We start from the raw sequence: 59394 nt of genomic DNA on the forward strand, positions 1-59394 counted from the left end.
ACCATAGAATTGGCGAAATGCTGATTTAAACAAGACGATATTCTTGTTTCGTTAATTTTTTGCCAAAATCTTGTCTTGTTTTCGAAATTGTTCATACAAAATTGCAAGTTTAAGAAAGATCTAGTGCTGTTTTGAACAAATAGCAAGCAGCTGCATATGAAGTCAAGGGGAATGAATTTTCATTCATTTTGGAAAATGGTTGTATTACAAGTTGACAAGCTCTATTTTTATGTTAGAGATTTTTGTAAAAAAATGAAATTCAGTGATCCTTGGGTTTTTGAGTACATGTCTATATACATCTGATTCACACCACTTCAAAAATGCTATTATGACATCTTCAAAGTAAGGTTTTTTTGGAATAAGACCTTCAAACCAAGGTCCCTTGTCCCGGCAGGATAAAGCACCCTTGCTGCTCTATGGACCTTAGTGCTGCGTAAAGGTCTTATTTGTAGACTTTCACCGGTGAATTTTACTATATATATGAGTGTAAAAAAAATTAGCGAGAACTAAATGTCAATGCAAAATATTGATCATTTGTGTGGCCGAAATCTACCTTTCGGGTCAAGAGTTGAATAAATTTCAACCTACACTACTTATGGATGCTTTCATATGAATATGACCAATCTTGGTTTTGCTGTTCTTGAGTAGAAGAGTTTTTTAAAGAATTTTTCTATGTGTTCCTAAGTAAAACATTAATCGGCCATTGCAGACCTACCCTACCCTCTTGGGTCATGTCTGGAACAAATTTGAATCTGTACTACTTGAGGGTGTTTCCTAAACGATTCAACTTTCCTGGTCCAGTTGTTCTTGGGAAGATTTTTAAAAGATTGTCTTTTTCACTAATTATTACCTCTTGAAAGAGGGCATGCCCCTTCATTTGAACTAATTTACAGCCTCTATAGAATTTTTTTTTTATTTTATAGAATGCAGTGGAAAATATAAAATATTCACAGAACATTTTTCATTTTTCTAATTGAATTTATTAAAAATATTAAAGAAATAAAAGATACATGTATCTTTTCATTCATGGTTTTCTGAAACTATGAATTCATTCTGAAATATAAAGAAGAAAAAAGATAGGTCAGTCGCTGTATTTAATCAGTTAGTAAATATGAACGGCAGAGAGAGTTGAACTACGTACAGGAGTACAGCGCAACGACATATTGGATGTATGGCGTTTATCAACAAGTGTTGCTTAAAAACTACAAGGAGAAATTTTTGAAACTTCAAAATGAAATAATTGTGTTAAAATAAATAACATCAATGTACGCTATTAAAACTTTACAAATGAGTTATTTACTACATTAATTCTGGTATGTTATACAAGTTCATGAACATGATATGAAGCGCGTCTATGGATTTGTATACCTTGTCATTAGTCACTTGCACATTTGTTTTGTTACAAACAGTCTAATGAAACACATGGAAAAAATGAACAGTATTCAAGATCAAAAGTCCATAAAACGATACAAAATAGGAGCAGAGCAAACATGGTCCTCCAAAACATCAGTGGTAAGAATCTACTCAGAGGCTGATGGAGATTGATTAATTGTTTGTTGTTTAACGTCCATCTAGAAAATATTTCTCTTTTATGGAGATGCTATCATTTGCAGTGAAAATCTACAATTTTGTCCTATACTCGGCACTCAGGGCCATTTAGCAGTAAGGTATCTTTTTTCGTGCCAGCTCCCTCTACGACACTGGACCTCGGTTATACGAGGGCTGTTCAATAAATAATGTAAGGAACTCTAATGGCATAAAACACAGAATATAAATTTATATTGACGCAGAATATATTATTATACTTACATTTTCATTGAAATCTGGGTCACCAAACGACGAAAATGAGAGAACAGACCTATTTATAGACAGATATGGATGACTCAGTGTAACATATGTTTCTTAACCGTGAAATATATCTTGAAAAAAAAAATAGATAAAATAAAAAATAAGCAAAAACAAGAATTTTACGAGCTAAGGTTTCAATAATTAAGGTCATACGCAACTTAGTTTGAACATTATTGGATTCTTCCATGGAGTTGATGGGTTCCAGGAAATGAAGGGCCTGTATGCAATACTTTAAATGTCTGTATATGGATTTATACACCTCTTCTTAAATAAATTTGATGGGAAAAAATCTGGAATATATGTTTTGTTTTGATTCTGTATATTTCTCTTTGAATAATGCAAAAATTTTCAAAATTTGATATATTCCTAAAACCCATGGTAATGCATACTGAATTTTTGTCAATGAACATCTAATGACACTAAAATCTTAAATCAAGAACATCTTGAAAAGTTATCAGTAGGTAAGGTACGTTGCTTATGTCCTTAATCTTAAAATATGATTTTTATGCAATAAATTGAAACATCATTAAAAGAATTTTTTTATCTACAAATATATTTATGCTTAATTCTATAAACCTTTTAAATACCAATATTAATTATTGAATTCACAAAAAATCCAATACTTTTGCTATGATTCTGCCTTCAATCTACTTTGCCTCATATCCTTGCTTTGTAAATACTAACTCTAAGCGATAACTGAAAAAGCTACATTTTATAACGTTTATTTCATTAATAATAATTTTTTGAAGGACGTTGACCACATGAACATTTTTTATGGGGAAACTAGGGAGTCGACAAGTGCACCAGTTTAACTTCATATGTAAGGGACACACTGCGAGCCTTCCTGAACATCAGTGCATGAGTCTGAACGATCACCAGCGTTCTAAGGAGGTATAATCGTGACATGTCCCTCTTATCCTGTCTCCTGCAGTGCTACCTGGTATAGAATTTGAATGGGAGAGGCTTAACTACGAGTTATTGTTACATGCAACAACCTGTAGCATCTCCTCACCTTGGTGAGGTGGATGTGACCCCAGCCATATCAGGCGTGGACCCCACTATAGCAAAATATTAGAATTTCGGTGACATGGCAAAGTTTAATGTGTGATGACTTTACATTTTTTTAATTTAATTTGAACATTAAATTAAATACTGTTATTAAACCCTTGCTTTAGGAGAAAGTGGGGAGGGACACCCAGGGTTTGGAGCAGAAGTGTTAACACATATATACTATTGAAAACTCCCAAGTCTTTCCGTTGACACTGTATGAATGCCCCCAACAACGACGGCGTGTTGTGTTTAGTTGCTATAGCATTATGACGGGTTGTGTGTAAGCGGGACTGTATTGTAAACAACGCGCTACTTCATTGTCACTTCACGTTAGTGCACTGTTCCATAGACGTTGTTAAACATTTGGAAAAAAACCTATTGGGGCACTGGATTTTCTCATACTTAACCCATTCTGTTTAAAATCTAGTTAAAAAGAGTCCACAGAAGCATTTTCATAGTAATGTTTCTAGTTTTCTTGTGGAATTAATGAATACTTCCTATACTTCTTAACAACCTAAACACTGAACCAATCTTCTAAGTGTTCAGATAAAAACTCTCAATCTTTTTACAAAAATTAATTTCTTTAATTCATACCTAAGGATGCAGATTTCAAAGCGATTCCTTAATATCATGTAAGCATCTTGTCAGAATTTTAAGCAAAGCGTCAAGGATATGATGATACCCTCAAAATGAAAATTAACCTAAAATAAAAGACCATCATTCGCTCTCATTACTGCAAAACCATCATTCGCTCTCATTACTGCAAAACATCCTTTTCTAATGAATACAATGTAATCTTAATAGGAGATTGGACCATCTTATGCTATACTTACCACATAGATCCTTGAAGGGGGGGGGCTTTGACATTCCTTCCTTAAGAAGCATTCTGAGAGTATTGCATGAGCAATACATGTCCTGTACCGGTTCTCCATTTCCTTCAGGATGTCATTTTATAATATGCAAAACTTATGTCCAAGGTAAAACTGCTTGATCTTGAGGTTGTGAATGCCTTTAACCTAATAAAATACTAGTAATCAGCAAAAAAACGAAGATTCAACTCATTCAACGTCTTTTTCTTGCTTCATATTTACCATTTAGCACAACAATAACCCGATGTTATTAAACCATTATAAAGAATTCAAGATGCCATAGATCTGTCAAAAATCAATGATATTTAAACTTCTTCTGTAACTCATGTTCATCAAGATACACTAACATACCAGAATTCAGCTCAATATCTTCAAGCGTTTAGAAAAAAGTGCGGAAAACCAAGTAGGACAGACTGACAGACAGACGAGGACAGACAGACGCACAGACAGACGGATGGACGGACAGATAGCTAGACAGAAAGACAGACGGCCGGACGGATAGACACAGAGGAAACCTATAGTCCCCTCCCGTTTTACTGGTAGGGGGACTAATAACATTGGGATTCAGATCCGGGGATTGGACATTGCATCATCACACAAATGCCGTTTGTTTAATATCCCTGGATGTTTAACACGTAAGTATGATTAAGACTGAATACGTAGAATTTGTGTTAAGTGTATTTGCAACTCATCGTTATTTTAAATAATTAAATTGCTGCTTTGTTGTAGAGAGAATAATCAATCTTATCAGAACACTTAAGGTAAAATTTTATTGCATTTTAACACTCGTCTGAGCATACTTTCAGCGACCTTTAATGACAGAGATTTTTACAAATAATATTAAGTTTAAACAATAAAAGATAAGTTACTCTTACTTTTCTTTACTTAGATTTTCAGAACTTATGTCTTGGTACATGTATACAATAACTTTTTATTTAACCATTCACTTTGACAAAAAAGGCCATTGTCTACAAACTTACAACCCTAGTTCATATGATATTTATCATTCTTAGCTTTCTCTATAGGTGATAATATAAAGGCTTGTTTATTATTACATTGTATAAAGTTGTGGCCAAATGCGTATTTAAAGACGGTATAGAAATCAAATATTAATACTTTTTACCGTAAAAGATTTCATGATCTACGTGATATAGGCGGTAACATAGCCCCTCCGTAGCGCTATGTCACAAAAGCTGAAAGATTTTTCTAAGTTTTATATTTCATTCCATGTTAGTTAATCTTTATAATAAGAACAGTTTAATAGTCAGAAATGGTCAAATCTTGGCAACAGAATGGGTGGATAAAAATTTCCTTTCCAAAATAAGCATGGCGACCATTAAAATCCAACTCTTCTGTCTCTGGAGAGACGTTTATTCAAGGTGGATAGATACTTGGTGCCTCTTTTTTATCATATCTAATATGTTTAAAATCTAAAGTAAATTGTATCTTTGGTATTTGATAGGTATGTTATTGTTGAAATATTCAACAGTTTTTCAAAGTGTAAATTGGAGGTTTTGATAGCAACTTGCTTAATTAAAAAGACATCACTTTTAAAACTCTTCACTCTGCAACAAAACAAGTATCATTTTTAACCATCTGCCTTCCTTCATATAAGGGAACCGATCCAATAATTGATTGAATTTATAGGAAGCCATATATCTTAATAAACTGTGTATATATTATTATACGCTACTTCAAAGGCATTTCTAAGATATATCATAAAATCTACAGTCCTTTGTTGAACGTGTACGAGTGAGACAACTATTTTTCGTCACAAGTGACCTATATAGTGATGTCATTACTACATTAATGTGGTGTCACAATCAAGAAACAAAACTTTTTCAGTAAATACTATTTGTAGAACCGGTGTATTGCTATGAGTGTACCAATTTTTTTCTAATCTGAAATGTGGTTTTGTAGATGTAGAGATAGTTCGCGAACTTTTTGATCACTCCTCGTACACGTACTCCCTGATCCCTAAATACAGGTAACCCCTCCCATTTTCGGTCGTTTCTAGGTGGAAATTTTAACACTTAAATAATCTGAGCATATTTCATATGGAAAAGGGAACAATCATTATGAAAAACTTCTGTATTTTCTAAAAGATTAGAGCCGTATCGATTATCCTCTCTCTCGCGATCTTTCTCTCTTTCTTTCTCTCTCTCGTTCCGTACTTTTTAAAGTACAGTAAATACTTCTTATATATAATGGTGAACGGAATATTTTTTTTGCGATGCTGCATGTGGTGTTATTTTATCACTAAAACAATTTTATTAATTGTATGTGTCAATTTTTTTTTTTGGGGGGGGGGGGGATTTGGGGTGTTCCAGTTAGCATTCCATACAAGTGTAATACAATCTACGTACTTGTTCTCCAAGTGCCTATATTTTTACAGTCAATACACCTTGAGGAATGATGCTACTTCAAAGATGGGGATTAACTCTATGAAACTCTCTGAGCTTTCAAACATGTCCACTAAATCCAAGGACTAAAAATAAAATATCAGTACATTTTGTCAATTTTTATATTATATTACATAAATAAACTATACAATTTATCATTGAGTCAAATGCTGACTAACGTTTTTCATACCAATTGTTAGTCCATTATTTATACACTGAATTGACGACGGATTTTTTCCGTTCTTTCCTGATCATGACAAGGAGCACACGGCGGGTGTGACCGGTCGGCAGGGGATGCTCACTCCTCCCTGGCACCTGATCCCACCTCTGATGTTTCGGAGGTCCGTGTTTGCTCTGCTCTTATTTTGTATATTGTTTAATGGACTTTGAGATTGAATACTGTTCGTTATCTCCATATCCTTCTCATTGCGTTTTGTCAGAACGGAGGTATTTGTAATGGAGGTAACTTTTAAAGGTACTTGGACAGAGATTTGAAGTTAATTTTTTCAGTATAATATCACGAATTATATATTTTGATAGCATTTTACACAAAAATTAATTAAAAATCTTATTTCATTTAAAGGTTATTAAAACATTTAATTTTTTGGTGGGTTTGATTAACACATCCTTTCACTTTCACAAATTTTTACTTTATTCTTAATCCTCAGGAAAAGTGGCAATCTTGTTGTGTATTAATAAGAAACATTAAAAATTAAATCCAGAAAAAATAATTTATTCAGAGTAGAAATGTTAGAAAGCAAAATTCCTTCACAAGTATCGTCATTCCGTTGTGTACAAAGTTTAGCAAATCGAGCACACTCATGTTATGTACACAGTTTTGGTTAACAGTCTGTTATTGTTTGGTGTTTTGGTTCACCGGGTGCGTTCAATCGCCAAAGGCTGCTTACCACAACTGCACGGACTGACAATATAGTGTGTGTTTGTTTTGCTTTCAAACATGTCTACACTGAATTTTCTAGACTATAGTAATAATATTTTTCATGAGTACACAACAAGACTGCCACTTTTCCTAGGGATTAAGAATAAAATTAAATTTTGTGAAAGTGCAAGGATATGTCAATCAAACCCGCCAAAAATATTAAAATGTCAATAACTTTTAAATGAAATAAGATGTTTAATTAATTTCTGTGTGAAATGCTATTAAAATATATAAGTCGTAATATTATAGAAAAAATATTAACTTCAAATCTGTGTCCAAGTACCTTTAATGATATAGAAATTGTTTAAAACTTTTCTTTAATTAAAGATTTTCTAAAAATGAAGATATTCTCATGTGGGACGTGGAGACCGGTCATTCGGATGAAATCGTGTAAAACGATGTTCCTTGTCGCTGTAGGTGTTAGCACGAAAAAGATTTCTCACTGTAAAATGGCCTAAAAAGTCAATCACGGAGGACAATTAGCTGCTCTCCAAAGGCAAGTGGTGGCGGCCTCTTCTGAGTGAAAATTCTCGAGAGGGACGTTGAAAAACAAACAAAACAAAAAGAATTAATCTACGTTCAAATTTGTCCGCATCTGTCAGTTGCATCGATTCAACCCTCTTCTTTCTTTCTGTTGTTGTCTTTTTTTCTCCCCGTAGAAAGAAAGAATTTTCAAATAAACGAAAAATTAATGGCCGTCGGCAGATTTACGATCGACCCATAAATATCCTCTTTCTCATCGTAGAAATTATTGTAATTGGTATCTTTGTTGACCTGAGTGAAATCAAGATTTTTACATGGTTATCATTTTTTTTATAGTATATATGCATTTTCCCCTCCTTTTAAAAGTTTTTAAAACTGCTTTATTTCATTGACACACGACTATTTTTAAATTGTCTGTATACCTTTGAAAAAAAAAAGTTAATGCAGATGCATCGCTTTACTGATTTCTCGCGTCTCGGTTGTTAGATCCGCGAAAGTTGTAAATGGTAGAAAGAATCGCGTCACCAGCTGGTGTCTCTGAACTTCCACCTATTGATATGACCTCCGCTCCAACTCCCCTGCACATGTCATTATATAAAAAGCAGGGGTAGGAGTCAGAGGAATCTCCAAATATATAGTGTGCATTTTTTGGAAGTAATCATACATTTTCTGCTTTTGTAAAAGAAAGAGGACAAAAAGGTACCTTATTATACTTGCTTTATTTCATATGTATGTATGAATATTTAATTGCCTTTATACTTTCCATCCAGAAAAACTGGACCACAATCCCTCCAGGTGGTTTGCGCCTGCAGTACGGATATTAACCTTGTCTCCGGCTTTCAAGACCAGTGGATATGTTCTTGAACAGTTTTCATATCCTTGACCTTTAAGATTGTTACAGTTTCCGAGTCCTTTCCTTTTTCCATTGAGGAGGATTTCCGAGTCAAACATCTTTTGAGGTGCCACGACACTTGCCCAAGAAAATACGTAAAGCCCGTTAGATGGAGCTGTGAACACACCAGTATGCCTATTGTACGCTTTTCCATGGTTGTAACGCACACCGCCGTAAACAACGTTGACGTTAGAACCTATTTCCCAGTCCTTTTCTTCGTCCATTGAGAAGGATTACCGAGTTAAACATCTTTTGAGGTGCCACGACACTTGCCCAAGAAAATACGTAAAGCCCGTTAGATGGAGCTGTGAACACACCAGTATGCCTATTGTACGCTTTTCCATGGTTGTAACGCACACCGCCGTAAACAACGTTGACGTTAGAACCTATCTGCAGGTGTAGCGATCTGGTTATGTATGCATTAAATGCAATATAGTTACCTGTGATAAAAAAAGTTAAATATTAGTAAAAGAATAATGAAAAAAACAACCAATAACATGTGTTACCTTTTTATAAAGAAACAGTTAAAATGTGTACGGTTCTAAGGATTTCTAGTGATTATTTGAACCAAAATTATGTAATTCAAATAAACTGGGCATTTTTGCAATAAAAGCTCCATAATTTTTGATTGATTTCAAATGATACAGTTCATGAATATACAAGGGCTTTCAATAGATAATATCCTCGGTGCTTGGAAAGAAGCAAAAGACGCTTTTCAATGATTTAGTCTTAATGATTTGACTTAATATTCTCTTTTAATTAAAACACATATCCGTAATATTTTTTATCCAACTTATGATTGTTTCTAGAACTCATTTTTCGGTATGACCCTTAGCATATTGAAAAATGGCAGTGACCTTCTGATTTCCTGGACTCGTTTCTTCCTTCTGAAAGGTCTTTTTTAAAGTTTGGAAAATGAAACAAGTCAATAGGCGAAAGATCTGGTGAGTATTGTTAAGGAGAAAAAGTTTTAACTTTCTTTTTATCCCAAAAAACTCCTTTACTCTTCAGGGCGTGCGGGTTTGGACATTTTCATTAACATTTGAAGAACGGTAATGTAGTGGATTCCTGATTCTGGTTTCTTTCTTTCGTAAACCTTTCGATTTTTTTGCAAAACAATTGTTATCTAGAATCTTCAAGAAATTAAACTGTCTCCCCGAATACGAATTTGAGCAACAAGAACACTTATATTTAAGATATTTGCATATAAATCTTTATTATATACCCATCAATTTCCTTGTTTCTGTTACTGTTAATTTTACAGAGTTTGATCCGATTATCCGGATCACCACTCTGTGGTTTTCTGAATTCATATCACCACTCTCTGAAACTGATGACGTAGTACGCAAAAACATGATGTTTTTTCTTGCGCGTTAAAAAGTCCCTTGTTATAATATTTTGTTTTATGGATAAATGTTATACAATTGATCTCTAAAGTTTTATTCTGTTATATTTAGCTAGTTATAAAGGGGTATATAATAAATTTATCATTTTAACAGTAACGTGATCCGAAGAGCCGTATCATGTCTCGTTGACAGGCGCGGATCATCAGATCATACTCGAGGCTTCGCGTCTCGTTAGACCTGATGATCCGCACCTGTCAACTCGACGTGATACAACCCTTCGGATCAAGTTACTGTTATAATAATATATATGTCTTTGTGCTCTTGCGACAATTTCTCAGACCTCTGCTGTTTTGTCAAGTACACCTTGTTGCAAATTTTGTATATAGGGTTTCGAGCAATATATTCAAGTTTTATTATCGGTTTGAATTTCAGAGAAACTTGGATAACTACAACTTTTTATAATTTTTTTAAAAACAATTGTTTAGATGTTCTTACATGCTGTCGTTTTCACGCATTTTTCAAAACATAGGGCGACCTTTATGTACTATGCTTTTTCTACTGTCAAACTTTCTTTAAAACAGTGTAAACTGCTATAGGAATGATGTCTATCAAAATTGTCATGTGTCTTCAAGTCAGTCATACATCATCAGTGATGATTTGTTTAAATTTGGCAAACAGTACATCAGTTGTAATAATTTTTGTTGGCAAGGACGGTACCCATATTTGATGCCCATTATTTATTATTTTTTATCATTGAAATCCACCTGCTTATTTGCCTATAAAACAGACATTGGTTGCCGTAAATAGTGCATATTTCAGTAAATATTTCTCTGGGATTCTTAACGAGTTTTACAGCAGCTTGAATGAAGCGTTTTAATTTCAATCTAGTTTACTAAGTCTTTACTATTTATTTTACATGTAGTATCTCAAATAGCCCTTGTTTTCCAGCTTTTCACAGTGAAACTATTTGATGAAAAGTGGTCACATGAATTGTTATAAATTCATTAAAGATTTAATAATGCGAAAAGTCAAGCTCAATGTCATATGATATCCGTTTTGTATGTCATACAGTTCAGGACATTATTTATTGAACAGCCCTCGTAACATAAATTTCTAAATGTTATTTTTCGCTTGCAATATCCATATCATTGTCCCAGTAACAAAAAATACATTGACTTAAATTCAAAAACTAAACATCACAGAAAGCAAACTACTATTCTTTTATGCAAAAAGGAAACTTCGGGTTATTTCTTAATTAAAAGAATTGAAATAACAAGTTAAAACAACAAAATGAAAAGTTACAAGCTAAATAACAAATTGAAGATTTAGAGTTTACCTGATGGCTCCACTAATGGGAACGATGATAAGAAAATAACAAAAGCAGCAGCTTTGAAACACAGCATCTTCTAGCTCTACAGAGAGTTAAATATATATAACTTTGTATGAATATTAAGCAGACTTTCTTTGTACAGTGTTATTTTCTCTACGTGTTATTTTCGCCTTTTCACGTTTGCAAACGTATTTGTACCGTTTTAAATTCGTTCTGTCATAGTTTTGTTTAAGAAATTATACTGCTTGCTTTGAATTCGCCTTGTTTTAAATTCGCCCAAACATAATATAAAGGCAAAAAGAACACGTGGTGAAAATATCCCTGTACAAAGTAGTATGTTCAGAGAAAGTAGAAGAAATATCTAGATTGCAATATGCATGTATATTTTACAATATATTATATAAACTTTATTACCTTTTCGTTGAAGAAACCGCTCAACGGTATGCGAAAATTAGAAGCGAAAAGGACATATTTATAGTTATAATAAAGGTGGTTCTTTGAACCTGTAACATATGCAATTTAACTATGATATTGACATCTCGAAATAAAAATATGCAAACATTCAAATATAACAAACCATGTTGGGTGAAACTGTTGCAACTTTAAAAAAAATAACACCGATCTGCTGTAAATTAAAAACTTCAGGATGTTCCAACATTAATGTTATTTTGTGTTTAAATTTTGAATATAACTACATGAAAAATAAATATCCTCTTCTTTTAATCAATATTTATGTCTCGGCCTTCCTTCTGACGCCGATATCGTGTTAATTACGGCCCACACAGAATTAGCTTTACATGTATTTTTTTTTCAAATTTTGCTGAAACAGGGGAAGAAGTGATATATTTACCAAAAATAATTATCTCTGTGAAAAAAAAAATTATAAATATATATATTTGCATGTTATTTCTCTCACACTTCACACCATAGTCGGCGACTAACGACGTGTTTGATTAGCACAGTCCACTTTCCTTCGAGGCATGCGAGGTGCATGGCAAACGTAGTATAAACACAGTTAACTACTGAAGTCATTAAAAAAGTAGGTGTCAGGACTGAAATGCAATAAAATTTAATCATGGGCGGCTGCCGATTTTAACCATGGCGCAGCTCTTTTAAACATGGCGCACATAAATTTAACAAATGCGGGCCGACATGGTAAAACCCCTTGAGGAGAACCTTGCTTTTTTAAATTAATATTTTTCTCTCGCTCAACCTTTTACAGTCGATATCGTTTTAATTACGGCCCAAACAGAAATAGTTAATTTTTCGATTTTGTTGATACAAGGAAGAAGTGATATATTTACCAAAAATTATTATTTCTGTGAATAAAAGCTTAAGAAAATATATGTTGTGTTTTTTCTCTCATGGTATAATAAAACTTCAAATAAAATACTCAGTAATTGTTTCAGAGTCAATAGTATCATTTACTTATTTAAATACTTTACAAACATCCTACATGAAATAAAAGCCCATGTATATGAAATAAAAAGCGTCTACAGGTTTGTTTACCTGGTAAAAGATGCACTTTTAAAAATAGGAATCCCTGACAGCTACGCAAATATGTATGCCTTAAGATTAACAAAAGTCATGTACGTGAAAATCTTCATCCAAACTAAATTATAATCATATCAAAAACTTTACCGCAGTGAAAACTGGATTTGGTCTAGAAAGAAAATGTATGCGTTTTGGAAATTCTAATATTTGTCATTTTGTGGCAAGTTGGACGAAATGAAATTCATATTATAAAATGAACGATCTATGGAAGTTTTTCAATTATTGATGGTACTTGTAATGGTCTGAGTTAGTTATGGATGGTATTTGTAATAGTCAGAGATAGTTATTGGTTGTACTTGTAATGGTCTGAGATAGTTATGGGTGGTACTTGTAATATTCTGAGATAGTTATGGGTGGTACTTGTAATGGTTTGAGATTGTTATGGGTGGTACATGTAATGCTCAGAGATAGTTATGGTAGGTACATGTCATGTTCGGAGATAGTTATGGGTGGTAATTGTAATGGTCTGAGATAATTATGGGTGGTAATTGTAATTATCAGAGAGGACAGAGATAGTTATGGGTGGTAATTGTAATGGTCTGAGATAGTTATGGCTGGTAATTGTAATTGTCAGGAATAGTTATGGATGGTACATGTAATAGCTGAGATAGTTATGGGTGGTGCTTGTAATTGTCTAAGATAGCTATGGTTGGTAATTGTTATGGTCAGAGACATCTATGATTGGTAAATGTTATTGTCAGAGATAGTTATGGTCGATAATTGTAATGGACGCAGATAGCAATGGGTTGTAATTGTAATGTTCAGAGATAGTTATTGGTGGTACTTTTAATGGTCTGAGATAGTTATGGGTGGTACTTGTAATGGTCAGAAATAGTTATGGGTGGTACTTGTAATGGTCAGACTGAGAGATAGTTATGGGTGGTACTTGTAATGGTCTGAGGTACATGTAGTTATGGGTGGTACGTGTAATGGTCTGAAATAGTTATGGATGGTACAGTACAGGCAACGCGGATCCCGTATTTCCCGCGTCCCCGCCGCGGTATAATCACAACGCGGTATTTGGCCGGGTAGACAGGTAAACCGCGTTCCCTCCGCGGGAATTCATCACTTACCTGTCCCCGCCGCGGTTAAATCATCGATCAAATACTGACAATTAGTATCGTAAACAAACGGAAGTTATCTCCCCGAATTGAAATTTGCGAATTTTCCCTGTAACAAAAAAAAAACAAAAACAAAAACAAACAAACAAACAAAAAAAAAACCGTGTGTTTATTAATAAATTTTGCTATGAAAAGAATTTAAACTATCAAAAAATAAGTTTATTTTTGTTTCTAAAATTACATATCAATCTTTGAAATTGAAAAGAAAATTTGAGTAAATTGGTACGTCTTTGCAATTAGTTTATTATTTTATGGTTTTAAGAATCTATCAAGAAACAAAATTAAATACTAAAAAATTTTAATTAGTTTTTTTAATCTTCATATTATATGCAAACTGTAATAAATGTTGAACTCAGACTGTTTAAGTTTCGATGAACGATTTTCAGCATTCATTTGAAAAAAAAAAGATGTACATCTTTTAAAAAATGTAAATCTTCATATTGTTTATTGATTAATTTCGATTTATTGGATATAAAATGTACAGGCTTTTTCTTAAAGTGTCAAATTACCGGAAAACATCCGATGACGAGCATTTGCAGTTTCATGTAGGGGCACGTGAACTTAAATTTTCTTTATCCAAGATATCAAGAAAAAGTTCTATTCTTCTTTATTTCTCATCGTTTATGTTTTGTTCCCAAATTAAGTTAATTTAATTAATCAATTTTCTTTTATGTATTTCCCTCTTTTATATAAATGTGCAGGCATTTTTCTCAAATTGTCAAATGACCGGAAAGAATTCGATGACGAGGGTTAAATTTGAGCACGTGAACTTTATACAAGAGATCAAGAAAAAATATCGTTTTTCACCTTCACATTAACATGTTTTACTTTTTAATACAATGTCTTTCTTTTTAATATTTCTCGATTTTCGTGTTCAGTAGATAAGACTGGATGTGCAGGTGTATAGATAAACTTCACAGACGAAATTATAGTTTATATTAATAAATATTCAATGCAAAAATTCATATATTTTTGTTTTCTTTGACAAATTCTGTTTCTTTGTGTATTATATTAAGTATTAGCCGCGATCATTTCCTGTGTATAGGGATAAGTAGTGTCTGAGCAGGAAACAACATGCCCTGGGGGTTTCACACCTGTCTTATAGTATACCTTGGGTAACGCTCGCTGGATGTGCACATCGTTGTCTAGCCATTCAACAACACATTTGATTCATTGTTTCATTATTATTTCATCGATATCATATTCAAATGCGATATCAGCCTTGGAATTTGTGTCAAATTATTGTTGCTTTTTTTTTAAACGGAGTGTATAAAAAGAAATAAAAGTAAAAAAAAAATTTAAAACAAATTAATGAAGTATTTGATATTAATTAAATCAAATAATGATCCATTACTATGTTATTTCGTGTCTGTACCAGTTAGAAGATTGAGAGAGAGAGAGAGGAGAGAGAGAGAAGAAAAATATCACAATATTAAGGCACGTGCATGATCGTTTTTCCTCCTTTTTGATCAGTGTATATCAATTTCTTAAGTCTAGCGAATAAAAATACCGCTGATTTATCAGTTTATTGACCATTTGTCGAATTTGTCTAAGTTTTATTGTTATTTATCGAGAGACTTGTTTATGATCTACTTTCTTCTTTCTTTTAGCATATGCACATTTTAATTACTAACCTTTTTGTCGCCAGATTACAACGACAGATTTTGGTGGTAAAATAAAATGTATTTTTGTTATAAAATTTGATTAAGAAAAACACAGTATATTAAAATTGTGGAATTATTGAAAATATTTATTTGAAACAAAAAATTTAAAAAGGATTCTGTCTGCAACAAAAACATTCTTTATTTCATGCATTTCAATTCATGAGCTACACACAAAAAAAAACGGCTTCGTTTTACAATGTCGTAGGAAAACGCATACAGGTTATACACTCAGGTAACATCCTGTGTATATAGGTAGTATGTACACTAGACACCGTCGTTCCCTCGGGGCTTCTCATCCGCTTCGAGTAAGCTCCACTCCACACTAAACTTACCTGAGGAAAACCGAACGGTTACGCAGACATCTGAAAACTTGAAGCATGGCAACTTGCTGATTAAAATAAGTTAATTTCTGTGTTGTGTGTTCAAATATTTTAAGGGCCCATATTTATGTTTGTGTTTTATTTGAACAGGAAAAATCTGAAATTTGTTTAATATGTTCATAGACATGATTTTAGTAATTTTCGAAAAGAGCAGAAAATAGAAATACATTCAAATACTAGTTTTAATATTATTGATATTCTGAATAGAAATACCTGTGATTATTTTATTAACAAGAACCCCTTGGAGAGGACTTATATAGACCATGCCTGATGTCCAATCCAATTATGTAATCTTACTTTACATAATAAAATATTGATTAAATTAACAAGAACCCCCCCCCCCCAAAAAAAAAATCGTCTATAATTAGTTCATAGTCTTACAGTGTGGCGCATAATAATGGAGCAACGGTATTCCTACACTTAGGCGTGTTTTGTTAAAATTTAATTTTAATTATGTATCACTATCTATCATCGTTTTTCATGCTATTATTTATAACAGATATGTATACAGAAGCAACGGTACTTTTCTAAATGAAACCAAATGACTGATATAATCTCGCAGATAAATAAACACATATCTACATGTAACTGCAAAAGCACGGGCTAATTGTGAACACCGGATTTCAGTGCATATAAAGAGAAGCGATAACATGGCATTCTTTCAATTTTAATTATACCTTTTTAGCAATTTGAAGATCATTTGGGGTGGAATTATTGATTTTGAAAATAAACTTTAAGTGAATAGCGAGCGCAGCGAGCGTCGCGAATCGACGCTTGTCACTGCGAGCTCTTAAAGCAACGCCTGTGCGAAGAGAAAATTCGGACTACTGCACATTCATCCGATAGAATTTTTTGATGCCGTAATTTGGACCCACAATGCATCACTTGTTTAAGCTACGTTAAAGCTACGTTCTCGTGAGAATAATAGCAAAAGTTCTCCTAAAAGTAAACATGCCCTAATTTAATGGATAGATATTGAAGATAAATAGCAAACGAAACGTTCTCCATTTATTTTCAGCACTGTTCAGGGTTTTTTGGGAGAAGAAATGTAACTTACATACGACGTCATATGACGTCAGAGTCTAGACGCATCAAATGTCACTTGCAGTTTGACGAACGAGCCCGATTTAAATTCTAACAAAATAAACATCTGCGCTCGCCATAACGGTCACACCGTCAACATATTATATTCAATAAATTATTCGACTTTATTTCATCCTATACTGTACATGTATTACTGTTAACAGACGTTTTTGAGAATTAATTAATTTTGAGTGACCATTGGTAAAAAAAAAATTGAAAGATTTTTTTTTATTAAACAATATGATAAAACTTAAAAATGATTTTTTTAAGAATCCATGTAATGGTATAAATCTATTAATATTAATGTGATCGTAATCTTCACCCCCCCCCCCCATTTCGACACGATTAAAAATCGACAATACTTTACAGGTAAGAACATCTAAGCTAAAGAATAACGGTAGCGGGACCCGCCGCGGTGTAAACATGGTCTCAGGTAGCACCGCGATCAAAACCCGCGACGGTGTAACGCGGAAAGGATTAATACACTGCGGAGGGGACGCGGTCTAATACGGGATCCGCGTTGCCTGTACTGTACTTGTAGTGGTCTGAGATACAAATGGGTGGTAATTGAAATGGTCTGAAATAGCTATGGGTGGTACTTGTAATGGTCATAGCTAGTTATGGGTGGTACTTGTAATGGTTTGAGATAGATATGGGCGGTACTTGTAATGGTCTGAGATCATTATGAGTGGTAATTGTAATGGTCTGATATAGCTTTGGGTGTTAATTGTAATGGTGAGAGATAGTTATGGGTGGTACTTGTAATAGTCTGAGATAGTTATGGTTGGTAATTGTAATGGTCTGAGATAGTTTCATGTATGGTTGATAATATTATGGTCAGAGATAGCAATGGGTGGTTATTGTAATGGTCAGAGATAGCAATGGGTGGTAATTGTAATGATCAGAGATAGCTATGGTTGGTAATTGTTATGGTCAAAGATAGCTATTGGTGGTAATTGTAAGGGTCTGAGATAGCTATGGGTGGGACTTGTAAAGGTCAGAGATAGTTATTGGTGGTGCTTGTAATGGTCTGAGAGAGTTATGGGTGGTACTTGTAATGGACAGAGATAGTTATGGTTGGTACTTGTTATGGTCAGAGAATGCAATGGGTGGTATATTTAATGGTCAGGGATAGTAACGGGTGGTACTTGTAATGGTCAGAGATAGTTATGGGTGGTACTTTTAATGGTCTGAGATAGTTATGGGTGGTATCTGTAATGGTCAGGGAAAGTTATGGGTGGTAATTGTAATGGTCAGAGATATCTATGGGTAGTACTTGTAATGGTCAGAGATAGCAATGGGTTGTAATTGTAATGCTCAGTGTTATGCGTGGTACCTGTTATGGCCTGAGATAGTTATGTGAGGTAATTTTAATTATCAGAGACAGTTATGGATGATAGTTTTAATTGTGAGAGATAGTTATGGATGGTACTTGTAATGGTCAGAGATAGTTATGGGTGATACTTGTAATAGTCTGAGATAGTTATTGTTGGTACTTGCAATGGTCAGGAATAGTTATGGGTGGTGCATGTGTAATAGGAAAGGAGAAAATGTATGGATTGACTTGTAATCGAACCCTGGACCCCTGTAACTCTAGTCAGGTGCTCTACCAACTGAGCTACCCAGGCCGATATCCTCGGCCCTAACCATTACATTCCTTCCTCCTTAAATGGTCTTCGCCCTCGAAGACACCACCCAAGTTCTTATTGCCCTTGGCAGGACTTTCACCTGCAAGTCAAGGGGGTGGTCAACGGCACCAAATCTGTAATAGGAAAGGAGAAAATGTATGGCTGGACCGGGAATCGAACCCGGGACCCCTGTAACTCTAGTCAGGTGCTCTACCAACTGAGCTATGCAGGCCGATATCCACGGCCCTAACCATTACACATGTAATAGCTGATATATTTATGGGTGGTACTTTGATTTCGCAGATGATGTGAAGTTGGGTTGTGTAAAAATAATCATAATTGATATATGAGTTGTTGGATGTGAGTACAAAATGAACGATCTATTGATATTCTGGGCTTTTAGACTTTTTCACGAGAATCAAGTAGTGATTAAGATTTGAATATAGATGGTAATGTTCCTGAAGGAAAAGGTAAACAAAATAAGGAGGACGGTGGAATATTTATTTATTTCTCAGATAGTTTATGGGATAAAAGTTGAAAAGATTTAGAAATCAGTAACATTAGGACAATATGGTTTGAAATTTATTTAAAGAACACAAAACATATACCGGTTTTCTTGGCGGGTGTAAAATTTGGCGTTTTACCTGCTCAAAGGTATGCCATTAATTTTGGCGTAATTTATTTTAGCGGACACAGAGATTCACTTCTTTGCAGATGAACATTTAGAAGAGAACTTACTATTTTAGCTATTAAAATGTTAGCGGTCTTCCATCAAATGGCAAAATAAGCCAAAATTAGCACCCCGCTAAAATAACCCGCTATACGTTATTTTATTGTTCTCCATACCGCCCTAACAAAAAATACTATAGTAAACTATAGTTAACTAAAAGATTACTATAGTTTACTTTAGTAAATCAAAGTTTACTATAGTTTACTATAATAAATCAAAGTTCCAATATTTTCACCATAGTAAATCGAAGTTCCAAAATTTTTACTATAGTGAATGAAAGTTTCAAAGTTCAAAGAAAAAAATGTTATCTGAATTTAAGGAAGTAAATATTTTTCTAAATGACGTAATTTTTATCTTTTTCCCTCTATAAATTATAATAAATATAGCTTATTTATCGATGCAAGAAACAATTTTTAGAGTAAAATTCATTTCTTGTACTCTGTTTTTTTAGGGGACAGGTTGGATTTGTAAAACGTTCCCTGAAGCTTTAATGAGTCTTACTCTTGAATTTTTTTTAATAAAATGTACTTAATGGGGAGCAAAAACATAATTCTAAGGGTTTTACAGTACTAAATGAAAGTTCCAAAGTTTTTACTATAGGAAATCAAAGTTCCAAAGTTTATACCATAGTTATTCAAAGTTCCAAACTTTTTACCGTAGTAAATCAAAGTTCCAAAGTTTTCATTATTGTAAATCAAAGTTTCAAAGTTTTCACTAAGTACATCAAAGTTCCAAAGTTACTACCATAGTAAAACAAAGTTTCAAAGTTATTACTATAGTAAATCAAGGTTCCAAAGTTTTCATGATAGTAAATCAAAGTTCCAAAGTTTTCACTGTTGTAAATCAAAGTTCCAACGTTTTAACTTTGCTACTTAAGTTAACTATAGTAAACTATAATTAACTTAAGTTTAGTTTCGTATTTTTTGTTTGGGCGCCCACCATCTGCACCCTCCTGTTAGGTAGAGGACTTACCAAGGGAGATAAACTGTGTCTTCTGCTGTGACGGCAAAGAGCATAGGCATAATAACTAGTGACTTTAATGTACATATGTTAAAAGAATCCTCCACGGTGAATCATGGACATCTGCTCTTGAAGAATTTGGACTACCTCAATTAATTACCATCTTACTAGAATTACTCACACCTCATGTACAAATTATAAGTATTTTTAAACAACCATATTTGACAACATCTGCGACATCCAAGTACCACCCATAGCTATCTCTAAACATTACAATTACTACTCATAGCTAATACTGTCAATTACAAGTACCACCTATAACTATCTCTGACCATTACAGATACCACCCATAACTATCTCACACCATTACAAGTACCACCCATAACTATCTCTGACCATTACAAGTACTACCCATAACTATCTCTGACCATTACAAGTACAACCCATAACTATCTCTTACCATTACAAGTACCACCAATAACTATCTCAGACCATTAGAATTACCACCCATAATTATCTCTGACCATTACAAGAACCACCCATAACTATATCTGACCATTACAGGTACCACCCATAACTATCTCTGACCATTACAAGTACCACCCATATTTATCTCTGACCATTACAAGTACCTCCCATAACTATGTATGACCATTACAAGTACCATCCAAAGCTATCTCTGACTATTGCACGTACCACCCATAGCTATCACTGACCATTACAAGTACCACCCATAGCTATCTCTGACCATTACAAGTACCACCCATAGCTATCTCTGACCACTCCAGGAACCACCCATAATTATATCTGACCATAACAGTTACCAACTGATGCTATTTCTGACCATTACCAATACCAACTAAACTTATCTCTGACCATTACAAGTACCACCCATAACTATCTCTGACCATTACAGGTACCACCCATAACTATCTCTGACCATAAAAGTTACCAACGATTGCTATTTCTGACCATAACAAGTACCAATTATTGCTATCACTGACCATTACAAGTTCCACCCATAACTATCTCTGTCCATTACAAGTACAGCCCATAACTATCTCTGACTATTACAAGTACAACCCAGAAACTATCTCTGACCATTACAATTACAACCCATAACTATGTCAGACCATTAGAATAACCACCCATAACTATCTCTGACCATTACAAGTACCACCCATAACTATGTCTTACCATTACAAGTACCACCCATAGCTATCTCTGACTATTGCACGTACTACCCATAGCTATCATTGACCATAATAAGTACCACTGATAGCTATCACTGACTATTATTAGTACCACCCATAGTTATATTTGACCATTACGGGTACCACCCATAATTATCTCTGACCATAACAGTAACTAACGATTGCTATTTTTGACCATTACAAGTACCACATATAGCTATCTTTGACCATAACTGGTACCACCCATAATTATCTCTGACCATAACAGTTACTAACGATTGCTATTTTTGACCATTACAAGTACCACCCATAGCTATCTTTGACCATTACAAGTACCACCAATTACTATCTCTGACCATTACAGGTACCACCCATAACTATCTCTGACCATTACAAGTCCCACTTATAACTATGTCTGACCATTACAGGTACCACCTATAACTATGTCTGACCATTACAATACCAACTAAAGTTATCTCTTACCTAACAAGTACCACTCATAACTATCTCAGACCATTAGATCTACCACCCTAACTATCTCTGACCTGACCATTACATATACCACCCATTGCTTTCTCTGAGAATATCACCTTGTTTGTATGATACTAAAATCTGACAGGAATTCTGGACTTTTCGGAACTGCGATTGTTTGGCATCTGAGAAGATGTTTTTGCATAACATCTTTCCGATTAATAGCTTAAGTAACTCTGGGAAAATCGAACTGAAAGAGTAATCAACATCGATTTTTGCTACCTAATGAGAAGAATGGGTATGTAGTTAAGGAAAATGGTATAAGTCTACTTTTCTTTTTCTTCTAACTCTGATTGTTAAAATTAATCATTCGAGATTTTTTTTTTTTTGGAAATTATGATATAGAATGATTGCTATATTTCGCTGTATACAGAAGTTTGCTAAAAGAATAAACTGTATCCCTGAAGAAAACATCTTAATTGTAGTATGCATGTATGTATATATTGTACAATATATTATCTTAATTACCTTTTCGTTGCAAAAGTTGCTTACCGATATAAAATAATAGAACGGACATATCAATAGATAGATTTTGGAAATGCTATGTACATGTAACATATGCAATTTAATTATGATATTGACATCTCGAAATAAAATTATATAACATAAAAATATAACAACCCATGCCGAGTACAACTGTTGCAACCCTTTTTGAAAAATCCATACCGATCTGATGGCAATTGTAAAGAAAACTTCAGGATGCGACCACATTAATGTTATTTTGTGTTAAAATTAAGAACATAATTATACGAAGAATTGATATCCTCTTTTTCGGGGTTCTCCACATTTGAAAATTTAACTGTGGAAGAAGCTTCGAGAAGGCGAAATGTGACCGAAAACACGAATGCGTGTTAGACTTCCTAATCTTCATTAATCAATGATTGGTTTTACAATTTTTAAACTTATCCACTGTAACACAAAACAATGGAATTACTAACACTTTTAAAGTTAAAAAAAATAACAATTAAATTGAGAAGAATGTACAAAAAATTGCCCCAAACTGAAGTAACCTTTTGAAGGAATTTAAGGAAAATTGGTTGATACATTAAGTCAGTAACCATGACAATATTTTTCAGAAACTAATTTTAGCATGTTATATGAAATGTTTTGTTTCGATATGACTAAAACTGATGAATTTGTAGTATTTTTAAGTTAACTCACAAAGGAACATTTGGACCAGTGTCTCTTTTTTCAAGACGTTTTATTTTTTCTAGATACTGCATTTTTCACCTACTTCTGTTTACTTCTCCACGTACTCAGTGCTAAAAATAGCGTCACGTGACGTATCAGAACAACGGGAAGTAACTCTAAAACTTAGACTAAGACGGCGATGAAAACTGAGACAGCGATTGAGATGTAGGCCCTATGCACATTTTAACAAAAGATAATAAAGTTAAAGCTTAGAAAACAGAGCATAGGAAATCGATTAAATACACAGGAATTTGAAATTTTTAAAGAGTATTTTACAGAGTATTTTTCTGGCACAGAAACTTGAATTGCATGCATGACAATTATCATGCTCGTAGTTGTTATCTTTTATTTAACCCGTTATCTATTGATGTAGTGAACATTTTGAAGTTCCACGATATTATTACCTGTGTACAGTATAATTAACTCTAAATATATTGATCATCTGATTAGCTGATTAATTCTCCATTGAGTGTCACACTTCACAGCATAGTCGCCGATTAACGACGTGTTTGTTTAGCACAGTCTGCTTTCCTTCGAGGCATGTGAGGTGCATGGCAGACGTAGTATAAACACAGTTAACAACTCGAGTCATTACAAAAGTAGGTGTCAGGACTGAAATGCAATAAAATTTAATCATGGCGGCTGCCGATTTTAACCATGGCGCTGCTCGATTATCCATGGCGCACATAAATTTAACAATTGCGGGCCGAAATGGTAAAACCTCTTGTGGAGAACCCTGCTTTTTTAAATTAATATTTTTCTCTCGCTCAACCTTTTACAGTCGATATCGTTTTAATTACGGCCCACACAGAATTAGTTAATTTTTCGATTTTGTTGATACAAGGAAGAAGTGATATATTTACCAAAAATTATTATTTCTGTGAATAAAAGCTTAAGAAAATATATATTGTGTTATTTCTCTCATGGTATAATAAAACTTCAAATAAATTCTCAAGTTAGTAATTTTATCAGAGTCAATAGTATCATTTTACGATTTTTCAAAAATTTACAAACATCCCATATAAAATGAAAGCTAGTGTACATGAAATGAAAAGCGCCTACAGGTTTGTTTACCTGGTAATATATGCACTTCCAAAAATAGAAATTCCCTTAAAGCTAATTTATGCCTGAAATTAAGATAAACAAAAGTCATACTTGTCAAATCTTTTAAGTTGGTAATTCCAACTTTAATCTTGGCTTGAATCAGAACAAATAAATATACTGCGGTTGAAACTGGATTTAGTCTAGTAAAAATTTATGAGTTTTGGAAATTTTAATATTTGTCAGTTCATAGCAAGTTGGACGAACTAAAATTAATATTACAAAATGAACGATTTATGGGTATTCTGGGGTTTGTGAGACTTTTTCACAAGAATCAAGTAGTGATTCAGATTTGAATATAGATGGTTCCTAAAAGAAAAGATAGGCAAAATGGGGCGGCCGGTAGAATAGTTATCTATTTTTCAAATGATTTATAGGATAAAAGTCGAACAAATTTAGAAATCAGTAACATTAAGACAATATGGTTAAATTGATTGATTGATTGATTGTATACTGTTTAACGTCCCTCTCCAGAATATTTCACTGATATGGAGACGTCACCATTGCCGGTGAAGGGCTGCAAATGAAGGCCTATGCTCGGCATTCTGGGCCTTTGAGCAGGGAGGGATCTTTATCGTGCCACACCTGCTGTGACACGGGGCGTCGGTTTATACGGTCTCATCCGAAGGACCGCCCCATTTAGTCGCCTTTTACGACAAGCAAGGGGGTACTGAGGACCTAATCTAATCCGGATCCCCACAGGGCTAAATATGGTTAGAAATTTGAAGAACACAAAACCTATATTTTATTGTTCTGCATTCCATCCGCCATCTGTAGCCTTCTGCTACGCAGAGGACTTACCAAAGAAGATAAAATGTGCCTTCTGCTGTGAAGGCAATGACATCACGATTACAGCTGACTTAAATATATATGTTTCAAAACACACGCCTACTCAATCTTGGACATCTGCTCTTGAAGAATTAGGACTATTTGGACTAACTCAATTAAATACCAAACTTACTAGAATTACTAACACCTTATGTTCCAGTTATGATTAATTTTACACTACCTGACATCATCTGCGAAATCCAAGTACCACCCATAACTATCTCTGACCTTTACAAGTACCATCCATAACTATGTCTGACCATTACAAGTACCACCCATAACTATGTCTGACCATTACAATTACCACCTATAACTATCTCTGACCATTACAAGTACCACCCATAACTATCTCTGACCATTACAAGTGCCACCCATAACTATCTTCGACCGTTACAAGTACCGCCAATAACTATCTCTGACCGTTACAAGTACCACCCATAACTGTCTCTGGCCATTACAAGTACCGCCCATAACTATCTCTGACCGTTACAAGTACCACCCTTATCCTTAACTATTTCTGACCGTTACAAGTACCACCCATAACTATATCTGACCGTTACAAGTACCACCCATAACTATCTCTGACCGTTACAAGTACCACCCATAACTATCTCTGAATATTACAAGTACCACCCATAACTAGGTCTGAACATTACAATTACAATTCATTGCTATCTCTGACCATTACAAGTACTACCCATAGATATCTCTGACCATTACAAGTACCACCCATAACTATGTCTGACCATTACAAGTACCACCCATAACTATCTCTGACCAATACAAGTACCACCCATAACTATGTCTGACCTTTACAAGTATCACCCATAACTATCTCTGACCATTACAAGTACCACCCATAGATATCTCTGACCATTACAAGTACCACCCATAACTATGTCTGACCATTACAAATACAACCCATAACTATCTCTGACCATTACAAGTACCACGTATAACTATCTTTAACCATTACAAGTACCACCCAGAACTATGTCTGACCATTACAAGTACAACGCATAAATATTTCTGACCTGACCATTACATATACCACCCATTGCTTTCTCTGTGAATATCACCTTGTTTGTTTGATACTAAGATCTGACAGGAATTTTGGACTTTTCGGAACCGCGACTGTTTGGCATCTGAGAAGATGTTTCGGCACATCATCTTTCTGATTAATAGCTTAAGTAACTCTGGAAAAATTGAACTGAAAGAGTAATCAACATCGATTTTTGCTACCTAATGAGAAGAATTGGTATGTAGTTTAGGAAAATGGTATAAGTCTACTTTTCTTTTTCATCTAACTCTGATTGTTAAAAATAAACTTTTGAGTTTCTTTTTGGTAATTATGATATAAAATGATTGTTACATTTGGCTGTATACAGTAATTTGCTAAAAGAATAAAGTGTTTCGCTGAAGAAAACATCTAGATTGTTGTATGCATACATGCATATATTGTACAATATATTATCTTAATTACCTTTTCGTTGCAGAACTTGCTCACCGATATAAGAATATAGAACGTTAATATCTATAGATAGATTGGGAAATGTTATGTACATGTAACATATGGAATTTAATTATGACATCTCGAAATAAAATAATATAATCATTAAAAGATAACAACCCATGCCGAGTGCAACTGTTGCAACTCTTTTCTAAAATCCATTACAAACTGGTGCAAACTTCAGGATGCTCCCATATTAATATTATTTTGTGTTTAATTTTAGAATATAATTACACGAAAAATAAACATCCTCTTCTTTTCAACAATATTTATGTCTCGCCCTTCCTTCTGAAGTCGATATCGTGTTAATTACGGCCCACACAGAATTAGCTTTACATGTATTTTTTTAATTTTTGTGAAACAGGGGAAGAAATGATATATTTACCAAAAATATTTAACTCTGTGAAGAAAAACAACTTAAGAAAATATATATTTATATGTTATTTCTCTCATTGTATAACGAAACTCGGTAATTGTATCATGAGTCAATTGTACAATTTTACGATTTTTCAAAATTTTACAAACATCCTACATGAAATGAAAGCTCATGTATATGAAATAAAAATCTTCTACAGGTTTGTTTACCTGATAAATAACTTCCAATAATTTCCTGACAGCTTTGCAAATATTTTTATCTGAAAATAAGATAAGCAAAAGTCGTGAATGTTAAAATACTAACTCAATCAAAACTATAATCATAAGAAATAATATGTTTCAGTGGAAACTGGATTTGGTTTAGTAAAAAAAATGTATGCGTTTTGGAAATTCTCCTTTTTTGTCATTTTGTAATAAGTTGGACGAACTGAAATTGATACCACAAAATGAACAATTTCTGTACGTTTTGGTGTTTGTGAGACTTTTTTACATGAACGATCTATGGACGTTCTGGGATTTGAGACTTTATGACAAAAATAAATTAGTGATTCAGATTTGAATATTGATGGTTATATTCCTGAAAATAAAAATAGACAAAAAAGGCGTGCGGTAGAATAACAATCTAATTCTCAAAAGATTTATACGATAAACGTCGAAAAGATTTTAAGGACCGATATGGAAAAATGTGACCTTTGCACCGTTTTAATATGTATTACTTCTTTTAAAAAATTGTAACAAAGCTTCTGAATACCGTAGATAATGTAATATAGTTATCCATAATGCATAGGACTGGGCCAGTTATATTGCATGTATCAGCTGTTTGTCACGTGACTTGTATAAAAAAAAGAACTTTTCAGATAGATGAAGGAAATGAGGATAGTGCTATGGCAAACGTTTAGTTTTAAAGAAAAAATTGATAGGCATTCTAAGATGTTTATTTCCTGTACCCAAAGAGTGCTGGGAGGTAGTCTGTGCTGTTTGGGATATACTGAAAACTATTCCGAAAATGTGTATTATAACTAAAAATTCCCACTTTGCTTAAATTCTTTCTCAAAATATACACTACATAAACAATAAATATTCTATATTTAAGCTCAAACAAAGTAGTTATGCACTTTTGATGTGAATCACGAATACGCTTATCGTTCAAGCGATATACGCTTATCGTTCAAGCGATATTCTCTACATTCCTTTTCCCTGTGCAACTTAATGCTCCTTGATAAATTCATATTCTATACAAATTGTATTTAAATATTTTTCTTTGTTTAGCATTATTGATTATTTGAAAAAAAGATAGCGATGATATCATATTGATTTTAGTCCTTTTGTTATCATTAGACCAGTGAATCTCGTACTCTTGATTACCTGTGCTGCGTCATTTCAAGGCTGATAACGTAAAATTTGACGAGGGGTTTTCTTCTAATACTCAATTGTATTGCTATCAAATATTGCAATTTTACAAGATTTTATACATAATTGATAAAATAAATAAGTCTTAGTTGTATTTACGCATCAAAATGTTGCTAATTAATTTTGTGGCTTGTTATATTATTCGTGACGTCACGATTAAACTTCAATACAGTGTACAACAAATTTTAACTCTGACCTTCCTCAACATAGCTGAGCAGTAAAATTGAGAAAATTTGGTTAGAAATCAATCTAAAGCACACAAAAATGCATACCGCCAACCATCTGCACCCTCCTGCTGGGTAGTGGACCTCTCAAGGAAGATGAACTGTCTCTTCTGCTGTGATGACCAACAAATCACACTTACAGGTGACTTTAATGTCGATATGCTAAAAGACCCCCCCCCCCCCAAGTTGCAGCTCTCCGCGCAAGTGGTGGCGTCTCTCATGAGTGGAAATTCAAAACAGAAATCCAGAGAAACGTTTAACAAAATACAAACAAGCAACCAGAGCTACTTTCGTTCATATTTTGACTTATTATATCTTGGTGCAACTGCTTGATACTTGGTAAGTATATTAATGTAGTCTAACAACAAAACTGATAAGGAGAGGACTTAGAATTTCTATCGTAAATGCCATTTACTGATATAGCAATACATCCTTATCAACTGCATTTGAGGTTTCTGTTTCCAAGTTTATTCTATACACAAATAAATACTCAATATAGTATTACAAACTATATACTAAAGCGAGGCAGTGTATTTACAAAAACTTTGCTCAAAGAAGAGTTTAAATACATCAGCCTCATTTGGATTTATCATTTTGCCAATTGTATGGTCTATACTATATGCTTCTCAGCATATACAATGTATCATTTGGCCATATGCTAACTGACATTTCTCATACTAACTGTTAGGCCGTTCTTTACACACTTAATCAACACATAGGGCGAATCTTGTCGCATGCATGCTCATTTATCGAATCCAATAAGAAAATAACAACAAAAAAATATCGTAACATCGAATATTACTGGCATAATATCGAATAGTTTACTCTAAACATTGCTGAGAAAAATTACATTGCGCTGTGTTTGTGAAATTAAATACTGTCCTCATGTCTTCTGAAACACAAACTCCCCTTAAAAATACAGTTTTAACACTATGTGTGCTGTATAAAGTGTATATTAAATCGAAGCTCAGTAACCCAGGTAAGTAATGTCATGGAAATAGATTCCTCACTGATAAAACAGCCAGGACTTTATCCAGTTCAAATAACATTGCATTAAACATCCATGCTTATCTAACCAAACCCACAATTAATCTTTGTTTGAAAAGTGGACCTGGCACTGGCTTTTACGGTTTACTGTTTACTTGCACCATCTACGGAGATACATAATTGACAACTTAGATAACAATGATTTAGAATTAAGTCGGAACGTTGATAACAAAATAACAAAAGCAGCATCTTTAGAATGCAACATCTTTGAGCTCTAAAGATGGTTAAATATATAACCCATGCTGACCATTTAAACCCGCCGTGTGCATGCTGCACGCCTATTCGGGGAAAACCGGAAAAATCTGTCGACAAGAAAGTGTGAACATTATAACATTATTGCCCTCTTACAATTATTTACAATAATAAACGTTAGTCAAGATCATAACGTTGTTTTAAAAACATACCAATTCGATTATGAATTGAAAAGAAAGTTGCAGGATACTCCCACATTATTGTTATTTTGATCTACATAATTAGCATATAAATACATGAAAAATTATATCCTCACCAAAAAAAAAGGAATTTATTTTGTTTTTAACAATACTTGTCCATCGCCCTTCCTTTTGGAGTCGACGGCATCATGTCAAGATAACAGCAGCTTCTATAGATTTTTCTTTATTACAAAAGAATACCGCGGAAAAAATGATATATTCACAGAACATTTTTCATTTTTCTATGTGAAATTAAAAAAAAATAAAAATACACATGTATCCTTTTGTAATGAGTTCTTTGGAATTTTGTATGGCTGAGAAAATAACAAATTGTAAACTTAACAAAAAACAATTATTTCAGAAAATAAAAATAGTAATGATAATATTCTCTCTCACCACACTCATACTAGAAATAAAATGAAACAGAAATAAGTTTAACAATTATCTGATACAATATAAATAAACAGCCTTTTTGTTTACTTTGCGTATCAGATACAAAGATTTACAAATAGCTTCTCTTTATTAGAAATTAGGAAAAATTTCACTTTAATAAATAAATTGTATTATAGTTTTTTAAATTTCCTTACTAAAATTTTATTTATAAACACACCGGTCACGGTAGCCTAGTGGTAGAGCGTTCGCTTCGTGATCGAGAGGCCCGGATTCGATTCTCGTTCGCAGCGCCGCGTCATACCTAAGACGTAAACAAAGTTAGTGACTGTTCCTTCGCCAAGCGCTCGGCACTAGAAGTGAAAGTCACGGGTCTTTCGGATACGATCTTAAAAACGTAGGTCCCGTGTCACGGTAAGCGCTGGCAAGATAAAGAACCCTCACTGCTCAATGGCCCTGAGTGCCGAGTATAAGTCTAAATTTGAAGTCCTTCACCGGCATACGGTGACGTCTGCATATGAGTGAAAAACTCTCAAGAGGGTCGTTAAACAATATACAATGAATCATTATTTACAAACACAATTCACTGAAATTCACTATTGACGACACTAGTCACGCTGAAGGAATCCCGCCACCACGTGTTGATCATTTGGAGGCCCGGACTCGCTGGTCTCACCCTCCGGCTTGGAAAGAACGTCCTAGGTCCTTAAAACCATACACCCTCAGCACCCACATTACCCTCACACTGTAACTTTACACCACGTAAAGGTCTCTTATATGTCTTCGTCGAATATTTACCAAACACTCCTCACGTCTAACTATACGCTGTACGCACTGAAAATATCATACGTTTAAGAAACCCAAAAGTACTTACCACAAAGAAAAAAACCACGCAAAAGAACATACTTAAAACATTAAAAATTGACCAACAAAACAAATACGCTTATAGGCTAGTGAGAAAAATATGCCAGTCCAAACAAATCTTCCTTATTTTAATGGCTACCAGTTAAACAGTCCCTATAAACTGTAATATTCGCCAAACACTAAGAACGTATAGGACAAGTACAAACGTGGCATCCAGCTGCTGTTGCTACCGCTCCCTAATCTGACCACTCTGGTCTAACCGGTCACTTTAATACTCACGCTAAAAACAGCTTACACACTACACCCGTCCATGGAAACCCACTACCGTCAAAACATAGTCAATAAAAATAATAAGCAGAAACTAAACAACCATACATTCACACAAAAACTAAACAATAATTGAATCAACTTTACTACACCTTTGAAATCATGGTTTTCTATAATTACGCATTCATTCTGAAATATAAAGAAGAAAAGATAGGTCAGTCTCTGTATTGAATCATTAAGTAAATATAAACAGCAGAAAAAAATGAACTACGTATAGGAGTACTGTGTACTGACATATTCAAGGCATGGTGTTTATCAAAAAGTAAAGTGTTACTTAAAAACTCCAAAGAGGAATTTTAGAAACTTCCAAATGAAATTATTATATCAATATCAACAACATCATTGTAGGATTTAAAACTTTACAATCATTTTCTACATTAAATTAAGGTATGTAACTAAAAGCTAATGTACATAAAATGAAGCGCACCTACAGATTTGTCTTTCACGGGGCCTCGGTTTATAGATCGTAAGGTCTCATCGGCAGGTACGGTCGTTATAAATTACTTTCTAAAGCGGGATTCAAACCTGCAGCGTAAGGATCAACTCCTTACCTTGCGACTTAACTTACTGCGTCACAAGGGGATGTAGAAAAGATGTTTTAGTATCTCATTAATAATAATTATTATTTACAAGGCCTTCCACGGTTGCCTAGTGTCAACAGTTGTTTTTGTATTCAAATAAAATGTTAAAAAATAAGTATTGCACAATTAAAAAGCTCATTATCTACAGACGTTTGATAAAAGTGTGAAAAATCAAGTGGGAAAGACAGAGAAACGAAGGAAAAGCGTATGAGACAGACGGATAGACAAAGCGGTGAAAACCTATAGTCCCATCTTTTTCACCAGTAGGAAACAAATAACAACAAAATTGACAACGTGATTCGGGCAATATGGAGCTTCTAATTAAGAAAGATTGAGAGGCGTGTTTTTAATTCTTTTTCATATTAGCTCCATCAGAAAGTACTAGACTCTCGGGCAGATACCAGTACACATGTTTCAATTGGGAGATCTAAGTACTGATTTAGTGCGGTTTTATCATCATGAGTGTCTCCTTCACATCCGTTCCATCAGGAACTAGTGCTAATTGTAACGGGAACCGTTACAGATGTTCCCCAGACGCTCCCCAACTCCCTTTTGGTGCCATATTCCCTGTAAGCCTTATTAAATAAGACAACATCTGTGCATTTTTGTTTTAACAACGTTTTCCAAAAGGATACCAATTATATTCAAATTTTAACATTGCACGCGTGCCTATGTGAATGTACGTGCATAATGATCATATAATCTTGTCTACACTTTCTATAGACTAAAATATACTTTATATGAAAGCATTTAGTCCAAAAGTATAAAAAAAATCACTCATTCAAGTGTATTTTCAATTTCACTCGTTCCAAATGCACGCACGTGCATGCACGTGCATGATGACCATACCTTCTTGTAGAAGACCCTTATATCTATCTATGTTCTAAATCCCATACTGTTTGGTTGAAAACCAAGGGAGTTATAGCCATTTCAAGTTTCAGCCAATCAGATTGCAGCACACGTGCATCCACGTGATTTCATGATTCTTTTTCTAAATCATATTGTAGTATATCCTAATGCATAACTATGTTTTAAATTTCAAAGCATTTCGTCAAAAATCAAAGGAGATATGGCCATTTAAAGTTTCAGCCAATCAGATTGCAGCACACGTGCATGCGCGTGATTTCTTGAAATTTTTTGTACATCATATTGCAGGATATTCTAATGCATGACTATGTTTTAAATTTCAAAGCATTTCGTCAAAACATAAAGGAGATATAGCCATTTTAAGTTTCAGCCAATCAGATTGCAGCGCACGTGCATGCGCGTGATTTCATGAAATTTTTTCCATATTATATTGTAGGATATCCTAATTCATGACAATGTTAAAAATTTCAAAGAATTTCGTCGGAAAACAAAAGAGATATTGAGATTTTAGTTTCAGCCAATCAGATTGCAGTGCACGTGCATGCGCGTGAGTTCATGCTAATTTGACAGTGTCATATTATTAACACTTTTAATATATCCTTATGTAATGAGTTTCAAAGCATTTCATCAAAAAAGGTAAAAGTTATAGCTATATTAATTATATCAGTCAATTCACTCATTTCACGCGCACGCACGTGCAGGCGTATGCGCGCAAAATGACCTTCGTTCCGCACACCTACACTACACACCTATTAACCCTAAAAAGGTTTTAGCTCAATTGGGTGAACAGTTTCTGAGAACACTCGCGGACAAAAAAGTACCGGAGAACAAAGAAGAAAAAAAAAAGAATAACTAGTGCTAATTGTAACGAGGACCGTTACAGATGTTCCCCAAACGCTCCCCAACTCCCTTTTATAGTCATATTCCCTGTAAGCGTAATTAAATAAGACAAACTTTATGCATTTGAGACTTTAACAACGTTTACCCAGAAGTGTACCATGTTCATTCAAATTTTATCATTGCACACTTGCGCATGTTAATGCATGTGCGTAATGACCATATCATATTCTCTACACAATCTATATATTTTAATATGGAAAATATTAAAGTACTAAATCCAAAAGTATAAAAAAAACGCTCATTCAAGTGTATTTTTGATTTTACCCATTTCACGTGCACGCACGTGCATACATGAGCATGGTGACCATACCTTCTTGTAGAAGTCCATTACATCTATCTATGTTCTAAATCCCACCCTGTTTGGTTGAAAACCAAGGGAGTTATAGCTGTTTAAAGTTTCAGCCAATCAGATTGCAGCGCACCTACACGCACGTGTATGCATGTGCATGGTGACCATATCTTCTTGTAGAAGTCCATTATATATATCTATGTTCCAAATCCCATCCTGTTTGGTTGAAAACCAAGGGAGTTATAGCTATTTAAAATTTCAGCCAATCAGATTGCAGCGTTTGTACACGCACGTGTATGCATGTGCATGGTGACCATATCTTCTTGTAGAAGTCCATTATATATATCTATGTTCCAAATCCCATCCTGTTTGGTTGAAAACCAAGGGAGTTATAGCTATTTAAAATTTCAGCCAATCAGATTGCAGCGCACGTGCATGCACGTGATTTCATGATATTTCCTATATATCATTTTGTAGGATATCCTTATGCATGGCTATGTTCAAAATTTCAAAGGATTTCGTCAAAAAACAAGAGAGATATTGAGACTTAAGTTTCAGCCAATCAGAGCGTAGCGCACATGCATGCGCGTGAGATCTTCCCATATTGACCACGTCATCTTGTTTATACTACTAATACATCCTTACATTATGAATTTCAAAACATTTCATCAAAAAATAGAAAAGTTACGGCACTATACATTATATTGGTTATTCACGTGTTGCACGTGCGCGCTCTTGCAAGCACGTGCGCGCAAAATGACCTTCGTTCCGCAAATCTACATAACATGTCTACTGACCCTAAAAACATTTCACCTTAGTTGGATGTGTAGTTTACGAGATCATTCGCGGACAAAAAAGTGCCCAGGAAGAAGAAAAATAATAATAACTAGAGCAAAGCTCGTTGCTAAGCAACGAGTAGGTCTTCCGTCCTGTTTGACCGGAAGTAGCATTAATTTTTAACAAAAATGAGAAATAACGCCTAAAAATGGTTTGAATCCTTTAACGCTATGTTAATTAATGCAAAAATAAGCAATTTTTTGCTACTTCCGGTTTGACCGGAAGTGACGACAACGGACGAAAAAATTGTTTTTTTTGCTTCTAGAGACATTTGTTACCAAAAAACTTGTCAAGAACGGCAAAAATACGCGTTTTTCGACTACTTCCGGTTTGGCCGGAAGTGACGACGCCGGACGTTTTCTGACGACTTCAATAGATTAAGCTTGTCGTTTTGAACAACTTTGCTTCTTTGACGTATTACAAATTCTCAATACGTTTTGAAATTTAAAGAAAAAACGTTTGGTCCCTCTAGGCCCTTAAATTTAGGGGCCAGCCCTTTTTTCAAGATATCATTTGAAAGATCTTTAAATTCTGCACTTCTTTTGTTCTATACGTTTTCACAAAATATTTTCAGGTAAAAAGATATCGAAGAAAAGGTGTGAGAAATTTTGAAATTTGTGATAGGTCTATTTTCGGGCCATAGCGAGCGCCGACGAGCGTCACTTCCGGTAAATTTGATATACCTGATGCACCTCTCCAGACATAGCTCTACCTAGCCTTAAAGTTTGAAGTTTCTATCTAGAGCTGTTTTTCGGGAAAATTGTGGACAAAATGACCCTTAAAAATCAGAAAATTGACGATATCTCTAGACCGGAAGTGACGTCATCAAAACGGAAAAAAACGCATAAGGTTCAAGTGATGTTCCATACGTCCTGAAAGTTTCATAAGATTTTGTTAAGCCGTTTTCGAGAAATCGCGTGCACAAAATCGGTAAGAAAAAAAAAAAATAATAAAAGTGAAAAAGAAACCGAAGAAAAACAATAAGGTCTTCCGCTGAAGACGGAAGACCTTAATAAGAAACAGAGTAAAAACAATATGTTCCCCAACTCCGTTTGGGGAACATAACTAGAAACGAACTCGTTGCGAGCAACGAGAGGTCTTCCGTCCGATTCAGGAAAAGAACCTAAAATCGAGCTGAAAAAGTGATTAAAAAAATTTGGTCACAAAGGGGATTGACCCCCGGTCGACAGCGTGAAAATCCAACGCGCTTTTTTCCTCTTTATTCCCAACACGCTTAAATTAAGCGTTTGACTCCACTGCTCTAAATGTACTTGAATATACTTCTTCAACAATACACCTGTCTAAGAATCACGGAAGGCGCGCCACAATTAATAATTTCGCGCCAAACACCACAAGTTAATCTGCACGCCTTTTCTTTATAATGTTTCATGAAATAGGTGTGATAGCTTCAATAGAATAAAGAAAAAGGAACATTATTTAAGCCTAAATTTCGAGGTGTAGAAAATATATTTAACAGATTGTACATATTCTATATCTTATATAGGTAAGTAACACAAAAGAAGTGAAATGGTATTCATTTTTAACTTTTTTTTAATTACCCGTTTATCCCCAAAGTGAACTAACCCGATTCTTTACACCTTCATGAAAAGGTAGAAATGGTTCGATGAAAGATATGTCTGGCCCTTCGACAGTCAGGGAATCAGATTTCATTTATGTTCAACGTTCAACTTTAAATATCTTTGAGAAAAGAATGTTAATATAAACACCATTAGACGATCTTATTTAAAAAAGGTTTTCTTATTTCTGTCTTTTGTATAAGTTTAATTTGACTCAAGTGTGCATGGGAAACACAGTGGTTACGTTTGTGAAATACGGATAAATTCGAAATACTGCTCTAAATATAGTTATGTATACAGTACATCTGCAACAGTACACCTGTCTAAGAATCATAAAAGGCGGGCCACTATTCATAATCTGATGACAAACACCACGAGTAAATATTCGTGCCTATCCTTTGGACTGATCTATCAAATAGGTGTGATAGTTTCAATGAAATTAAATATTGAATTAAACAATTTCTAATTGCCTTTATTTTATTTTGACGTTAAGAACATTGCACACACATATCTAGCCCAATTCACTAAAGCAGTGAAACGGAAATTAACTTTGAAGATTGTCACTGAATTGCAGCTTACTCATAGGTGAAAGTCCACGTAGTTTTTTTACTTTTCATATATCATTGAGTCAAACGCTCAGCTGCCTCCATAAACCCCTACTCGCGAAATGGCGGAGTTGACAGAGACAGCCGCCATCTTGGGTCCGCTTCAGATTTTCAAATTTTAATATCTAGAGTTCTGATTAACCAATATCCAAACAACATACATAGTAAGCATCAATCAAAAGGTCTCTATTATAATTCCAAAAATTAATAAAAAATGTTGAAAAACAAACAAGAGGCCCAGGGGCCACAGGGCTCACCTGAGCACATCGGCTAGGAAAAAGCACATATCAGATCAGAACTGAGGTGATGGTGGACTGGGAGAAGGGGGGGAGCTTGAATTTTAACCCCCCAGGGGTTCATGATTTGAACTAGAATCTACACTACCTTAGGATGATTCCATATAAATATCACTAATCATGGCTTTGAAGTACTTGAAAAGAAGATTTTAAATATATTGGTTTCCCAATATATCCCTATGTAAAACTTGGGTCGGCCATTTTGGCCCCGCCCTAGCCCCGGGGGTCATGATTTGAACAAACTTGAATCTACACTACCTCAGGATGATTCCACATGAGTTTCATCTTTCCTAACCCAGTGGTTCTTGAGAAGAATATTTTTAAAGATTTTTCCAATATATTCCTATGTAAAACTTGGGTCGGCCATTTTAGCCCCACCCTTGCCCCGGGGCTCATGATTTGAACAAACTTGAATTTACACTACCTCAGGATGATTCCACATGAGTTTCATCTTTCCTGTTCTAGTGGTTCTCGAGAAGAAGATTTTTAAAGATTTTTCCTATATATTCCTATGTAAAACTTGGGTCGGCCATTTTGGCCCCACCCTTGCCCCGGGGGTCATGATTTGAACAAACTTGAATCTATACTACCTGAGGATGATTCCACATGAGTTTCATCTTTCCTGGCCCAGTGGTTCTGGAGAAGATGATTTTTAAAGATTTTTCCTATATATTCCTATGTAAAACTAGGGTCGGCCATTTTGGACCCACCCATGCCCCGGGGGTCATCATTTGAACAAACTTGAATCTACACTACCTGAGGATGATTCCATATGAGTTTTATCTTTCCTGGCCCAGTGGTTCTGGAGAAGAAGATTTTTAAAGATTTTTCCTATATATTTCTATGTAAAACTTGGGTCGGCCATTTTGGCCCCACCCATGCCCCGGGGGTCATGATTTGAACAAACTTGAATCTACACTACCTCAGGATGATTCCACATGAGTTTCATCTTTCCTGGCCCAGTGGTTCTGGAGAAGAAGATTTTTTAAAAATGCCATTAATTTTTAACAAATTCATGATTATCTCCCCTTGGAAAAGGGCGTGGCCCTTCATTTGAACAAACTTGAACCCCCTTCACCCAAGGATACTTTGTGCCAAGTTTGGTTGAAATTGGCCCAGTGGTTCTTGAGAAGAAGATAAAAATGTGAAAAGTTTACAACGACGACGACGACAACGACGACAACAACAACAACGACAACAACGACGACGACAGACAACGGACAGATTGTGATCAGAAAAGCTCACTTGAGCCTTTGGCTCAGGTGAGCTAAAAAGTTAGAAAATACGCTTTTTTCAATTCGCATCTCCTGACGACAGGAAGTATTGACGACGAACGAAACGTGGCGTCCTGGATAGTATCTATCATGATCTATAACCCCTGAAATTTTCACATTGATATCTTTAACCGATTTTGAGTTTAATAGCGGACAAAATGTCATTTAAAAATCAGGAAATGTCCCGTAACTTGGCACCCGATTAGATTTTTCAAAAAATTGCTCAGATAGATCAAGTTTATGTTACGACTCATCTTTTGTGAAAATTTCATGTAATTCCATCCAGTAGTCTTCGAGAAATCGCGTGAACAAAATTTTGGGAAAAAAAATAATAAAAAGAATAATAAGAAACAGTAGAATCACTATAAGGTCTTCCGTGAAGACGGAAGACCTTAATAACTAAAGCAAAGCTCGTTGCAAAGCAACGAGTAGGTCTTCCGTCCTGTTTGACCGGAAGTAGCTTTCATTTTTAACAAAAATGAGAAATAGCGCCAAAAAATGGGTTGAATCATCTAAAACTGTGTTAATTAATGCAAAAATAAGCCATTTTTTGCTACTTCCGGTTTGACAGGAAGTGACGACGACGGACGGAAAATTAATTTTAATGCTCCCAGAGACATATGTTACCCAAAAACTTCCCAAGCTCGGCAAAAATACGCGTTTTCCGACCACTTCCGGTTTTGCCGTAAGTGACGACGCCGGACGTATTTTGAAGACGCCAAAAGATTAGGCTTAACATTTTGGACAACTTTGCTTCTTTGATGTATTACAAATTCTCGAAACGTTTTGAGATATAAAGAAAAACTTTCGGCCCCTATAGGCCCTTAACTTCAGGGGCCAGCCCCTTTTACAAGATATCATTTGAAAGATCTTGGAATTCTACACTTCTTTTGTTCTCTATGTTGTAACAAAATATTTCCAGATAAAAAGCTATCGTAGAAAAGATGTTAAAAATTTTGAAATTCGCGATAGGTCTATTTTCGGGCCATAGCGAGCGTCGGCGCTTCGTACTTCCGGTAGTTTTGATATACAAAAGGCACTTCTCCAAAGTTTGCTCTAGCATCCCTCAAAAATTCACACTTCTATCTTCAATGGTTTTTGAGAACATTGCCGGACAAAGTGACCCTCTAAAAATGACAAAATCGCAGAAATCTCCGAACCGGAAGTGACGTCATCAAAACAAAAAATATATATATCTAGATTTTTTGATGTTCTATCATTCCTGAAAGTTTCATGAAAATCGATCAAAGCGTTTTCGAGAACTCGCGTGCACAAAATATGTAAGAAAAAAAATAATAAAAACTGTGGAAAAGAAACCTAAGAATAACAGAAAGGTCTTCCGCTGAAGACGGAAGATCTTAACTAGAGCAAAGCTTGTTGCAAAGCAACGAGTGGGTCTTCCGTCCTAGCGATAAGCAAAAGATTAAATGTTTCTGTCTAGATTTTCAACTTTGCTAACATTCTCTTTTTCGATTTGTCTCAAAAACCCTTACTTGAATTCTTTAATTTGGTGTGAGCATGAGGACTAAAGGGTACTCTCTCTAACAGCATTCTTGAAATCGTATCCACAACAGTTTAACTTCCAATATTATGACTTTTGATATCGGATATATCATGTTTGTTGCAATTATGTTTGTGAAACGGGTCATACTACAGAAACATAAGTGTTTTGCTACATTACCATCTTAAAAATGGCTTTAAAATCATTTAATATACAATATAACTAGGTATATAAAATAAACAAATTATATAATAATTCAAAAAATCCAAATGTATTTACAATAATGATGAACAATCTTCATTAGTTGCAATCAGTAAGTAGAACAATACTTTTATAATAAAGGCACAGAAATGTGTTGTGTATGTTTCGAATTTGAAGCTTTCTACTAGCAACTGGTGGTACCTCAAAAGGAGTGTAAAATTCTCTGAAAAGTATATTGTGAACATATTACATATGGCTGTGTATTCTTTTTTAGCGGCTTTGGCGGAATGCAGCAATCACTAAATCAAGTACAAAGCTAAAAGTCTTGTACATAAATATAAATAAGAATATCTACCTAACTTATTCAAAAGTCAATTTCCACCAAATATTGTACAAGCTAAATATAATACATTTACAGCATTAAAGAAACAAATCTCTTTGAAGGTATTGCCCTGCATAAGAACAATTTAAATCCCCTACACTAAGGATGCTCTGTGCCAAGTTTCACTTTGGTTCTGGAAAATAATATTGTGAAATTTTAGACAATGATGATAATTGATAAAATTATGTTTTTAAAACATTTACTTGTTCCTTTAGCTCAGATGGGCTAATAAGTATGCAACAGGCACAGTTTTGTAGTTGACATTGAAATGAAACTGAACATCTCTTCAATCTTGTTTTAGAAAACTACATGTACATGCCCTATGTACTGAATTCCTTGGAATCATACACATGTTTATGCCTTTAATTAGTTGTATGTGCCAAAATAACAATTTTTTTTTACATTATACTGTAAAAAATACACATACATGTATTACAAGATCTTCTATTCCTGCTGAAGACAGAGGATCTATCTTAATCATTAGAATAAGTAAGTCTAAACTTTGAAAGGGAAGACCTTAATAAAGAGGTCAACATGCTACACAAACAAAATATTATTACACATGTATATTTAAAAATAACATTTATTCCTATGTAATTACTGGTACATGTATTTCTGTTACAAAAACTATTTCATTTGAAAAACTGAGAACAATTGATATGTTCATATTTGTGGATTTATCTTGTCAAATCAAAATTTAAAAATGATACACAGTGTGTTTAAGAATTGTCTTCACAAACCAAAACTTGACTTATTTTCACTATGCTGTTTATTCCATGTCACATCCAAACAGATGATCTTCTGGCAAATCATGGTCATGCTTGGTATCAAAATTCAGTATTCAGATGAGTCACACCTATCCAAAAAAAAATAGATTTTTTAATTTTTAATTCTTTTACTAATAAAAAGTGCAATTCATGAGATTATAAATTAGATTATCAAATTGAGAGATAAGATATTGTCACATTTTCTGTGTATAATTTGTAAATTTTAATGTACTCTTTCATCAATTAAAAGAAATTTACACCAATTAAGGCATGCAGTCATTTATGCTATCCCCTAATAAGACAACATACAAGTGCAAAGTAATCATGCACTAGTGGGTTTAAGATAATGTGCTAAAGTATTTATGACAACATACTAGCATGAGGTGACAATGTGCTAGCATGAACGTCAGTGATAATATGCCAGTACACTGAATCCAACATGCAGTGAAGCTAACACTCAACAGATTGTTTAGAGTTGTGTTTGCATGATATTTTGTTTTGTGTTAACACAGCAGCGTGTTGTTTAACTGCATTGGTCAGGAGTGGCAGTCTGTTGAAATTAACATGCTAACACACTGCAACTTCACATCATTGGAACACCATAATTTTAAAACTGGCAAACCAATATCTTATGATTACTAACTGGTAATTGCAACTGTAAATGCTGATTTCATGGTGACAATAATACCGGTAATTCACTGTATATCTGAGAACTGATCAATTATAATAAGGCGTGTCCAGATAGGGCCACTTGCTAAAGCTCAATAGCACTTTCATAAAAGCGTGCCATCTTACCGACACAAAAGACACCATTAGGCTATCACACAGCTCACCATCACAACACTGAAAAACACTTTCGCACTAACACAAATTGGCACCACACGCTGTCACACTCACACACAACACACTGTCACGCTAATACAATTTCACACAACACACTATCAGGCTAACACGAGTTCACACAACACACTATCATGCTAAGGCCACACCAATAAAATTTCTTGTTCTACGGACAACTGACCCCCAAAAATTGGGGCGAGCGAGCGATTTGATAATTATAATATTAATATTTTTGTCAATAAAATTTTCAGGCGAGGAAGAAAAATTATGGAGCGAGCGATTATATTTTTTTAATTTTCCTTTGCATTTCTAGAGTAAATCATAATGAAACCTTGTCAAAGTCCCCTGATCATGTAAGACATTCAATATCCTATATCTGTGCATAAACAAAACAATCATAACAATGCTGTTACTTTGTCTTCTCACTTTAATTACATAATGACTTTACTCCATATGTTAAAAAAACAATTTTAAAAAACGTTCTGATTCCTTTACATGTTAAGAGCATTATATGGACATTTGACACAGGTTTTTTTATTTCATAAAGGAAAAAATTCTGTAAATAAATCTGCTAATGACATAAAAGATTAACTCTCCTATGCATCTCAAACCTTTGATGTTTTCAGGGGTTCATTTTGACCTGTACATGATTTGCTTGTACATTTATGAGATTTATCACTGTTAAAATAAGTGTTTATCTCCATCTTTAACATATATTTCAAAACTGTATTCACAAAATGTGATTAATCAAAACTTATACAATCATATGAAACTAGTCAATTCCAACAGCACTGCTGTTCTGTATTTATGCACAATATCAGAAGCTTAACATGGTCCCAAAATTCACATGATTAAAAAAATCAGACATAATAGAACCATCGACAAGACAAGTATGTCCCATTACTTTTTATCATTTACAATTAATGCCAGCAGTGATAAGTTATTTTTACATATAGTAATTCACAATTTTATAATAAAATATAATTGACAGTGACACAGAGCCCAGAATAACAATGTTTATAAACAAATATGAACTATAATCAAAATTGTTTTTTTTTTCAAGAGTTGACTGATATAGAATTTGAAATAAAGTATCAAGATGTTTAAATATTATTCAAATTATGGGGAGCTACTTCAGCCAAATCAAGGTAGATGGATATTTTGAATTCTTCTGGCTGGTCCAGGACTGCTTGGAATTAGAACATGTAAACAAAGAATCTGTGAAAGAATTGTCTGTGGAAACAATTTTATGGCTTCAATGGAAATATCTGCCTACAGTGTGCATGCACTGTGGTTCAACTGAAGACCTTCATGGATAACAATGTCTGCACTTATTCACTATATAAACAGATAAAAAGTTCTAGTCCAGTTTATCATTCCACTGCAGAAATTTAGAAAAAAAAACTCCACCAAATCTTGCTGGATCTATAGGCTTCAACACTCATCATCCAAAGTAAATAAATCAAGTAGCTAAGCAGTCTCCCTAAAATGAAATAGATGCAGCTTATTAAAAGTGTTTAGTATATACATACTTATTCAGAAGGAAAAAAACGTATATATTATATATATGCATCTTTATCTTATGTAGTCTTAATTTCTTGCACTTACATTTCGGCATATTCCAAAATTTGATTTGTATCCATGGTGGCCCTCTGCCAAAACATAACCAGATCTACTCTACCCGATCTTTGCTGTTCATCACGATGGAGTTATAAAGTTTACTTGTTTCCACGCCGTACCTCTAAAAGCATGCTTTAAAAAGTTGTGCAACTGTGCATCATTAGAGCTAATGACAAATGCGGGTGGTTTCGCACTGATCACCTGTACGCGCCGAGTTTCAACGACAAATACCGTCACATTTGAACAATAGTCAATACATCCCAGTGTCAAGTGTCCTTTCTCGTGCAAATTGATCAATGTCGTCTTGGTTTTTCCCAATATGTAATATTTCCTACTGAATTTCAAACTCAGAAATGCTCGAGTATTTAAAATAAAATGAAAAATGGGGCGGGAAATGGAACGAAAATTTCCGGAAGCGGGAAATTTAAAAATAATATTATTTTTTATGTTTCTCTAAAATACGAGCGCGCGGGTCCATCGAACAAGAAATTTTATTGGTGTGGCCTAACACGAATTCACAAACACGCTGTCTCGCTAATACAAGTTCACACAACACACCGTCTCGCTAACACAAGTTTTACACAACACGCAGTCTCGCTAATACGAGTTCATACAACACACTGTGTAGCTAACACAAGTACACGTAACACATTGTCACGCTTAGATGAATTCACACAACATACTTTCACGCTGACATGAGTTTACACAACACGCAGTCTCACTAACACGCATTTATACAATACGCTGTCACACTAACACGAGTTTACACAATACATTGTCACGCTAACACAAAGTCGCAGAACAGGCTTTCTCACTATTCACTAACACAAGTTCGCACCAAATGCTGTTGCGATAACACACTGTCACCCTAATACCATTTCTCACAACACACTGTCATTCTAATACCATTTCACACAACACACTGTCAGGCTAGCACGAGTTCACACTACACACTGTCACGCTAACACGAATTCTCAAAACAGGCTGTCTCACTATTCACTAACAAAAGTTCGCACCAAACGCTGTTGCGATAACACACTGTCTTCCCAATAACATTTCACACAACACACTGTCATCCTAATACCATTTCACACAACACACTGTCAGGCTAACACGAGTTCACACAACACACTGTCACGCTAACACAAATTCAAAAAACATGCAATATCGCTAACACGAGTTCACATAACACGCAGTCTGGCTAACACGAGTTCACACAATATGCAATCTTGCTAACACGAGTTCACACAAAACACTATCTCTCTAACTCCAGTTCACACGACAAATTTTCAGGATAACAAGTTCACACAACACACTGTCATCACGCTAACACGAATTCACACAACATGCTGTCTCGTTAATAAGAATACACACAACACGCTTTCTCGCTAACATGAGTTTACACAACACGCAGTCTCGCTAACACGAGTTTACACAACATGCAGTCTCACTAACACCAGTTTACACAACACGAAGTCTCGCTAATACGAGTTCAATCAACACTCTGTCTAGCTAACACGAGTTTACACAACACACTGTCACACTTACACTTTATACACGATTTTACACAACACGCTGTCCCGCTAACATGAGTTTACGCAACACATTGTCAAGCTAACAAGAATTCACACAACCCACTGTCAGGCTAACACAATTAAGTTCACAAAACACACTGCCTTGCTAACACAAATTCATACAACACACTGTCTTGCTAACACAAGTTCACACAACACACTCACATTGCTGAGTTTAAAGTAAAGGTCTACCCTAATTTGAAGAGGTTTAAAACTAACATATCTCTATATTAGTAAAACGCTTCAAATTTAAGACAAAAACATTTATGCAGTAATGTTCCTTAACATGCATCTGGCATATAAAATGAATGAGACCTTAAAAACCTCACAGTACATGTTTACTTAGCTAATTAAAGGTCTAAATTGATGCTATTCAACAATATATATATTAACATCTCTAAGTATGTGAATGAGTGAAATTCTCAAATAAATATTATAAATCAAAGTATCAATAAGAAGCTGAACCTTACGTCGCAGGTTCCAATCCCATTGCTAAATGCTTTAGACAGGTTACTCCTATGAGACTGCATAAACCAAGATTCTGTGTCACGGTAGGTGTTAGCACAAAATGGATCTCATACTTCTTAAAGGCAATAAGTGCTGAGTACAAGTCTATATTTGCAGCTAATACCATCCCAAGTGGTGGCACCATGAAATGACTGAAAAATGTATGATTAAGGCAAATAAACTAACATTAAACCATTACAGCAGTCTTATCAAACAAAAATGCAAACTTTCTATTATTTCAATTTTTTTAAACAAATTTCTTTTGCAATTTAACTGAGCAATATTTGTCCTTTTGTGTCAGTAAAGTATGATATTAAATAATTAAGACTTTTTGAGAACATCTATTTATAGCCAGTCCAGACACCAGCACAAATCCCTGCCCATAATGAGAGCTCTTATGATAACACCTTGGCAAAAGAAGATTGTGACTTGCACAATGCTCCACACAATTTTTCCGCAGTATACTTTGGACACACAGTGCTTAGCTTCTTTAACATGTTTAAGCTACATTCAAAATTCATTTCTATTTAATTTGAATTAGCTATCCTTACTCATGTTCACATGGAGCTAATGGGAAGTAATTTAACGAGCAGTGAATTCATTCGAATTAAACATTTGAATAAACTCTCAGTGTGAACATTGAGCATGGATGCATCAAATGTCAAATGCGGCTTGACAAGCACATTCTAATTTATTAAAACTAAATAAGTATCTGCCCTCACCCTTACAGCCACACTGTCAATATATAATTAGTTGAATATATTCTGTAACATTAACAGGTTGGGCACAACCTACCAAATGGTCCTTTATCCCCCGTTTGGTAGAAAATCTACCATATCGGTATCGAATTTTACTGACCAAATGGGGGACTTTTTTATTCTTTTGTAATCTTTATCAAAATAAAACAAAAGCGCATTTATTAAGGCATTGGGGGATTTTAGTAAACATATTCCTCGCACAGTTAACATAAATCGGTCGAATTTTTATGTGTAATTTCTCCGTAACTTTGTAAAAACAGTGCCCATAGTTGTCAGTAACAGCCGAACTTCTTGATCAATCGATCAAAAAATAATCTTTGTTGTATTTTGTTGGATAAAAATTCAATTTCATCTTGTGATTTAATTCTTGATGAGTTAACTTTCAATATCGATTTGGACCTTCGTCAATGTTTATCGCCGTAAAATCCCGTTAAACACGACCTCCTCATGCCTTACCGGTATGGTGCGCACTTCCTGCTATAAAGTTAAGTTTTTCCAGAGTGGAATGTAATGTTTGTTGTCATTTTCCTTTTAGGAAGAAGTTGCAGATTCCTTGCGACCTCATTGGGTTTAATATGCATATAACTGGTGAATTTAATTAATTTGAAAAATAATATTCAATAAAAGATGTACAAAATGACTTTTGCCACTATTCTTGTTTTTTTTTCCCATTTACATCACTTTCAAACAATAGTTGTATCATACTCCAACTGCATTTACTATTTTTATGAAGAACAAAGCCATTGTTTACAAAATAAAACAAAATAAAGGCGAAAAACTATTTTTCTTCAGATTTCCTAGTTGAAAGTTTACACAAATGTGTCGCCGTAGTTAAATTCGACTTTTCGTCAGGTTTAAAATAGATTATCGCTTTGATTGGTTTACACTAATTGATTGGTTGCCCGGATAATCAAAATAGAAAGTGAAGGACATGATTGACAGGTGCAACATCGTTGGAGAATGAGAGAATTTTCTTTGAAAGTAAAACACGGAGAAAACTTGCACTTGTTAACATAAGCTACGTTTTTGTCCAATTTTTGAACGACTATGCGCAAAAATTTGCACATAGAATTTCTGATTTTTTTCACCCAGAACACCGATATCTATATTTTATTCCACATGGTTTAAAATTATGCGCAATTTCACTCCACTCCATGAAATTAAACACAACCAATTTTGTCTCCCAAATGGTCAGTAAAATTTGATACCGATATGGTAGATCGTCTACCAAACGGGGGATAAAGGACCATTTGGTAGGTTGTGCCCAACCTGATTAAGTGCAGTTTGAATTTTAGAGTATGATCACTATGATAGATAGTACTAAGTAGGACTGTTGAAATTACATCCTCAAATTAAAAAAAAATAAAATATAAAGCTGTGGGGATTTACAAGGCAAACAGAGAGCGTCTGAACTGTAAAACAGATAATATATCGGTGTGTCTGTGTATTTCTAATAACATCAATGTACGTCACTGTCATGTAATCAGTAGTGTAAATTTTAAGTAATAAAAATATTCTAACCTTTATTCCAACGGTCCAAGCCAATCATACATTAAAATGTCGCCGTCAGCTCTTTCATCACTCGATACAATTATCACTGGGGAATCCGAAGCAGAGTCAAGAGTGTTCATCCTTGTTAATGTGACAGTCAGAATTTCCTCGTAAACAATTCACACAAGATTCTTAGAATATATGAATCGGGATAATTCTGCTTAGAATGTTCCAGAGAAGTGACAAAGTACTTAGTAGCTCCAGGTTAAATGAGTGTGCATGTCTACAAATGGATTCTTTGTGAGAAAATGTTCAACTTCACAAATCATTCTATTTTCAGTTTGTAAACCATGACAAACATGTGTCCGACGTCGACTCGAAGGGGCACACTAAAAACGGGATATATATCACATTTTGCGTTTTCAGACATCTGCTGCATAAAGTCCATCAAGTTATGAAAAATTCTGGTGTTTAAGAATACATTTTAACTAAAAATTAATGTTTCTTCATTGGTTATTGTAATATTTACGTAAAATTACATGTTTTAAGAAAACCCGGGTCATTAAAACCGGATCCGATCACCCGGGACAAACCTGAAAATTCTGGAATAGTCTACTTATGAAAGAAAACGCTCAATAGATAGTTTTCGATAGGCCTGAATTTAGCGAAAGTTGCCTCCCGTTGGCCGCCATATTGGAGGTTGACTCAGTGATTTTCCCTCTTTGTCTTACCAAGTTTAAGAAAATATAGCAGAAATATTTGGTGGAAAATCTTTATCAAATAATTTTTTTTAAATAAAGGAGGCTTCCAAAAATTTATATACTTCAGAAAAATAATGATTTCTAATTCAAAATAGCAAATAAAAAAATTTTTAATTGGTTGAACAATGAAGGAATATGAGCATTTGGACCTCCAGTATGGCGGCCAAAGGGACGTAACTCTTGGTCAATCGAAAACTATCTATTGATTTGTTGGAAGCTTGTATTTAATTTTTTAAATACATCTTTTATTGAAAGAAAATTTGCAGTTAACCTTCCCTACCACTGGCTTTAATTTAATCTCATACAAGCTATCTTGATCAATTTGGGCAATACAAAATTGGCTTACCTTATTATGTTAATTATCTTTGGAGAAAAAGTTTGGGAGAAAATTGTTGTAATGTAAAAATAATTAAAAGATCGCAGTGACATCTTTAATTGACAATTATACTATAACAAGTTGATTTGATTTTCAGGGACCCTATATATTCCTTCTCTGGAGTGAACTTTTTTTTTTAGTTAAGATTAGATGCATCCAGCAGTTGTCATTCTTCTGTATGTTTCTTATATAAATGTAGGTATGAGGTCTTTATGAATAAATGTTTTGATATATGATCATGTTTTACTTGTCATCTCATCGGACTGGAAAAATTGAATTTAAATTAATAAATAAAAAATGCTCTTGTGAGGAAACCTCCATGTGGTTAGAGCTGAGCAATGTCACAAAGTGATAGCTAACATTCTCTTGTACAAAGAGTTGGTTTTAATTATTTCGGAATTTTCCGGTTTGCCCCGGCTGATCGGATCCGTTTTTAATGCCCCGGCTTTTCTGAAAATGTGCACTTATTGCTTTGATTATGTAAAACTAATTACATTTCATTAATATTATATATAGTGTGAATTATTGGAAAAGTCCATAGTTGTGATGGTTTAATGAGTCGTAATTAAAAAATGCCGTAAAATGTCGTATTGATTTTGCCTACCCATTTTACCAACCTGGAAATGAACAATCACCCAGAAAATCTTAAATATTGCGTATATTTCAGTGATATTAATAGTGAATACAAAAGAATATTAAAAAAAGATAATCTGAAAATTTCAGATTAATTGATGGAGTCTTAGCGGAGATATTTGAAAAACCTCGATCTGCCCCGGCTTTTAATTTGCCCCGGCCCGGGTTTGCCTACCCATTTTACCAACACTCCTAGAGACCTGATATTTACCTGACGTTTTAATTGAATGGTAATATTGAGTATTTTAAATTACTTATGTACAGACTTTTTGACTTCGAGGCATTTGCTATACAAAAATTCAATTGTTTGGAACATTTACAGACAAATTTGAATCAGGTCAAAAAAGTGTTTAGTACATCGCGTCTTTAGTACCTTCCTATTTCCCACAATGCCGCGCGTTGTTTACAAACAAGCGGGAAAAAATCCTCTAAACTAGGTACTATTTATTGTTGTTTACATCATCACATTTATTTTTAAATAAAATAAAATTATTTGAATAAAAAGAAAACAAAGAAACACCGAATCAAAACTATATCTTTTAGATGCATCAACTAAAAATTTGCACATGTATGCAGTAAAGGCTTGGCTGGCTATAGTAGACAACTTGTTCCTGAAAGGTTTCTCACATACATGTACTTGTTTCATATAAAAAACAATTAAATATAGCTGGAAGTTTATTTCTTTTTATATCAAATATCAGCCCCTTTTCATTAATCTAATATGAAAGTTCTCGTAATTACGCCCAACTTTTGTGTTCTATTTCTTACCAAATTATTCTCGGTTCAAAAGTTATTACACAAAAAGTAGCAAAAATTGAAGAAAAAAAAATTACTAAAATTTGCCGTTTTATAGCTTCCAAACTTTAGGAAATCAGCTTATAATTTTATCGTTCTGCACATCTGCAATGTATAGGCTACAAGTTCTCCAACTTTCGTGTAAATATCTTACGTCGTTCTTGAGATTTTTAGTGGAAACGAGACATCAAAATTATCAATTAAAGGGCAATAACTCACAATTTAAGGCATGCATCAAAAAATTGAAAACAGGTTAAATAGGTTTAATTACAAGGTATCTTACCTGAAAGTTTCATTAAAATTAGTCCAAAGGTCTTTGAGAAATCGCCTGTCAAAAATCGAGCGGGAAAAAAATAAAATAATAATAAGAAACAGTAGAATAACAGTAGGGTCTTCCGAAGGAAGCGAAAGACCCTAATAATAACTAGAAACGATCTCGTTGCGACCAACGAGAGGTCTTCCGTCCGATTCAAGAAAAAAAACCCTAAAATCGAGCTGAAAAAGTGATAAAAAAAATTGGTCAAAAAAAGGATTGAACCCATGTTACCAGCGTGAAAATTCAACGTGCTTTTTTCCTCTTTATTCCAAACGCGCTTAAATAATGCTGTTGAGTCCACAGCTCTAAATGTACTTGTATATATACTTCTTCAACAATACACCTGTCTAAGAACTACGACCCCCTTTCAATTTGCTTCCGAACCCATGTGCAGGCCATTCACAATTTCCCACATAACGCCACGAGTAAGTCGTGGCGCTTTTTTTCTTTCGCTATTGGGAGTTCTGCTCTAAATGTACTTGTCTATACTTTTGCAACAGTTCACCTGTCTAAAAATTATAGAAGGCACCAAACGCCACGACTAAATCTTCGCGCCTTTTCTTTGGACTGATCTATTACATGTATATAGGTGTGAAGTGACTATAATTTTAAACTTTTTTTTATTTGTCGTTTATCCCCAAAGTGAACTTTGCCGATTAGTTACACTTTCACAAAAAGGTTGAAATGGTTCGCCGAAAAACATGATTCACCCTACGTCAATGTATCAGGTACCATTTATGTTCAATAACTTGAGTTAGATTATTGAGAATGTTAATATAAACTCCTTTAGACGATCTTATTTAAAAAGGGTTTTCTTATTTCTGTCTTTTGTATTAGTTTAATATGACACAAGTGTGCATGGGAAACACAGTGGTTACGTTTCTTGAAAAACTAATTAATTTTGAATACTACTCTAAATATATTTGTGTATATTGTACAAAACCTGCAAAACCTGTCTAAGAATCATAAAAGGCGGGCCACTATTCATAATCTCGCGCCAAACACCACGAGTAAATATTCGTGCCTTTCCTTTGGACTGATCTATCAAATAGGTGTGATAGCTTCAATGAAATCAAATATTTAATAAAACAACTTCTTATCGCCTTTATTTTATTTCGACATTAAGAAAGTATATTTAAAACATTGTACACACGTATCTAGCCCAGTTACACTAAAGCAGTGAAACGGAAATTCAGTTTTAAGAATGACACTGAATTGCAGCGTACTTCTACGTGAAAGTCCAAGTAGTTTTTGTACATTTCATGTATCCTTATGTCAGAATGATTTAATCAACCGCTCAGCTGCCTCCATAAACCCCGACCCGCGAAATGGCGGAGTTGACAGAGACAGCCGCCATCTTGGTCCCGCTTCAGATTTTCAAATATTAATATCTAGAGTTCTGATTAACCAATATCAAAACAACTTATATAGTTAACATGAATCAAATGGTCTCTATTACCATTCCAAAAATCAATAAAAAATATTACAAAACAAAAAAGATAGAAAATACGATTTTCTTAATTCGCTTGTCGTAACGATCGGAAGTATTGACGACGAACGAAAGGTCGCGTCCTGGAAGGGGAATATCTTGATCCATAATCCCTGAAAGTTTCACATTGATATCTTTTACCGTTCTTGAGATGAATCGCGGACAAAATGTCATTTTAAATCAGGAAATGTCCCGTAACTTGGCACCAAAAGGGAATTTCCAAAAAATCGCTCAGATAGATCAAGTTCATGTTATGACACATCTTTTCTGAAAAATTCACGTCATTCTATCCAGTAGTCTTCGAGAAATCGCGTGCACAAAATTAGAAAGTCAAAATAATAATAATAATAAAAGGTCTTCCGTGAAGACGTAAGACCTTAACTAGTGCTAATTGTAACGGGGACCGTTACAGATGTTCCCCAAACGCTCCCCAACTCCTTTTTGGTGCCATATTCCCTGAAATCTCTATAAAATAAGAAATACTTATCAGAGCAATGGGACAATTCTGACTCATTACAGTTGTATATGGATGCAAGTAACATTGGTTTCTGTGGTTATTTACAAAATCAGTATTTTAGTGGTATATGGCCTAAAACCTGGAAAACCTATCATATTACAATAAAAAGAGTTATTTTCCATTGTACTTGCAGTTCAGCTTTGGGCAGATCAGTTAGAAAATTGATGTATTATTATTATTTTTTTTTCGTGGATAATGATGCTGTTGTGCACATCATATACAAACAAACGTAAAAAAAGTCAAGCATGGTTCTTGTTTGTCGTTTAGTAGTGCAATATTTAAAACACAATATTTTATTTCAAGGAAGACGTACCGGGTTTAGATAATGTTTTAGCTGATCATCTTTCTCGCCAGCAGATTCCACAGTCCCTACAAAAATTTTCCCACAACATTCCTGTAGCATGCCATAACAATGAGGACAATCTCAAAGTTTATAATCAATAGCTTCAGACCTAATATATCAGTCATTAGCATCATTAACTCATAATACTTATCTGTGGGCAATTGAATATTACCATTGTTTGGTGTCATCATTTTGCTTTGCCAAGGAAAGGTGTACCAGCAAAAGCAGAAGATATCATTTTGTTTATAGCTTATTGTTACTGGCAACCTATGTTTCAGCATTAAGTATTCAACATAAGATAAGGAATATAAAGGCCCAACTTTTAGTGAAAAAATGTTTACAAGGTAACAAGAATAAGACAAGCTTAGTGAACCCTAGGTTACATATAACACCAATCTTTCTTTAACAGTTGATAGCTTCTTTACAATATACAACAAGTTTATATTTTGTACAGGTACTTATGAAAAGTTTGTATTTAGTGGCATTTCACTGTTTTCTTAGGATTGTAGAATTTACAGCTTCAAAAGACAGAAATTGTCATTTATTGACAGTACAATCTATACATTTTTTTTAGAAAATACTTCAGACTGCCCAATAGGGTTGGATTTGACTATGAAAACTTTCAAACATGGTAAAGTTCAATCTTACACTTTGCATGTGGAAAATGACAGCAAAGATTACACAATATGTCCTGTTCAGGCCCTATGGACATATTTTCAATTTCGAAAACCAACTTCTGGTCCTCTTTTTACTTTCATGGATGGCTCACCGGTGTCACGGAATTATTGTACGGATCAGTTATGTTTGTCATTGAATTGGTGTGGGTTGGATTGTAAACGATATAAAGGTCACAGCTTTAGAATCAGAGCAGCCACAATGGCTTTTTCCAATAGAGTTCTAGAGCAAAAAATTAAAGCAATGGGGCGGTGGTCATCGAACGCTTTCAAAAAGTACATTTGAATCCCCTTTGTAAACCTTTGACTGCTCACGAGGTGAGGTTGACGTAATGAGTAATGACCATTGTGACAAGAGCATCTGGTCAGATTATAATTCATGATATTTCAAATCTACTCTGAGTTGAGTTCCTATAAAATAGTGAGTAATTTGTTAACTTGTTTGGTTGATTGCAATCAAGTGTTTTAATTACTGGTGTCACAAAATTATACCAAATCATGGTGACAAGAGCATCTGGTCAGATTATAATTCATGACATTTCAAATCTACTTTGAGTTGAGTTCCTATCAAATAGTGAGTAATTTGTTAACTTGTTTGGTTGATGTCAATCAAGTGTTTTAATTACTGGTGTCACAAACTATACCCAATCATGGTGACAAGAGCATCTGATTGTAAAATAAATATCAAACCAGTAATAAAAAATATGAGGGTTTGGACAATTGTCAAAATATGTGAACAAGTTTGACACATTAATTGTTTCAGGAAAGAGGACATTGGCTTAAAAAAAAAACAACATTTTTAACCATGATGACAGGAGCATCTGGTTGTATCGAGAAGTAGTAAAGTTTTGATGTAATTATGCATCTAATAAAGTTTGAGTACAATGCATAATAATATGGTATTGTTTTACAAGAGTTGAAATAGTTTCTTTGTATGTTGGTAATGTGTTATTATTCATTGTTTGTATCCAGTTTGTATGAATTTTAGGGATACTTCTATTGTAGTAAGATTAAGACTCGCACTAGGGTTGGGTGGGGATTACTGCTGATGACAGTTCAGATCTGCCTGTCATTGGCAGTAAGTGGCATTTTTACCTTACCCCAACTTTGATGTAAACATTTTATACAGTAATGATTTGATCTATTTGGAAGTTGCATGTAGTGATATTGGTATCACTGCAAGGTTTATAAATGTAAATCTATCAAACTACATTTTCATTTTTGTAATAGTTTTACAAAATTGTCATTTGATAATAAATGACCTTTTTCAACTTCAAACGGTGTTGTGTTGGTATCAGATAGTGTAATACTACATCAAACAGAGCAACCTTAGTGCGAGTATCAGGAAGATGGGCATAAATGCTATTTATGTTCATAAATAATTTTATGCCCATTTCTTGTGTATTGAAAGTGGGACAAGCGAGATAACTCTAATATTTTTGTGCGTACTTGTTTTTGGAACAGCCTCAGTATCATGCAGATTGAGTACAATCAGTGGCAGCGCCATATTTGTAAGGAAATACAATTCTATTTTTGAACAACCCTCCAACCTCTGCCTAATAGTTAAAAATTTATAGTGTTCTTAATTGATGTGAATAATTTGACAATATTTTTCCACATCTCTTTTTTCAGTAGGTAAGGCATTTTTACCTTACCCCACCTTTGATGTAAACATTTTATACAGTAATGATTTGATTTATTTGGAAGTTGCATGTAGTGATATTGGTATCACTGCAAGGTTTATAAATGTAAATCTATCAAACTACATTTTCATTTCTGTAATAGTTTTACAAAATTGTCATTTGATAATAAATGACCTTTTTCAACTTCAAACGGTGTTGTGTTGGTATCAGATAGTGTAATACTACATCAAACAGAGCAACCTTAGTGCGAGTATCAGGAAGATGGGCATAAATATTGTTTCCAAACAGTCTGTATTTAATTTCAAAAGATATAAAAATAACGGGTTTAAGAGATTGTGACATGAAAAGTTTAAAGTTTCATAAAGTATGTCAACACAATTGTACAAAGGTCTATTTTCTTATAAATATATAAGGATTTGAGGTTTTCTGTTGATCCTTAGATAGTATACAGCTATATAATTTTGATAAAACATGATTCATTGAGCATGCTTCTTTTTCGCACGTTTACATTACGTTTAATGAAATTAAAAATACACAGTTGTAGTGTAAAATTAATACGATATTTTACCCGTTGGTAAAGTATTTATAAAACATTACCTTACGGAATTTTGAATTAAAGTGAATGCTTCATGAGTGTTTTATAGACATTTATATACTTTGTATAACCAAAGCGTAAAATCAAAGCCAAGAATAGGAACGTTATGAAACGTCATGGAGCACCAAGCTATTTATTAATATGTGCAAACAGAAAAAATGTCAAATAATACACTAACATTCTGCTGGAAATTGCCTACACGTTTAAGGGACAAAAGTATGCAAATGTTAGTTACTTTATAAATCTTATTAGATTTAAATATTCGTCTAAATTTCAATATAGCATGCACATATTTCCTAAAAATTCAGTATGTTTAAAAAGTATATCTTCTCTTCACTTAATACAGTTATTCCTCTTCTTTCATATAAGTACTTATCATGAAAACATATATTTCCTACTGGCGTATAGTAGTTCAAAAAAACAAGGTATTTTTATAATGACAATAAATAACTATTTACAGTGCAGAAAAAATAGAATACTGTAAACAAACTATTAATGGCGACGACTTTATTTCGCGATTAAACAGGGATAAATTGGTTTGCGGCGATTAATTTTCGTGATCATGTTTTTTTGGATTTGTTTAAATAGGCACATACAATCAAATGACCGGTTCGCGGCGAGAAACATTCGCGATGACGAGGCTCTCGTGAGCTTCGCAAAAAATTCTCGCACGCGACTCAAAATTGCATTGGTTTACAGTAATTGGTTTAAAGTCGGATTTAGTGGCTAGATTCCTTCAGTTTAAGATATCTAGGGAGGTGGTGGTTACCAAGGATATTGATAGAGAGTTCCACAGTCAAATACTATCCGGACCTTGACTTCTTCATGGCTGGTATACTAAGGTTCTGGAATAAAGAATCAGGAACATCATATTGATTCCCATGATTGTATGGCTGGAAACAGGATGAGTTGTGGTATGAGCTTGATGACAAAGCTGTACATCAGACATGTAAAAATTTTTTGAAGAAAATGTTAGCTTGGAGAAGTCTGGAATGTATAAAATTTAATTATGATCCTGTATATGCGTGTTGTTTTAGAGTTTTTAAATAATTTGTCTAAACAGATTCTCTCAAAATCCGTAATTTGCATAATATTCTTAGGACCGGGTCTTTGATCTTTGTACATTGTAATTAAATAAGGTTTATACTTTTAGCCATTCCTTTTATGTTAACCGATGATTTTCAAGACTGTGACTAAAATCTTATTAAAACTTAATTAACGAATATGCAAGAAGGCACAAACCATTGTGTTCAATTAAGATCCATACTGTTTCAAAGGATAACGACAAATGGATGATCAATAAAAAAATTGATATAGAAAATTTACTTTAATGAAAATTGAGCTAAGAAGGATATGGAAATAACGAAGAGTATTCAGTCTCAAAGTCCATAAAACAAAATAAGAGCTAAGATGCTTTCAAAGAAAGAGGGCATAAAAGGTATCCTTTTAATCCATGAAATCAAACAAGGACCTTTAGATTTTACCAGGTATACACTAGACAATATTACTAACGCACCACCAAATGAAAGTCATATTTTATTTTTCAAAACCTGTTTAAGATAAATTTGATAATATATTATACATGTTATTATGTTATTATGTTACAAAATCAAAAAATAAAGCATTTAAATGTCTTAATTGATAAGTAACTACAATGTTAACTTAAGCGTGACCATTGCATAGAGAGTTAAAATCGTGTGCATACTAATTTTGATTTAATTTTAATTTAATGTTTTTTTTTGCATTTTTGTTCTTTATCTTTGTACTAATTTGAAAATCAGAAATAAATTACACTGTATGCGGCATTTGATCCCAGAAGAGCGTGATAAAACAAACAGTATGGAGTCTGCAGAGGTTGCATTGGAAAGATATGTAATTAATTAAAACAAGGAAAATAATATTAATTCTTCTGGTGAAACAATGTTTCAAATAGATTAGTAAATATAAAAATGTTCACTCTAGATAGCCAAGTAAACGCCACACCACAATTCGATGCCGTTCCACAAAATTGGCGTCACCGGAAGTTGAGTGGACTGGGTTTGAACACCAAGGACTCGGATGAATAGAAAGCGATATAATAGTCAATAAATGCATATTATTTGATTTTTTTTTAAATTCAATGGTGTAACCTCAAGGACAATTATCGGTAATTAGCAATGCATATATTTGGACAAAAAAGAGGTACGTAGTGCATGTTGGAAAATTTGTTTGGGGCAAGAAGGTCATGTTGGGCTTTTGTTCTGACAACAAGGCATTTGCCAATCCCATTTTATTGGGGGAAAATACGTTTTTTATATACAAATACCGATTAGGCAAATGTTCAATTCACAAAGAAGTATTTGATTAGGCAAATGTTCAATTCACAAAGAAGTATTTTAAGTGGTGCGCTAGCAATTTTGTCTAGTGTATACTTTATATACTTATTGAATATTTCTTGTTGCATTTTCTTCGATTAATATCGTGAGTTCAGAGTTTAAACTTTCTAAGAATATGTGTTACATATGTGCAAGTGTAAACCTTTTGTTTTAATTTTGGAAGGGATTCTTTTTGGGGGCTTCCCTAAACAAAACGTAAAATTGTTGTTATATTTGGTGGTTCCCATCTTTCATTCGCAACACCTCTCATACCACTCAATAAAATTTAATGATATTTTCACGTATTCTTTAAATTTCATTATATAATG

The 59394-nt window shown here is 34.1% G+C and overlaps 3 long non-coding RNA genes across 3 annotated transcripts; all 3 read right to left on the reverse strand.

Annotated features, from left to right (window-relative positions):
• Positions 1-8689: 8689 nt before the first annotated feature.
• LOC134238760 (uncharacterized) lies at positions 8690-11686 on the reverse strand. The gene is made up of 3 exons (XR_009986075.1): positions 11567-11686; positions 11167-11233; positions 8690-8924 (listed from the first exon to the last, which is right to left on the reverse strand). It is a non-coding gene; the product is annotated as an uncharacterized LOC134238760 (long non-coding RNA).
• Positions 11687-41618: 29932 nt separating this feature from the next.
• On the reverse strand, positions 41619-48836 carry LOC134238763 (uncharacterized). The gene is made up of 3 exons (XR_009986077.1): positions 48600-48836; positions 46284-46472; positions 41619-41868 (listed from the first exon to the last, which is right to left on the reverse strand). It is a non-coding gene; the product is annotated as an uncharacterized LOC134238763 (long non-coding RNA).
• Positions 43487-44618, reverse strand: LOC134238762 (uncharacterized). The gene is made up of 2 exons (XR_009986076.1): positions 44228-44618; positions 43487-44102 (listed from the first exon to the last, which is right to left on the reverse strand). It is a non-coding gene; the product is annotated as an uncharacterized LOC134238762 (long non-coding RNA).
• Positions 48837-59394: the final 10558 nt, after the last annotated feature.

Source organism: Saccostrea cucullata, unplaced genomic scaffold (assembly GCF_032062105.1).
Source record: "Saccostrea cucullata isolate Sc308-1 unplaced genomic scaffold, CSIRO_AGI_Scuc_v1 ctg3028, whole genome shotgun sequence".
Classification (NCBI taxonomy): domain Eukaryota; kingdom Metazoa; phylum Mollusca; class Bivalvia; order Ostreida; family Ostreidae; genus Saccostrea; species Saccostrea cuccullata.